The sequence below is a fragment of the Lathamus discolor genome, chromosome 5, assembly GCF_037157495.1.
Source record: "Lathamus discolor isolate bLatDis1 chromosome 5, bLatDis1.hap1, whole genome shotgun sequence".
Classification (NCBI taxonomy): domain Eukaryota; kingdom Metazoa; phylum Chordata; class Aves; order Psittaciformes; family Psittacidae; genus Lathamus; species Lathamus discolor.
Window position 1 is genome coordinate 107768564 of NC_088888.1, and position 72089 is coordinate 107840652.

A 72089-nucleotide genomic window follows, 5' to 3' on the forward strand; every position below is an offset into this window, starting at 1 on the left:
CATGATCTGGATTGTTCAATAAGCTGGATGTCAGCAAGCAAGTTATTAACAGAGGGAAAATGAATTTGTATGTCTACGAAGCAAATGACATTTTTCCCCTGTGAGATGGTGGCGTCTGCTCTGGCAAACCAGTGACTCTGAAATGGAATTGTTGGTCATAGGTGACAATCCACTAAGTATGGGCTTGAACTTGAGGGCAGAAGGGCAAGAGCATCTTATGCTTAACAAAAGGATACCATGTATTCATAAAGTTCATGTCGCATCTGTCACAGATATGAAGCAATGGCAGGTGGAATATTATATTCTCTTCTGATATGTCCCTTTCAAGAAAGCTGCTGGCGAGCTGAATAAAGTGATGTGGCATCCATTGCTGATGTCATGCCTAAGCATTGTCTGAAGCTTTGTAGAAAATGATCTAGGCGTCCTGGTGGACACCAAGTCAAACGTCAGTCAACAGTGCATCCTTCCCACCTTCACAAAGGTGGTAAAATGGTATCCCATGCTGCATTAGGATTGTTGGAAGCAGGTGGGAGGTGATTGTCCTCCTGTGCTCTGCACTGGTGGGGCCACACCTGGAGTATTGTGGCCAGTTCTGGGCTTCTTAGTGCAAGGGGGATGAGAACAGACTGGAGAGAGTCCAGTGAAGGATCACTTGAGATAAATGAGAGTCTGGAAGGCTGAGATAGTTGTGACAGTTTTGCCTGGAGAAGAGAAGGCTCAGGGGGGATCTTAATATATATGAATTCCTGAAGGGACTATACAAAGAGGAGAAAGACAGGCTTTTTTTAGTGCTGCCCAGTGCCAAGACCAGACGCCATGGACACACACTGAAACAGATGTTTTGGTGCATGCAGATTCCCCTGGATATCAGGAAATTTTTTCTGTGAGAGTGACCAAGCACTAGCACAGGTTGCTCAAAGAGGCGATGGAGTCTCCATCCTTGGAGATATTTAGAAGTCATCTGGACATGATCGTGGGCAACCAGCTCTAGGTGGCCCTGCTTGAGTAGGGGAATGGATCAGATGAGCTTTAGAGGTCCCTTCAAACTTCAACCATTCTGTGATTCTTTGTTTCTATGAAGTATAAGAGGATTTACTAGAAAATGGAGGACATGACAGACTTAATTTATTCATCTTAATAGCAACATGAGACAGAGAACTGGAAAGGGTTAACAGATATACCCAACAAGAACACTTTACTGGTTTAAGATTCAAGTTCAACAAAACCTAAAATGGAAATCAGATTTGTGTCTTTATCAGAGATAGTGATTGAGAAAGAAACAGTTCATTAAGTTAGGCAAAGATATTACATCTGTGGCCTTAAGAAGCAAAACCAAGACACTATTATCATTAATTATTCTACAAGGTACACTGCAGCTCACTCAACAGTTAATCCACTGAGATTTCCTGGCCCGCATTCTGCAGGAGTTAAATTAACTGAGCAATTGCATCTTTTGTTTCTATGAAGCGGTCCCCCACTTCCTGGTCTATGTGTGGCTGTTTTCATGACTTACACAAGACTGGCTGCTCTGCTTTATACTAATTCCATATTCAGAGGATGAACACATGGAAACCCCTAGGGAATGACAGAAGCTGGCCAAATAGGCTTCACCCTTTTTTTACACTGGAGATCCTACATGGCATAAGGGATTTTTGACACAATGAGGAACTTTGCTGTGTGCTGTTCTTGTTGCTGCAGCATTCATCCCTTTTATTTTTTGTGAGCCAGACATCTTCCTGATGTACACACCTCTGGGATGTTATCAGGTTCCCTTTAATTAATTGTGTGATAAGGACTGGTGGTTAAAAGGGAGCAAAGCAAGCCAGAATGGAGCTTCAATAAAGAAGCAGGCCTCGAATGAGGTCGTGCACACAGGAGTAATACAAGTAGGGCTGGGAGAAGGAACTAGTTTCCTGAATTCCAGTCCACTCTCTGCTATGCTGGTTGAGATCCCTTCTTTTGCATGCCATGTGTTTTAAAAGATATATCTGCTTTATGTTTTTGCTGAAGTCTGATAGATGCATCATAAACTTAGAAACAACCAAAGTTATCAGAGATAAAAATTAAAGAAAAAAAAAAACAAGGAGAAAAAAAAAAGATTGAAACCAGGTTGGTCATTCAGGGGACTGTGAAATTGCTCTTGTGACTTCTACATGTGATAAAACCTAGTCTAATGCCCCTGAAACAAAAGCAGGATGAAATTTTTAATTATCTAGTTAGAGTAAAAAATGACAGTGATGAACTTCAGTAATGAAGACCGATGGTGGCAAGATGAAGTAGTGATCCTGTAAGGCTTTTTTGTAAGCATCCCTGTCATTACACTTTTAGGAACATATTCTGAAACTCCATAAACAAATCTGATTATCAAGGTGCAGGTGAGAAAATCTTTTGCAATGTAAGTTCCTTTCTGGTAGCCAAATCAAATCATCAGATGTTCATTTCAAAAGTGGGGGTGGGAGAAGGGATAAAATTTGAACTTTTAACTTTCTTATTTTGAAATTGGAGAACGAAATTTTTAATTTCTGAGATGCTAAAATGATTCATTTACACTTGCTCATTCTTATGCTTTTTAGGCAGGAAACATTAACTTTTATTGTTCTTGTGCATTTATAATGATGAAAGCAATGATATACAATTACCTTAGTATTACAACTCTAAATTGCATGTTTATATTAATATTAATATCGTGTTCTATAAGTAGAATGAATATTGCATGAAAGGCAGTGAGGATGCAGTTAACCTAATTCAAACAAGTTTGTGTTTAATTTTTTTAGACTACATCTGAATTATGTGCCATGAATCTAACTGGCACAGAATAGCTTATACCCATATTATTAAAGTATCTAAACCAGGGTGGTCATATCTGATCTGCCTCCTGGGAATAGTATTGCAAAGGGAAGAGAAAGGAAAAGAAGGGGAGGGAAGGGAAGAGAATGGTTATGAAGGGAAGGGAAGAGAATGGATATGAAAGGAAGGGAAGAGAAAGAAAGGGAAGGGAAGGGAAGGGAAGGGAAGGGAAGGGAAGGGAAGGGAAGGGAAGGGAAGGGAAGGGAAGGGAAGGGAAGGGAAGATTTAAACTCCCTGGATATATTATGAGCAATTTTGGGAGCCTGAAATACATTTCCCCTATAGATAGAGTTTGCTGACTTTGCTATGTCTGCTTTCATGTATCCGGTTTGTTGGGGTTTTTTTAACTCACTAGAGCATAGCCTATAGTCATATTATCTGAGTGCCTACTGCCAGAAAACAAGCTAAGAGAGTGAAGAAATTAAAAAGAAAAGGAAGTGAGGGTGATGCTGAAGGAAAAAATATATTCTCAAATCAGATTACAGGCCAGGTCTTAATTTTTCTTCTCTTTCCTTAAAACTGATTAACTTTCTCCTGACATGAAGTTTGAATGTCCTGTCTTGGGCACAGATAATTCTCTCTACAGGCTACATCCTAAAATGTGAAGAGTGTATTTCTGTGTATAAATCTAACTTAAACTTTGGGTTTCAGCCAAATCACATACAAAGAGTTAGTATCCACATAAACGTAGTTAAATTAAATTAATAAAATGGAAATCTCCTATATTTATGTCATACCAAACATTTAATAAAACTGAGACCTCCCTTTAACAGCTGCAAATTTCTTGTCCTTGATTGTGTAACTCTCATACATGGGATTTTGTTTGGGAATGAGAACAGTAAAGACATAAAAAGTGTATGCTTTATTCAGAAAAACAAGCCAATACCAAATGTAGATCTCAATATCCCAGCTGAGGAAACTAAAATATATCCTTACATGCTTAGTTTAAAAATTTTAAGGAAAAAAGTTTTGCAACTTTTCTGCGTGTTTTGTTTGGCTTCTAGGAGGAAGTGGTTTTAGAAAGGATTAATTCGCTTTCAAGAAGTGGATGTGGAGAGGAAGGATAACCCTGCAGCTGTGACAGCAGCTCCTGGGAGTCGCCAGACTCCCCTTTGTGTTGCAAAGGATAAATCTTGCAGTTGTAGATAGTGTACAAAACTCTTTGGTTTAACATTGCATCACCTAACTTCTGCTTTTCCTGTCAATCATGGAAAGCCATGAAGTTAGCTCCCAGGATTCCTGTTCAAAAAGCAAATGGAGTTTTGGATCCTAAAACAAGGAGACACAAGCCAGCAATCTAGGCTGGTATGAAGGGACAGTAAGACATGAATAAGGTTTTATGCTCTCTGCTTTAGGGATCCAAGCACTTGTTTGAAGTTCACTACCCTGGTCTTAAGTTGAGCATAAAGATTAAGAGATAGTGGTGTAAGAAAAAAAGCCTGAAACACGCTTCATTCTTGACCTGGGAGATCTGATCATCATTCCTGCTCCAGAGCATTTGGAGTGTGTAGAACAGTTCTGAAAAGAGGATGCATTTGCTGAGTTGTTCATCACACTGACCCAAGGTCCAGGTCCATGTTGACATCATGTGCCCAGGTTTCTTGTGAAAACAAAACCGAAAACAAAACCAGGTAGTACATAGGGATAAAACACTGAGACATGAGTGAGGTACATAATTAAACCTGGGTACCAGAGTTCTTCTCAGTATAGTAATACAGATAACACATGGAGGGGCTCACTTTTCCAAACAGTGAACCGGCTGTATGAGTCTTGGCCCAGGACAACCAGATTGTGAAAAACTGGACATGAGCTGGCAATGTGCAGTCACATCCCAGAAAGCCAACCTTATCTTGGTCTGCATAAATTTGGATTACTGCTGTCGAAGACTGGTGGCCAAGTGAGCACAGATAAATGAGTGACATCTGAAATAATTTTTTATCATGATTAGACAAATCAGCGTGTTCACTTTTGGCCCTTTACTACAAGGACAACACTGAGATGCTGGAGTGCATCCAGAGAAGGGTGACAAAGCTGGTGAAGGGCCAGGAGCACAAGTCTTATGAGAAGCAGCTGGAGGAACTGAGATGGTTTAGCCTGGAGAAAAGCAGGCTGAGAGTAGACGATATAGCTCTTTTCCAGCCTAAAATATTCTGTGATTCTATAAAATAAAAAAAAATATTTTTTTTCTCCACATAGGGTTCTCCTCAACATGACTGACTAGCTTATCTTTCAGACTGTATCAGTGTGGCTTTACTGGCTAGAAGTGGATAATTGTCATCCCTAGCTCACAACAAACTTTGATGTCTTGTATCACTCTGTCTAATTTGTACCTCTCTGCTTCATCATATTTGAGAATACTCTCATTCTAAAAAAAAAAAATACCGAATTCCTGAGATGTTGTTTTAAAATTTCTTCTTTACCCACCTATTCTCTTAAGTTTCCTCCTCTCCACAGTTTTCCAGACATTTGATGATTTTATAGTTGCTGCCAAAAACAACAGTGTCCTGTCTCTCAGCTGGAAATCTTTACCAAGGGTATCTTCAGTGTGCCCTTGTGGTAAGGACTGGGGTTTTCATACGGTCATGTCTGATTGTCCTAAACTCCTTTCTGTCATTCATCTCTTGCAACTCCTCACTATCCCAAGACTGAAATTCAGAGGGGAAAACCAGACAGAAAACCCAAGGTTTTCTGCAGGGTAGCGAAAATGCCCTCCAGAAAACTGACCAAATGTTTTTCTTACTAACCCAATTTGGGTCCTCCTAGCAAAAGTCATTTGAAGCATTTTTTGAGTTTGCCAAAAAATCATTATAAATATGCTTTTTAAAATGGGAGAGAGACAGAGGCATCCAGCCAGCTGGTGGGATTTGTTTTGTGACTCTTGGGTTCATCATTTGTTACTAGGTCCCTCTGATGCAGGGCTTTTTTACTCTCTTCTTCTTGTATAAATGGTTGGGAATCACAAGGAAGACTCTGCTAGCTGGAAATATCAGAAAGACATTTCTGTCCCTCTTTACAGGTAGGTAGTACTGATGGTTGAAATGGTCACACCAACCCTTTTTAGCCTGCCTGCACCTATGCATGGTTATTAGGATGTTTCAGAGACCTTTTCAGGGAAGACATTTCAGATTGAGTTACTGTTTCTGCCCTGTCTTCCCTGACTGCAAGCAGGGGTTCAGGGAGGCTGGCAGCCCCAGGCCAGTGGGAGATGAGTTCTGATACACAGAGGTGACTCCTTCATCTTGATCCTGGCTTTGTGAACAGTCTGAAGAGGGTTGCGATGAAGGGCGTCCAGGCAGGTCACCATTGATGGTAAATCACACAGAGTCTTCTCCGCAGAGTCTTCTCCACAGGTTTTAAATGTAAAACAGGTAGAACACTGGTACAGGTTTCCCAGAGAAGCCATGGCTACCGCATACCAGACAGTGCTCAAGGGCAGGTTGGATGGAGCTTGGAGCAACCTGGTCTAGTGGCAGGTATCCCTGCCCATGGAAGGGTGTTAGAACTAAATGAGCTTTAAGGTCCCTTCCAACCCAAACCATTCTATGATTCTCTAAAAAAACCCTGGTTATGTCTGCAGACGTAATAAGGAAACTAAATTTACCAGCAAATGATAAAAAAGAAAGTTGGATTATTTTAAGAGATGAATCTTGGTATTATTCACAAAGAAAAGGTATAAAATGCACACCAAAGAGATGATTTTTGTAAATCCATGAGCAAGCAGGCAGTAAATTTTAAGCTATATTTTGAGATACCTGCAATATTACGTGTTTTATTCCCGTGAATTAAATTACAAAGCTTTTTAATAAAAAACACTAACTTTTTTAACACATGTGAGAACATATTGAAGAAAAGTGTCAGAAAAAAAAAAACAAAAAGACTTGCTTCGCAAGAGCAGGTACCAAACGTGTCCGAAAAGCCTGGATTTTCAGTTAGAACTGTCCGGAACTTGTCTTCATACGAGAGCCAGCAGCAGAGGGCGCTAAGATAAACGGAGTGATTTTAAACTCTAGCCAACAGTAAGGATTTGCTGGGTATAGATTTCATTACAGAGATGTAGGCTGGATTTAAAAGGTAAAGCAGGACTTAAAAGTCCGTTTCTAAATCAGGATCTTGACTAGGTGCAGGCAAAGTTTAAAATAAAATAAAAATCCTGGAATCATCATATGAAACGAGAGGATGATAACTTGTTGAATTAAGATAAATGTTGGGTTGGTTTTGGGGGTTTTTTTGTTAATCTCTCACCAAAATGGCCATCACGTTGTTGCAGCTCCTCTATTAACAGGGCTATTAACAGACATTTGGTTGAGATGATTTGGATAGCTGCATTAAAAGTGTGGGATAAAAGATGGATTCTAATTATAAGGTTCAAACACTGTTAAGAAAAAAACAGTGTACGTAACAACCTGAAGCTGTATCCTAACGGAGGAAGCACTGATAATCAGCATAATTTCTAGTAAAGGAAGCGTTTGTTTGCTTGTAACTCCCAAATGCAGGTACAGCAGGGTGTGGGGAGAGGCAGGAGCTTAGGGAAGGGAGCTGCTGCCGGGATGGAGCCCCATGAGAGGGCGCCGCTGCCCCGCTCAACGCCGCTCGGCGCCCCGCGCCCGGAGAGCAGAGCCTGCATCGCCGGAGCGTGGAGGGGGGTAGGTGGGTTTCCTTTAACACAGGCAAGGCTGTATGGAGAAATACCCTTAAAAAAAACCCCACCCAAATAAATAAAAAGTATAAAATATTCCCTTACTGCCAGGCTGAGGCTGCGGTGCCGCTGCCCAGATCCCCTCTGGAAAGGCAGGGTCTTTGGTTGGAAGAGATTGTAAAAGCAAGCCCCAAAATTGCTGGGAAATGCGTGAATTTCCCCTTTTCTTTTTTTTTTTTTTTTTTTATTTTTTTTTATTTTTTCTTTTTTTTTCTTTTGGTTTTAGTTTTTGAAAGTATAGCTTGCAATGGTCAAACGGTCAGTTCTGAGTAGTCTCTCATTTTGCATCCAGGGTTTATTGTGCATTTCAGGTATAAACTGGTGCAAATCTTTCTGTTTGAAGTTCGGTTTAAGGAATTTGCGGGGGTGTGGGGTGCAAAACAAGCACAAAAGATGCGAAGAACCTTTGCTGTAAATGATCACTTGAGACACGTTTGTCATGTTTTGTGAAAGGAATGTAATAATAGTGGGATTTGAAAGTAAGAATATATTGTCATGCTATTCTGCTACCAAAGAGCCAGGGGTCGGCAAGTCTATTTTTGGTTTCTTCTTTTTCCTCCCCTCCTCTCCCCTCCCCTCCCCCAGCACGTAGAGCATATTTAATTCAGGGTGCCACGAAATTGTAAAGCATTAGCTGTCACGAAGCACATTAACGCTGCCCTGTGCCAGCCTTCCAGGCCATGACTCAAAGACTTTAACCAAAGTGATAGCAAACTGTCCCTGGTGTTTTTCTAAGAGGGTCATTCAGATCTAGAGGTGCATGAGGGAGGAGAGGGAGGTAGATGCATGGGTACCTCCCGCACATCCGCATGCAAACAGCATACATCCTTTCCCCTTTTTCAGGATTTGGTTGAAATTATCTGTCCAATCCCCTGCAAATATGTACCTTTTTCTCCTCCTCCTCTTCCTCCAGGCAGCGGTGGCTGTGCTGTGAAAAAACTCGCCTCTGCTTTAACAACTTTCAGCAGCACCAGTGTCCAGCTCTTGTTCTAATACCTGGTTGATATTTGGCTCTTGCCTTTTGAGGGTCGAGTTTTCAGAAGAAGGTGTACCCTTCGAAATGAACTGGATGGGGTGCTGTAGAGGTTGAGAGAAAAGGGGATGAATTTATACTTTCTGCTTTAATTTAAGGCTAAACTAAACAGAAAAAGAAAAGCCCACCCATCCCACCAGCCAACCAAAGACAGCCAGAAGTGTCTCTTGATGAAGTTCTCTTCCTTTTCGAGGTTACATATATATATGTGTCTTTACTTGTAAGACCTTTGAAAGTACAAGAGACACTATGCACTTTCTCATAGGATCCCATGCAGGATAACAAAGATGTGTAGGAACCTTATAGACAGAGCCTGAAATTTCCGGAGACAGGACCCTGAATTTAGAAACACCTTCTTTTTCTCTGCCTTTCTGCCTGTGTCTTTCTTCCCCTCCCCACCCACATCCCACACCCCCACTTCACACACACACCCCCCCCCCCGTGCATCATCCCATTGCAAAACTCAGTTTTAATTGTTTCCTTTCAAAGGCAGAGATGGGCTCTGCTCGCTTGCAGAATAGGTCTCCTCTTTGCTGTACAACGTGTTTAAAAAAAAAAAAAAAAAAAAAAAGAAAAGAAAAGAAAAGAAAAGAAAAGAAAAGAAAAAAAAAAAGACAATACAAAGGAAGGTTCGCCTGAGGAAGGGGGGGTGGGGGGGGAAAGAGGTTAAAAATGGTCCAACTCCTCCTCTCCCTTTCCAAACAGAGGGCTACTCGGGAACCGCACAAATATCTATCCAACTCTGGTTTTAATCATGTTCAGAAAGTAGCTAATCGCTATTCAAATGTGTGCTGAGAAGGGTTTGCTAAACTCCTCTTTTTTCCTTCTTTTTTTTTTTTTTTTTTTTTCCCAGAGAAAGTGTTTCCAAGTTATAAAATATACAGTCCAAGTCTGAAGTGTAAGGCTTTCAAATTGAAATCATTGATAAATTTACTCCCTTTATATGTGCTTGAATGTGCTTGATGAAATGCTGCTTTGGTGTTTTACTGCGTATGGGAGGATAATTTCTGGACATGTAAATAAAAGCGTATTGGATGTGGTGAAAAGCATAATATCTTGTTGTAGATGATGAATCGCCTAGTGCAGAAGTAACTTATTCTTTATTTTGACATAAATAGGATCGAAAAAATATTTCTTAATTTGTCCATTCTGTCTATCTATCTGTCTATCTATCTACTCATCCATATATCAAAATAGCCGATGTATGCACTATATAATGTGTATATTTGATCACTGTGCATCCACATATATATCGTAAATATATAAATATATGAGCAAACACGTATTTATATACCCTCTTACATAAATTGATCAGGTTTATATGTACACATACATAATATAATGTGTAGCATACATGTGCCTACATATGTAGGAATATAGAGAATTTACATATATAAATGTGTCAATTTATATTTGTCTGTACATGGAAAAAGTTATATTTTCGGTGATATATGTGTGTATGTGTGTGTAAATGTATGTCTGCATATGTGCAACTGTGTATATGTATACATCTTTATATGCCTACATAGAAGTCTAAGTCTCTCTATGTGTATATATATATATCTAGTCACATATATGTCTGTAGATATATGTAACGATGTAACAGATAATGTTTTTTACTATCCGATTGAGCTAGAGTTCTGCAGCCTATTGTTTCAGACAACAGATATAAGTTGCAATGGAAAAGGAACGTCGGATTTGGTGTCTGTCCCCCATTTCCAATTATAGATGGATCATTACAGACAGAGAAGTACTGAGAATCCAGACATCTGCTCTTCACATGAATGCACTCACCTCCTAGAGAACAGCCTGCCATCATGCTCTGGAAACTGGTTGAAAATGTCAAGTATGAAGATATCTATGAGGTGAGTATATAATACGCATACGAGTAAGAGAGCATACGTATATTTAAATGTATATATAGTATATAGATACAGGCATGTCTATATAATACATGTATAGCTCTACATATACATACAGGCAGAAATAGAGACGCTTACACCAACACACACAAGTATAGAGACAGGAAACCAAGAGTAAATGCTTAAATGCTTATTTATTTGCATCTTTGTATTCAGCATGCCAAGTCTTAAACTTTTTTTTTTTTTTTTCATGGAAAAGCTGTTTGATGCGATTTAAAACATCAAAGAAATGATCTGGGGGTTGGGATGAGGCAACTTATAGGCAAGAGTTTGGTTGTTTATACCTCCAATTAAATATAATTCGATTAAATATGGACATATGTCTAGGGAAAAAAAGCTGAAAATAGAAGAGAAACACAATCTGGTGTTCAGGGACTGGATATATTTCTTTCTTTTCTTTCTTTCTTTAATTTTTTAATTTTGCAATTCCAAGCTGGGCTAAAATTGAGTTATGATTTTTTTTTCTTTTTCTTCTTTTCACAATCGGATGTGCTTTTTACGACTTTTTATGCGTATATACCAATAGTTAAGATGTGCATGGATACATATACTCGCATTAATTAAGTGGCACATACATTCTTTCACGTCTGTGAGTACACGCACCCGAACTGATACATTCAAAGGCAGCTCTGCATAGTCCGCGGACATAAAAAGTTGTGTGCTTTAGTCAGACTTCTTCGCTATTTTCGAGGCTAAAAAGCAGAGCAAAGGGGGTTGGGAGGGAGCGAAATCACAGCGCAAACACCGCGAAACCTTTCTTAATTTTGCACAGTTTCCTGAGCCGGATCTTTCCCAAACGGGCTCCGCGAATGCATTTCTTGTAAGTTAACCAGCTGGCTGGATTTGCTCCTAAGCGGGGAAAAAGACGTGTAAGGGAAGGCGCTCTTCAAAATCATATTTTAATATCTTTTGATTTTTTTTATTTTTAATTTTGTTTTTAATCTGGCAGAGGCATTTGCACGGCGGTCGCGGGGGGGAAGATTTTCAGAAGGGCGCAATCCGCCAGCTCCAGCGCGGAGGCTGCTCCGTTGGGAGGTGGCCGGGCAAGGACCGGGGACAGGGCAGAGGCCAGATTCCTGGCAGAGACCGGCTACTGGGCAGAGGCAGGGCAGGGACAGAGGACAGAGCAGTAGCAGGGACCGGGCAGGACAGGAGCCGGTTACCAGGCTGCGGACTGGGCCGGCTCGGTACCCGGCAGGGGATGGGGACGAGGCAGGGCGGAAACCGGATACCGGGGTGGGCATCGGGCAAGAGCAGTGGACCAGGCAGGAGCCGGGGACAGGGAAGCGGTCATTTACAAGGCTGGGTACCGTGAAGGGGCCGGGCAGGAACCGAGGACCGGGCACGAGCCAGGGACGGAGCAACACAGGGGTCGGGGTCCGAGCAGGGTGCCGGGGACCTGCCGGGATCACGCCCGGGGTAGCGCCGTCGGGGCACCGCCGGCCCCAGCCCGTCGCTCCGCCGCAGCTCTCCCATCCGGGAGCGCGCTCGCACTTACAGCGGGGAAACTCACGGGCACAGCAGAGAAGGCGGCAGAGGGAGTGCATGACTCCCACAGCAGCAGCCAGGCAGGGAGGACGGGACGGAGGGGAGCGGGAGAGCGGCTAATTATCAACTAGCAAACCCCAGCATATGCAGAATGAGCACAGCCCGGCATCTGTGTTTCTGTCTGTGTGTGTGTGAGTGTGTCAGTGTGTCCGTCCAGCCGGCAATCACAGTCCGCAGAGCCCTCGCTTCTTTTCCCTCCCCATCTCCCGGCACAGCCCAGCCATTGTCTCTGCCTGCCCACAGCACCAAGCGACAAAACATCTCCCCTTCCCTGCTTCGCAGGGCTTTTATTTCCCACCCTCCTTTGGAAGGGGATTTTGAAGCCGCTGTGCATTTTACGGACGCTCTTGTTTCTAGACTGCCGTGGGAGAGAAGCTGAGTTGGGGAGCGGTTGGGTGGGATTTGGCTGTGGGCAGGGTATACCCGGCCTTGGAGTGCGCCCTAAGACATTTTGTAACGTGTAGCATTAAAATATAAAGACAAAATATTGTTGGGTTTTTTTGGTTGGTTGGTTTTTTTTTTTTTTTTTTTTTAGAACTGAAGCCCTCTAGATCTATCTTTTTTAAAGAAAGAATTGTTTCTTTTCTTCCCCATTAAATTGTTGCTTTCTCTTCTTTACAATTTATAATTAACGTAGGGGAGTCTCAGCCACTTAAACTGAATTTGTTCGTAAAACAGAAGTGTGTGTGTGTGTGTGTGTGTGCGCAGCAGTGGGGGGGGGAGGTGTGCTCTGGGAAGTGTGAGTCTATTTAGGAAGGAACGTAAGTTGAACTTTAACAGAAATGGCAGACAGTCCAGTTGAACGGGTTCCTGCAACATCAAAAAGGTTTTATATCGCCTCTGGCTTTGCCTCACAACTATAAATTTACCATCCTTTAAAAATCACTGCATACATTTTACATTTGGGTGAAAATCTGGACGTATGCGTACATATATTTTTATTTATTTTTTTGTATCGGGAAGGGAGGAACAGGATTCAGAAAGAAGTGGAGCCCAACTTAGTGCAGATTAAAGTATTTATTTGGCTATCGTGAATAAATACGATCTGTAACATGCACCAGAAGGGCTTTATCTTAACTGTAAATAGACATATGTTATAGAGACTGCACATTTCTTCTTCCATTTCTTTAAAAAAACAAGGAAAGTGGAGGTTTAGGAGAGCCTGGTTTTCCTCGTTATTTGTTTAAAAAGAAAAAAACAAACCACAAACAAAAAAACAAACTTATAAGAACAAAAGCATCGAAGGCAAACAATTCCTCGTATTAGGAATGTATAATTAAATGTAAAAAACAATTAAAAGAAAAGAAAATATGGGGGGGTTCTTCTTTTTCTTAGCCTCTAGCATTGTTTCCTCTCACTTCCCCGTTCCAGCCCCGCAGTTCCTCCTTTCCGCATCTTCCTCCGCTCGAGTTCATTGAAGTTATGCCTCTTCCTTGCTAAACTTTTTCCCCCCTCTCCCTCTCCCCAACCTCTGCTTCTGCCAGCCCCCCTCGTCTGATTACATCTAGTAATTCTCCACTGAATGAACGTCATTTACAATAGTAGGGGAGCTCTCGAGCTGGCTGCCAGCTTCACGCTCCATTTGGTCCTGCATTCTCCCTTTAAAGTAGTCGTGTAATATTAATAGTCATGAATATCAATTATTATGAGGCGGTGTAGAGAAGGAAAGGGAGGAAGGGGTAGCGGAGCAGTCTGAGCCTAGCCTTGGGTTGAAGAGGATTGTATTTGGGAGCTCAAAGGGAAAAAAAAAAAGGGGGGGGGGGAAACCCCAGAGAGGGAGGGGTAAATCATATATGTAGATAGAGGTTTCCAGGCTCGGTTTGGGGGGCATTGATCTGGTGGTTTGGTTTTTGGGTTTTGTTTTTTTTTTTTCTTTTCTTTTCTTTTTTTTTTTTTTTTTTTGATGGATAGACTTCGAAGTATCTCAAGCTGTTCTCCTGTGTCCAACACGGCCCTTTGCAGATCTCCTTGATATTTTTTCCCCCCTTCAATTATTAGCACTATCACCATTATTTTCTTTTTAGCTATTACAAGACTTTTTTTATTTCCAGATGTTAGTCCACACCTATTCCGCCATGGTGAGTTTGGATCCATGTTGTACTAGAATTGCATGTTCTCTCTCTCGATCTGTTGTGTCTCTCCCTCTCTCTCTCTTTTTAAACGCCTTTGGCTTGGTAATTTAGCACAATAATTGGAGGAGGCTTGCAGCTGCTTCTCCCTTTTTGCATTGTGTGTTCTCGATTTGAGCAAGGGGAGTTTGGGGGGGAGAGCAGGGAAAAAAACACAACTTTTTTCTTCCTTTTTTTTTTTTTTTTTTTTTTTTTTCCTAAGCGATGTGTGCCATTGCTTGTGGGGGTTTGGGCTACACTTCGTGGAATAGGTATTTTTCTTGTTTACTTTTAGCCTCGCAGCTTCAGCTCTATGGAGTTGAACAAAACTCTTCTCCCACCTTTTCTCCGAAGCCTCCACACGCCCCCCCGCCCCCCCCACACCTCAAAGACTTTTCATTACAATTGACCCCCACCCCATTTTCCGGAATATAATATTGGGAAAGGAGACAAAAGACATTAGAAATAGCTGGAGAAATCAGAAATCACAGCCACTGGATTTGTTCAATACCGATGTTTCTTTTTTTTTTTTTTTTTTTTTTTTTAAGGAGTGGACTCTTTTTATACAAAAAGCCCCCATGATTATTTTTTTTTTTAATTTTTTTTTCCTAAGTGTTTTTTTCGCACAACTTCTTTCCTCGGAGTCCTCCGAGAAGTGCAGCTTTCTTTTTGGTCTTTTCCAAGTGAAGATGGGTTGGTGATTTTGAGTTTCAGGACTTCAGCAGTGGGGACAAACAGATGTTTTGAAACTTTAGGCGGGACAAGGGGTGGGCTGTTTGGAAGGATGGGTAGTTTGGGGTTCTCAGTCTTTTTAATTTCTTTTTAAAATTTGGGGTTTATTTGAGGAGATGCTGGAATGGGAATTATCTTACTGGACTGAAGTCACGAATCATAACTGCATACGGAACACTCGTTCTACATTTTTAATTACGACATTTAGTATTTCTCCCTCAGACAGATCCCCCTTCCCCCTCCTTGATACTTACTGGGAACAGACACGGTCTGGGTGGGAAATGCTGGGACACCCCTAATCCTTGGAAGAGGAAAGAAAGGAAATACCTGAAACTAGTTTACAACTGGTTGTATTTATAATTTGTTTTACTTTGGGGTGGGATTGTGCTTCTTTTACTTTTTTTTTATATTATTATCTTTTAAAAGTCCTGTCTTTTGTGTTGCTTTTATTTCATTATGCTCGTAGGACCGGCATGATGGAGTGCCCAGCCACAGTTCCAGGTTGTCCCAGCTGGGATCCGTCTCCCAGGGACCCTACTCCAGCGCTCCTCCGCTCTCTCACACCCCATCCTCGGATTTCCAGCCGCCTTACTTCCCACCCCCTTACCAGCCTCTTCCTTACCACCAAAGCCAGGACCCTTACTCCCATGTCAATGACCCCTACTCCCTAAACCCCCTGCATCAACCCCAGCAGCATCCCTGGGGCCAGAGGCAGAGGCAAGAGGTGGGATCGGAGACGGGGTCACTGCTGCCACAGCCTCGGGCCGCCCTGCCCCAGCTCTCGGGCCTGGATCCCAGGCGGGACTACCACTCCGTGAGGAGGCCCGATGTCCTGCTCCACTCAGCTCACCATGGCCTTGACTCCGGGATGGGGGACAGCCTTGCCCTGCACGGCATCGGGCACCCGGGGATGGAGGAGGTCCAGGTAAGGCTCCGCGTTGCATTTTCCTGGGCCATGCAGATGCCTCCCAGGCTAGAGCCCCCATCCCTCGGCTATAAATGATCAGAGAGGGTTTTACAGTTCTATCGGTGCAGGCTACCATCCTTTTTCCGTGCTGGGATTATAATCCAGCTACTCCCCGTCCTTCACTTTCTTTTTATTATTATTATTAGTAGTAGTAGTAGTATTTAGAGAGAATTTATTTCAATGCTACCACGCACTGGCTCTGCTTTTCAAACCGAACCTTACCCTGCAAACAGAGTACAGAGAAAGGCAGACATAATTTAAATATTCCACGTGTTTCAAAAGCTGGCAAAGTTTAAACCTGGCTTTTCAAATTCAGGTTATTTTCCATGCAACCTCATCTTACCCCCTCCCTTAACCACCCCAACCAATTTCCTGCCGTTCAAGTATTTTGATGAAACTGTCCAATTACTACATTTTTCGTCCGGGAGGGAAAATATAAACAAAACCCAAACCAAAAGCAATAACCGGTCGTCAGGAACAAGACTTGAAACATTACCCCCTCTCCCCCCCCCCCCCCTTTTTCTTTTAAGCATAATTAGTAGGGTAGCACTGATTTTAAATAGTTTGATTCCCTCTTTTGGGTAACAAAGGAGTTTCAGCCGGCCCAATCACAGTATTTCTCAGCCTTTTTCCATCCCACGCGAAACTCACCAGCACGTGTTATTTCAAAAAAAAAAAAAAAAAAAAATCCCCCAAAAAAACCCACCAAACCCAAACAGACCCACAAAGGCCCTTAACAGCTTCTACTAGGGGTTTGGGGGGAAGGGTTTGCACCTTGCTGGAGCAGGGTATGGCCAAAGAGGGAGATTCCGAGCAGGAGGAGCTCAGGGGCCAGTTCCTGTGTTAGGCTTTGCTAGTAGGGATTTGGCGGTTCCCGTCCATTCTTCACCTCCCTCTTCCCCAAATTTAGGTATCATATATACATATATATATATATATGCATATATATATATATGCATATATACACTTAGGATAAACAAATGCTGGATGAGATACGGGCTTCAAAGTTAGAGAAACGGGAAAAGAAAGGGGAAAAGAAAGGAGTAAAGAGGAGCCTGAGGAGGTAAAGCCAGCCGTGAAAAGGATCCTGCTGAACATGACAAGGACAGCAGCAGAGGGGTGGCTGGTTGCATTGGCTTGAGCCTGGTTTTAGGACTTCAGGGAAAAATCTTTGCGATTTGCTGGGGCAAAGTGCTTTAGAAATAGAAAGATATTGGCTTTGCTCCTGCCTCCGAGCTCATCAAGTCGCTGGTTTCTGCGGGTTTCCAAGCGGGTTTTGAGAGCAGAGGGCATTCCCTGCTCCCTGGGGCTCGGCTTCCAACCTCGGCTCAGCCAAACCGCCTTGGGGGTCAAGTCGAGCTTTACCTCTGTGAACATGTCTATCTTTCTCTGGATAGACGTTAAGTACTGTTTGTGCTTTCGTATTTACACTTTCCCCAAAGAAAAGATGGTGATTGTTGTGCTCTTGTGAGAAAGAAAGAGATGAGGAGAGGAAAGGGAGAAGAGGTAAAAAAGGGTGAAGAAGAATACAAAAGGCAGAAGAAAGGAAAGGAGATAGAAAGAGGAGAAAAAGAGAAGGGGAAGAAAAAGACAGAAAGAAGCAAGGGGGGGAGAGAGGGAAAGGGGAAAAGGTGGGGAGAGAGAGGGAAAGAAAGAAAGGGACAGAGACAGTGAGAAAAGAGAGAGAAGAGACAAAGGGTAGGGGAGCGTAAGAGAGGAAGAGGAAAAACAACAGAGAAATATAAAGCGGGGAGGGAGAGGAAGGGGGTGAGAAAGACAGAAAGCAAAAAAGAGAGAAAAAAAGGTCCTACTCAGATCAGATAAAATAGCTCTCCTTCCCTTTTCCAGTAAAACATTCCCGCTACGGACAGGGCTCAGCACCCGTGGAAAGTGGCTCCCCCGGCCCCCGTCAGCCCGGGCAGGTGATCAGGCTGGGATCGGTCTGGAAAAGGAATGGAATGGGGATAGGGATGGGACTGGGCCGAGGCAGACGTGGCTGTGGGCCAGTAGGCATGGGGTTCTTGTTTTGGGGTTCTGAGGCCGCTGGAAATCAAACAGGCCCTTCATTTCTGAAAGTTTGGTCTCAGGCTGGGGGAGGAGGGGGAGAGGAGAGGAGGGTGTCCCAAGGAGAAACACGTGAAGGAAGAAGTGTCCAACTACAAGTTAGCACAGGCAGGAGGGAAAGCAGCCCAGTACTCGCTCCTACCGCTCAGCATTTTCTGTTCTTGTCTCCTCTTCTAGTGGCAGATGAACCTGGGCAGTTTTCCAACCTGATTTTTAATATGGATTTATTGTAGAGCCAAGGAATACGTTCTAGGGATTTTAAATATGAATCTACATGGATTCCTGTTCAGGCGATATATACTTATTTTCCACGAACACTAGAGAGAATTTCCAAGAAGGGTCTCAAATAGCTATTTGGTTTAGTTTTGTGGTATTTTTAATTCTTTTAGTAGTCCAAAAAGTTGAACCGATATCTAGGTATATAGTTGGATAAAGATGTGTCTCTTTGCTTTAGCTTATACGTGTCTGATCAAATACATGCCACGGGAATGGGCTGGGCTGACAAGGGAGCATGAAACAGAAAGAAAGGCAGTGCGTGACAGAAAGAAACAGTGGTTATTTTGCAAACGCCAAACTCAGGCCATGTGTGAGCCATTGTCCAGGGCTGGAATTAAGTGATTGTAACATGATAGCACTCTGTTATTGTAAACAGGACGTATTGTAATGCTATTGCTGCTCCTTCCGAGGGGCATTTTCAAACTGCAAATTACAGCCCTCTCACAGGGAACAGAGAAGCCAAGACCTAGTCATTGAAAACAAATTTGCGTCATCTAAAAGGGACTCAAAACAACCAACCAACCAACCAACCCCGAAACATTGCAACCTCAGATATTCCCACACACACCAGCTAGGCAAAAGAAAGGCTATACTAGTAAAAGATACAATAAAGAAAATATGCAGGGGAAATTCAGGCTCTTTAAAGGGAAACAAGATTTTTTTTTTTCTCTGATATATTCATCGCTGTTGAATAAGGTGGATATATATGCCATCTAGGAAGCTCTGTGCTATCCCATTATTGGAGGAAGGAAGGGAGGGGAATCTTCCTCTCAAGATTTTCCAAATCTATCTGGAAACTCATCACCTTTCCCCTCCTCACACACACACCTTCACTCCTCCTCCCTCACGCTGTCGCCCCTGTTTCTACGTGCTAGCTAGAGACACGGAGAGTTAAGTTGCGCCAAAACACCGAAGTCTCTTATAAAGTAACCCCTGGTATCACTTTTAACTAAAGAAGTCTAGTAATTAAAAGTCTGAGTTGTTTTTCCACGTTTCCGCATGCAGTCCTAATTAAATCTTTACGATCCTCTCTGTGACTATTAACTGCCAGCATGCTGAGCGAATATCCTGTACAAAAACCCAGCAGGAGGGCGTAATTAGATAGAAAATCAGACAGGAGTCTTCTCATTAACTACAACAACTAACCCACGTTGCTGATGGAGCGAGCAGAGCGCACGCACAGGCATAAAGAGTGGGCAGAACCATCTACTCCAGAGATAAGGTGAGATAAGGAGTTAAAAAAAAAAAAAAAGTAAAAATAAAAAAAAAAAAGTGAAGGAAAGATGGTGTTTCATATTTACCTCCAATTCTGTGCCGTGGAGATACACCGCGGTGCAGGATTTGCTCATCATCCCTCTTTGGGAGCTGCTCAGGGAAAGGAAGGAAGACTGTAATTTTATTTTGTGCCCTTTAGGTATGTAGCCTATTGATTATGAGAGAAAGACACAGCCATGCACAAACACACAACAGAAGGAACCGCTCTGTGTGTGCGCACCCACTTGAGCGCGTATGCAAGGAAAATGAAAGGAAAAATCTCATAGAAAATATTGTTCCGACACATTTTTGGGGAGATTCAATTTTGTCCTAAATCATATTCCCTCTTAAATATCTGCTGATCAGAGAGAGACGGAGATAAGGGCTGGATCCGGATAATCTCAGCCTCTCGTGGTAGCAAAGATAGTTAAAATAATAACCAAGAAAATAATGGCTTTGCTGTAAAGATGTTTTCCTTATCAGGAAAAAGAAAAAAGTGACAACCCCCCAGATATGCAATAACCTGGGGAAAAAAAAAAATAAAAAAAAAAGCCCTCAAACCCTAAATAGCAATGAGGAAAATAAAATAATAAATCCAAGAAACCCATAGGTCCTACCTTTCTCTAATACCCAGAATTTACCCTAAAACGGAACCTGCCATAACCCTTCAATAAATTGCTCCGATGACACCTCTTCTCTTTAGGAGATTTTTTTTTCTTTTCTGTACCGACCGGAGATCCAGGATTAATTTTGGTTTGCTTATTTGTTGCCGAGTGGTTTTTTTGGTGGTGTTTTTGTTTGGTTTGTTGTTTGGGTTTTTTTGTGTGTATCCCACGTTGGTGTTGAGAAATGAAACCCAACATTTGCTGTGTCCTCTGGGCCCTTCTTTGTTCTCTTCCCTGCTAAAGAAGTTAATGCCGTAATAACAGGTGTGCGCTTATACGGGCTGAAAAGAAACGGGAAAGAAAGGGCGGGGAGGGGGGTGAAGGGGGATGAGGTGGAGGAAAGGCTTGGAAAGGAGATAGGGGGACTTTTTCTGGGCAATCAATTTCATAGTTCCTTCTTTTGATAATGTATATTCCTGCTCCCCTCTCCCCATTAATTCAGGAGCTGGAAATCTTCTGCTTCTGCCCCGGACCATGGGGGCGGATCGCTCTGGCTTTAATTAAAAGTCCATAATGTAAACTATTGTATATAAAAAGTAAATGGCCCTTGAATTATTAAGATGTAGCAAGGTTAAACAAACAAAACAAAACACACACACACACACAAAAGGTGGGGGGCAGGGAGGGAGGGAGGAAAAGAGAGGGAGATTTTAAGTTGTCCTTAATCATGTTCATTTATGTCATGCGATGGATCTTGCAGATGTTGCTGAATTGCCAGATTTTCAAAGGAAGAAATATAAAGCTTTATAGAATGCAAGGAAGTCTATGTGATTCCTATGTTTTATAAGATAACAAACCCAGTATTGCACCCCTTATGCTTCACACTGGTTGTTTATTATTATTATTATTATTATTATTATTATTCATACTATATTATACTATATAATTTGTAAGAATTTTGTTTCCTCTTCTATTTGGAGGAATAATGATAACAATAATAAGAATGATTAAGAAATCCCTCCTCCCCAGTGAATTAATATAAATGGTAATAACAGAAACTTCAGTTTGGAATGACATGATTAATGTACGTGATTCTTTAATATCCAGTCAATTTGAATAGTGATGTTTTTATATCCACAGTCAGTTGAAGATGCCAATAACAGCGGTATGAACTTACTGGACCAGTCTGTCATTAAAAAAGGTATGGATTATTCCAACAAGCTAGACTAACTTGTACTTTGTAGCAAAATCTTCATAGTACGTTTTTACTTTGGGACAATTAATTTATCCGGGAAGTAGGTATAGATGGCAGCAAGGTGTATAGTTGGTTGGATCGGCAGATAGAGTGAAGGGGAAAAGGAAGATCTGTGAAAGGAAAAGTTTATATTCCCACCTTCCCCCTCCTTAAAGGATTTAATTACCCAAATGTTCCTAATGGAGCACCCCAAGCTCAAATGCAGTTTCCGGGGGGGGGGGGGGGGGGGAGAGGGGGGCGGGGGCTTATCTTTTAACGGGAGAAGAGGGCTGATTCCCTTTGAGGTTGAAATGTATTTCCCAAGCCAATCAAAAGTGAAGGGGAGAAAAAGAAATACTTATGGAAAAACAGCCTCGACCTTCTTCCCCCCTTCTTCCAAGAATCCCCCCTTCCCCATGACCATTTTGTAAATCTCCCTACATATGCGCACATGATTTAGTGTAACTGCAGAATCACCCCATACTGTTAAAGGGAATGTGATATTAACAAATGTTTGCAGTCTCTTGTACAGCTGTAAGCAAAATAATTAACTAATTAAACTAATTAAATGTAATTACAATAACTCATTTCGGGCGTATTGCAGCTGCTTAATTTTTTTACATTTCTCTGACAGTCACTCGAAGATGCTTGGCGATTAGTGTTGTGTTATGCTGATAGACATTAAACAGATCACACGCTGCAAATGTAGAGAAAGCTATCTTTAATTATCTAAGGAGTTTCTATTTCTAGATTCAATTTTAAGAACCAGAGATGAGCCTTAGAAATGCTGTCTCTTATGCTTGCTATCAGCAGCACTTACCTCTTATTTGTCAAATGCGTACAAATACTTTAATAGGGATGTTCTTCTAAAATGTAAAGGAAAATAACAGGGAGAGTGTTTATTTAAAATGTATTTAAGGCATCATGAGGTCCTTCCGTGTATTTATTGCTTTTTAATTTAAATCCTCATGTACGGTTTCTCTCTTGAACACACACATGATCAAGGTCTCGTTATTTGAGGGAGGAGAGGTGAAAACTTGAAGAACATTTGGTAGCATTATTTAGGACCATCGGTTGAAAAGTCGACGATGGTTTTGAAAAATAGAAAATTACTCGCCTTTTGGTTTTAATATATTTAGTAAAAAGTTGTTTCTCCTGGTTTAGTGTAGTTTGAATGTTCAGTCGGTTTTGTGCTCAGCGTCTGTAACCTGATGGCTTTTACTTGTATTATCTTCTCCCCCTCCCCACCCCCGCTTAACACCTCATACCCGATGTTTCCTCTTGGGTGTATTTGATTAATTGATGCTTGATTTGTGGTGGAGAGGCTCCTTCCTAGCATGTTCCCTTTTCGTATTCCTTTCACAATCTGTTTTTCCTCAGAACGCTTTTCTGTTGATCACCCTGGCCAAAATACTCATATATATATATATATATAGCCACTCCACCTCCCTTCTGTGTCTCTCCTTCCTTCAGGGACAGCAGGGACTGAACGCGCATGCTGGGCGGTACAGTTAGATAGCGAGTAGCACTAAAATGTGAGTATTAGTAATTACATGTCTTAGGTGTAGATATAGGGGTGCTTAATGTGTATGGGCATTGCAAGAGCTCCAGGTCGAGCAGCTGCCGCATAATCCCATATAGGTGAGATTACATCCTCCTATGTGCAGCCATAAGAAGAGATACCCTGAGTTTATTCATGGTGAACAGGATAGATATGCATTTTGGAAATGTTACTAAACAAAGATCCTGAGATCTGTTTAAAAGTCGCTTTAGCAGTGTTTTCTTCCTCAGATGTAATGCTGAGCCTTGAGAAGCTTCTCAGCATAAAGGAATACTGGGAGCTCAGCTGCTTTTTGCACAGGGTGTTTCCTGGGTACGGAGGAAGAGAAATGGGTAATAAATAGTAGGTCACGTTTGTGGCAGACAATATTTAATCAGGACGAGAGAAGGAGCTACACAGACAGGGTCCAGTATCGATTTCACCTTGTTCTTGCAGCTTGTCGCTGTGATGATGTCCTTCGAAGCAAGAATAAGTTGTTGAAACTCTCCAAGTTGTTATTGCAGGCAGATGGACAGATAGGCAGAGACTGAATCTGGGGCTGTGGAGCACTCGCCGTGTTACAGATTTGATAGACAAGGGTTAGAGTGGGACTATTTCACCAAAACGTAAAACACTTTAATTGTGATGTAGTCGAAAAAAAAGTATAATGTGGACTTGATATCTGAACCATGCAGATTGTGTTTGTTTCTTCATAGTCTTGGAAGCCTGCAGAAGGAATTACCTATCTATGCAAAAGTATTGCCAAAATATTAAGGAAATTACACAGGGATTCATACGCGGCTATCGATTTATCCCGCGTATCGATCCCTCACAACAGATTACATACACCCAGCCTCTTGTTATGTTTGCTATCTGAGCTTACTTGACATTTCTGAAGTAATTTAGTTAAGAGGAAATGAGTTGTTCCCAGTAGAGAGAGCAAACGAGTGGAGTGAAGGTAGCCAGCGTGATAAATGGCTCTTTCATTTGGAGATCTCCAGAGCTCGTTTAAGGCTAATTTTCTGTATTAGCCCCCTTTGAGCTATTAATGCAATAGGCAGGGACCGTGGCCCCTCGGCTCTTAGCTGCCCCATTAGAGCGAGCATTAAGCTACCAAGCCTGAACTCTGCTGTGGTGGTGGTGGAGCAATGAAAGGTGCTTTTTAAACTCTCCTAATCTAAACTGGCAGAGGGTGGTTAATACGATTTGAAGGGGGCTGGTCAATGAACAATCAATAAACTAATAATGAGAAGGATGCGGTACATTAACAGTCTAAAAAAAATCCAACGAGACGTTAAAAAATCATTGTTAACTCCTAGTTCCATTAAGATTTGGGTGGCGGAAGTGGGCGGGAGGGAGCCAGATAAATAATCCAGATGATAATAATCACCAAGAGCATTAATATCAGATTTAACTCGGCTTTAAGAGTTCACCGGCTGCACGTTTTGAGGCCTTTCCCTCGATCCCCGCTGAAATACAGGGAGATTTTATGTATGTCAGGAGTTAAAAAGAGGGTCCCCTTGTCACCTGTTCATTTGGGCTGTCCTTTCACCGGCTATGGACAAAGAAGTCCTCCTTCTAAAAAATCCCGCGTGGCCAGATCCTGAGTTAATTTTTTGTGACTCTAGGGCACAGCCAGTGACATTAAAATTATTCTGATGTATTTATTTACTTTCAGAGATTTCTGCCAATCGCCAGCACACTCACACCTGATTTAGCACGAAAGGCCACTTAACCCTAACACCTTCATTCTCTAGCTCTTTGCAAACACGCTCTGTTCTTACCATTTAAAAGAAATACGTGAAAGGAGGTGTCTTAACCTTAAAAACCCCAAACAACCTAATAATACCACATGAGATTCCTCCCCACCTCTTCTTGAAGCATCCGGATAAATGATTAACTGAATCAGCTTTGCAGGTGATAGACCTGGGAATGAGAGATGTTGCTTCGCTGCCGGTTTCGTGCTTACTCCTGGGTTGCCCACTGAACCTTATAATCACCTTTAATTGAATGCAAAACAATTTCGAGGGAATACATTTCGCTTGGAAATTTAGTCCCGGTTTTCAAGGGAAGAAGGACTTCAGTGGAGGAGAAGAGAGGGGAGGTGGGAATGGAGGAGGAGAAAGGGACAGGAGGGAAAGGGACAGGAATACACACTTTCTCCAATTGTTCATTAAAATTAAAATAACAACCAGGTCTTTCGGCTGCAGTGGGTAAGACTCTGTCTCCGGATTTTCTTGGTTTGGCTACCAAGTCAGACCAAAGCAAGTTACAACAAAGTCCTGTTGTCATAATGGACAAAGAACTTTTTACTGATTTCAATTTGCCCAGTAGGCAAATTTTTTTTATTATTTTTTTTTTAAAGGCTGTGTAATAGCTCACTAGCAAAATAGCAAGAAGTTTGGCTATGACGTTTGTTAGTAAGAAATATAAGAAATATTTATTCGGATTGATTGTTTGATTGACTGACAGGTGATCATATTATTGACTGGGGTTATTGCAACCATATCCATAGAGTAGAGCCTTGTTATTCAACTATTTTCAGGGCACTATTTTATTTATTAATATTTATTTATTCTATTTATTTGTGGCCTTTTTCTATTTATTTGATCATTTTTAATTCTCCTCAAATGCCCTTTTATTTCCATTTCCACTTCCACGTCTGCACTGGTGCCCATTTTTATGCTTCTGTGGAAAGCGACCGAACAGAGAATCACCATCACCATCAACAACAACAAAACCCTACCAAAACAAACGAAAAAGAAAGCACAACCCCAACCCCTCAGACTTAATGTATGCACAGAAAATTGTAAACATGTAAAGAACTGAAAGCTTCATGCTGAGTTTCGCCATGCTCCATTTCCCCACCATTTCCTGCTGTCGTTTTAAAGCGATCTCACTCATCTAGAGATCGCGTTTGCAGGAACAGTGTGCTTATAATTACTAACAAATCAAGCGGCTACTGTTGCTCTCCCGGTTTATTGATAAGCTGAAGAGAAATGGAAGGGGCAGAAATGACAAAGAGGCTGGAAACAACCGCAGGAAGAGAAAAAGAAAAAGAAAGGGAGAAAAGGGATAGAAAAGAAGGAGGAGAGAAAAATAGAGAGAGAAAGAAAGAAAAAGAAAAGGCAGAGATTTTGGGAAGGGCAATTATGCAATTGTGAGTGCTCACATACAGCAAATAGAGTTTGGGAGGGAAAGAAAATGGAATGGTTTCTGCTGCGGATAACAAGAACTAAAAGGCATAAAGTTAAGGCAGAAATGCTGCGGATGCTGTGTACACATGTGTGTGTTACTCTGATTATTTCAGTTCTTGCAATCCCTAGCCAAAGAGTAAAGTTGACATGGGCTGCAAATGTATTCTGCATTACGTTTTATTTACATATATTCAGGGATTTGACACTTGCAGCTGCTCACACGTACATGTATGTCTCTTCATCCACTAAAACCTCCACGTTTTATTATCTCTGATAATGTCTGGGCTCTATCTGAAAAGCTATAGCCATGATAAACACATAGATACGATATAGATAGAGATAATTCATTCCATGGCAAACACTTCTTTTGAGGCAACATTAGGTAATTTACAGAAGATATAGAGTCTAGATAGAATACATCTCTCTGAAGCTATGAAATTGCAATAGATATGCTTACACCGCCTGGTAAGCTTCTAAAATTTAGAGTTATTAGAGTCCAAGTGATGGGTATATTCATACCGTCCTTTTGGGAGAGGCAAGGGCAGGGAGAAAACCTGAGGAGTTCTCAGCATAGTGGGGGAGGGAGCCAAGGCAGGCTGCTTCCCAAAAGCAATTTGAAAGAAGAAAACAAACCCAAAACAAAAAAACAACAAAAACCTGAGCACGTGAAAATCCATATTTCAAAGGTTAACTAATGTAATGAGCACTCCAAAAGGGCAGAGCAAGGGGGGAGCAAAGCACATTTCGCCAATGCACGGGGCCCTCACTCTTTAGTGAGTTTAGACTAAGATCAGATGTTCGTGGAATTGCTGCCTCTTGTTTAATTTTTCAGTTCACTGGACAGTGACCTGATAAACTGGCGACTAAATATAGCCACTGTAAAGGTGTACTGGAACCACGGAGTCCATGTGTTGGGCCAAGAGAAAAATGCCACTCATGAAATCTGTCTGGTGGCACTGCTTTACTTGTTGTTGTTTTCTTTTTCATTTATCTATTTGTTACTTTTTCTTGATGCTTCACTAGAGTGACATTGCAGAACATCATGCATGAAACAAGTGATATGTCTATGTATAACGGGGTGGGGGGAATGAGGGGGGAGGGATTTGGTTTTTGTCTATGTTTACCAGAGCTACCTCTGAAACTCCAAATGAGTCTTTTCCCATAGAATCAATATCAATCAGCCTCCCCCCTCCCGCCATTAATAGCAACGAAAGCAGGAATGGGCCTCTTAACACTTTTATAACTGTTTCTGCGCCGTTCTCAAACTATTTGAAACTGCCTTTATGAGCTGTATAAAGTGCCTAACTAAAAATAATAGAGAAATAGGAATTCATCTCACTTTCTGATTCCCTGAAGTAAAGCCACTCAAAATAATTTGTTTATACTGTAGACTATATACAAGGCATACAAAGCAATATGTATGTCTAAAATCGACATGCCTGTTGGGTTTTAGCTGTTATAGAGCTTTTATTGTGGGGGTCTGGTCTGGCAATAGGAAATGATCTGTAATAAAAACAGTGAAACACGGTTGTGTCTATTCCATACATTGAGGTTATAAAATTGGCAATTGCCCAGTAGTTAGCACTTGGTAATATATTAGGATACCCGATCTTATTGTTTAGCAGCTCCAGACGACTTAAATATCCGCTCAACCCTAATGGTTTGATTCTCCAGCTATGTTGCAAATAAACAGGGTTTTTATGACTTAACTGACGTGTATTATAACTACCTAAATAGCTGGCATATGTGCATAATAGAACCCTATTATTTGCCGAATTGGTTTTGTAATTGATTGAGTGGAAATGAGAGACAGCGGAGCAGTATCTACTCGACGAGGGTATGTAATCAATTAGTTTTCTCCTCCGAAAGATGCCCGATGGACTGCCAGGATTCTACCACCAGCAACTCCCCTAATTCTGGAGTGTATTTTCTATAGGGAAAGGCGTGTTGCAGCGATTCCGAAAGGAAGCAGCAGTAGCAGCTGTCAGCTCTTATTAACTCCTGCATAAAACATACCTTAACTACGGTTTGTTATCAATTACTTGCAGAAATGAAACAACTGGGGAAAATGCAGCGAGGCTCCCTATAAATTAAAGCGATTGGCTGATTGATTAGAGCACCTGCTGTAAATCATCACACTTACCCACAATTATGAGGGAGCTATTTCAGTTCATTCATAAGCAAAATTCGGGTCACGGGGGAAATGCTCTCATTTCTGGTTTAGACAGTTGTTGTTGTTATTTATTTCTGAGTGTGTATGGTTGCTGTTGTAGGAATTTGTTTGTTATAATCCCCTTGGTAACTTTCAAAATAACCTCACTGGTTTCTCAGAGAAAAGAAATATTTCTTTTTTTATAGTGGACAGAATAGTAAGTTTTAATTTTGCTTAGTTTTGCTTTATTGTTTTCTTTTGATTTTTTCCCATAACTGCCTTCATATGTGTTACATATACCGTAGTTGCCCATAACTACCTAAATATGTGTTACAGTAACTAGATCAGCTTTATTTAGGGGCAGGAAAGGTCCTATTACTTCACGGACAGCACAATACGATCAAGGCGGAGAATGCCAATGTTAGACTAGATTTATTTTTTTTTTTCTGGTGTTCATTTTTTTGAAAGAAAAGACTCATTTTATTTCATAAACCAGAGTTAATGAAAACACAAAGCAATAACAGAGCTGTCTTCTGGTTGCTGTATCCTCCAGCTTTGATACTTATTTAAGACAGCAACTCCCTTCGTGTAGTGAATTTATTCCTGGCTCAGCTTAGCAGTAATGGAAACATTAGCAAAAAAAAGTAAATTTTCCTTTTTTTTTCCCCTCCAGAGAGGCGCTGTCCGTTGTACAAAAGGCATCGGGGGGCTCTGGGTGAGACACAGGCTCAAACCCGAAAGTTGCCAGGTGCTTGCCAATATGTATTTTATTTCCCAATGATCAAACCCTGCATAGAGGCTGTACTGTACCACCCTTCTCTCCATCCATCATTCATGGAGCAATTTCCTAGAGGTTGGGGGAGCAGCACCCTTTAGGTTGCTGGAGGTAGCCAGAGACTCAAAATTCCCTTTCATTTTGCTGTTCTGTGCATGTCAGAGAGACTTATCCAATACTCCTTCACGACATGATGGTTTCTCTCTCCCCTCTCTCCCTTTTCTTTTTCCAGTTCCTGTTCCTCCAAAATCTGTTACTTCTTTGATGATGAACAAAGATGGCTTCCTGGGTGGAATTTCAGTCAATACTGGAGAGGTGTTTTGCTCTGTACCTGGCCGCTTGTCCTTGCTTAGTTCAACTTCAAAGTATAAAGTAACTGTAGGAGAAGTTCAAAGACGCCTTTCTCCTCCAGAGTGTCTGAATGCATCCCTTCTAGGAGGAGTACTTAGAAGGTAAGAGCTGGAGCACGTGTGTGAATATGCCCAAGGGTGAGCATCTGTGCATGCACCGGAAATATTTGGTCAACAGTAAAGATGATTGCAAGTACTCACAGACCTTATTGCTATAGCTTGTGTGTGTCACATTCAGGGTTAGGTGAAAATACGCTGTATTCAGACATTGAGATGAACATATGGAGACTAGAGAAAGATGTGGCCTAGTGAGATTTCTATCAAAGAATCAGGAACTTGTCTCAGTTCCAGAATGAAAGAACTGAGTCAATAAGATTTTCACTCTTGTACATGCGCACACTTTCTACTTTTCCTTCTTCTCACACTTCTCTCTTAGAAAACTGTCAAAATAAAATGTGTGAATGGCCATGTTGCAGTTAGATATTGCATGATAAACCGTATGTATTTCAGGACCTGATGTATTTCTAGGGATTTCCTAGATAAGTCCATGAGGCTACCTTTATATGGCTATAACGATAAGGCAATGAACATGGTGTTACACAAGACATTATTTAAATTGACAGAGGATTAATAAGCAACCTGTAATTTATGTAAGTAGCTGACTAAAGAAAACCAGCAACAGATAGCTTTGAAAGTCAGAAATTTAGTGCTTCATTTAGAGAAAGTTTCTAGAGGAATTATTCACAGTTGATCTTGAAGCCTTTGCAATTCAACATTTGTGCAAATTGCCCACTAATGTTCTGGCGGGTTTTGCTGAAGACCTCAAAGTAGTTGGTGTTATTGGTACTGAGGAAAATAAAGACCAAGGGATGACCTGGATGTCTGGATACCACTCCATCACAGCAAGTGGGAGATTGTACATTTAGGTACCAGCAACAAGAATTTCAGCTCTGAGGTCATCAGCTGGAAAAACTATCACAGAGAAAGGCTTTTATCTTTTTGGCAGTGTCTGAAGGGCTGTGAATTGTCAGAATTACTTGTCTGGAAGTAAGGTGGGCTAAGACTCTATGTCCACTCACAACAGGGAAGAAGTCATGGCATGAGGTACCAGTTCACTTAAGCCAGTAGAAAGCTGAGAGGGGATAAGACTTCATTTTCTATGCGTGAGGTATATGCCAGACTGGAAAATAAAGCATTACGTTGAGACAGGAACAAATGCATATAAATCGACCTTGAATAAATTTCAGATCATGTTTAAAAATTGCTAATCTTAAAGAAGAAAATACTTTTTCCAAACGCTGAAGCAGCAGTTGGGCAATGTTGACTGTAAGGTGTTTTTAAAAAGTTGTATTTGGATTGTCTCCCCCCCCACCCCCGCGCCCCCCCCCCCCCCCCCCCCGCAAAAAAATCCGCGATGACGTCTGGAGATGTGGGGGAAAGTCCTGCCACATGCTGTCAGTCACCCAAAAATACACGTGAGAATTAGGGTCTCCTAAAATAGATGCCTTTCCACGTGAATGTCTGTAATCATTGTTCAGACAGGATCTTTGCCAGCGAGAGCAGCAGAGAATTTTACTTACAGATGCCAACCTGCCTGTTCATTCTGTACAACTACAAATGGAGCAGGGAGAACATCTGAGAGGTGCACTGTAGGAAATACAATTAGCAAAGTAAAGAAACATCATTATTGAACTTCAGTGGATTTCTGGAGTTGGCCCAAGCCATCGTTATTGGCTGCTGCTGACTTCAGTTCCTATCTGGAATCTAAATTTTGGACAAGCTTTTGTTTCAGAGGAGGTGAAATATAGAAAGCTGCTCTCTTGTAATTCTGCCATCTAGCCCTATTTACTTTGATATAAAATAGTGGGAAGCCAGCCTGGCTTCTCTGTCGTTTAGCTAAGAGAGAGTACTAATCCTTAAATAATTTTAAGAGCTAAGAGATGTTTGGGAGAGACTCAGATTTTAGGTGCCAAAACTCTTCTTGATTTCGCAGGTGGCAAGATTTCATCCCTGGGGGTTTACATATGTATAGGCGTCCGAACAATAGCTGTGTATTTCCCACCTATAGCTCACTCATCCTCTTATTGTCCTTATCAGTAACCTCCGACAGGCATTCAAATCTTCCTCCAGGCAATCGGTTCCCTCTGTATAACGCACCCTGCCTTCAGGTGAGCTGTTCCTCTTAGCATCGCCTTTCCGCACCAGAACACACTCAGACACACAAGTTAATAAATATTTTCCTCCTTTTCTATTTTATCCACAGGCACACATATTCTCCCATTGAGCCTTCCAGATTTTCCCTCTTCTTCCCATCCAGGCTTTTTCCTGGAATAACAGAGGATTTAATTCCCTCTTACCTTTCTGCCCATCTCCTCACTCCATCTTTGTATCAGCTAGTATCATACAGTAGGAACCCATTCCCTCTCTAGATCAGAATGCTGTACGTTAATTATTGATATCTGGCATTATTTGATTTACCTTGATAAAATAGAGTGGAAAGTGGGTTCATCCCTACTCCCACCCCCAGGATAAATGAAGAAAATCTCAACAAACCCAAGCAGGAATCAGCGCACCCCAGGTCGAGTGAAAACCCTCCCAGGCTTCAGTGACTGCACAGACTTAATATTTCTTCCAGGAACACCGCGGGGCTAATCACGATGTTAATTTCTTTGCATTCTAGAGCCAAATCGAAAAACGGGGGGAGATCTTTGAGAGAAAGACTAGAAAAAATCGGTTTGAATTTACCAGCCGGCAGGCGTAAGGCCGCAAATGTCACTTTACTCACCTCTTTGGTGGAAGGTAAGCCAGGCGTCGCAGCTTCCTTCACCTCCCTGACTGCTCTGAACTCGTGTCTGACATTTTACGAACAACAACAAAAAAACCCAAAAAAACCCCCCCAAAAAGAAAAAAACCAACAAAAAAACACCAACACCAAATCACTTTGGGATCAGATGGGAAAACCTTGCAGAAGTAAAATTCAGAAAGGGTTAGGATGAACACGGATAAGGATCCCATTCCCCAAAATTAACTCACAGGCTGGAGGGGCATTGGTCCCTCTTGGTTGCAAGAATGAGGCTCTGTGTGTGTGTGTAAGTGTATGTGTGCATATATGTGATGCTGCAGGGCAGTCCCATCCCTCAATGCTATTAATTTCCAGCCTGTGCTCTCCAACTCCACATCTATTCCATCCGCCCGCTAATTCGCTCCTCCCGAGTTTATTTATGGCCACTACAGGACACTCAATGAAGAAAAATAATACAGAATTTAATCATTTTAAAAGAAATAAGAGGAATATCAGAGTTGCACAGTGAAGTTTACCTTAAGGTATCTAGAACTGAGCAAAGAGAGAAGCTGTTCCTGAGGAAGCATAGAGGGGAGATGAGGTTGCACCTCATCCTAAATCAGCGAATGTCGTGTTGGATGTCGGCGTGTTGCCTTGATTTGCTGTTACGGTACTGAAAAGTAAAATTTAGAGACACTAATATGTTTAGGATATGTAAGTATTTATACTAACAGAAGTTGGACCTTCTCCAAAAAACATAACCGGAATGGTATGGATGCAGTTATGAATTATATATATCTGCATTGCACATACACACCGAGAGGCGTTTAAATAATCCACTTATCTCTGCTGCATATAAGCATGAATAAATATTTGCGCTAGATAGTAACTTTTCGACTCTTTTGATGGAGTTTTGTGAGCGATAAGACGTTTCATCATGCAGAGAGGGTCCGCAAAAAGTCGGCTGCTGGCAGAAAGGAACTCTCATATAAGGTTGTGCGAAGCTCAGGGTAGGATATAGGGTCGCGCTGGAGGAGAGGTAAAGTATCTCGCTCGGGTGCGACAACCGGGCTTAGCTCAGCTTCACTCTCTTCCCTGCCTGTGTGGAGATCGGTGCATCCTTCTCCCAGCAAAATCAGCTCCTTCCCGAAGCCGGCTTGAGGTTCAGAAACCTGTGTGGTTGTAGAGTGATGCAAAAAAAAAAATGTGTTAAGTGTAATGTGCGCGTTCCCGTGATTTTCTTACAAATCAACAGTTTCTCTTGAGAGCTCCCTCCTTTTGGGAGAAGCTGGGCCTGATGGAGATTTATTTTCTTTTCTGCCACTAGCCAGGCTCTGGCGTTGCTGTTACTGTATCCCGGAGAGTAGAACCGCCCCGGCCGGGGTCACGGCTAGGATGCCCAGGCGGCCCCGGGAGGGAGAGGGGGGCTGGTGGTGGCTGTCGGGGTGCCCAACCTGTCATCAACAGGTCAGTGATGAGCGAGAAGCCTCGGGAAGCAGGAGATGACCTTGGAAAGCAATTCCCGATAGTTAAAAATAAGGTGGTCCTGGAGTGAGTAGACATACCTGGTTTGCGTGTTGGAAATCTTCCCCCACGGTCCCTCAGGCGGTGCTTTAGAGGGTTTAATGCTTATTCTAGAGGGGTTGAGTTATAATCTGGTGGAATCCCCCTAGAGTCTGAGGTTGTTTCCCCTTCCTCTTCTCCTCCTTTCTACAGCTACTGTCTTCTTGTGGCATGAAGTACATCAGTAGAAGTCGGATGACACTAAACTCTGGAGGCAAGAAACCGAAACCAGACAGGCAGGAAAAGTGACAGAATTAGAACTAGAGTAATTATTATTTTTCACAGAAAAAGGTGGCCTTTGCTTTCTGTCTTTCGACCAAGCAGAGTTCCTGTTGTGGAATGGTCAGTTAAGAGAGCAGATTAATAGTTTCCATCGGGAGAAACGCAGTTATCTCAATCGTTGTAGAGATGCGGCAATGATTGTGATGATGGTGCAAGTGCTCGTTTAAACAAGTGTGTATACAGTGTTCCACAATGAATTTACATTAATACTAACACTATGTCCGCAGCTGTAAAATTTTCGACAATGATCTGCTGTATTGAAGTAGGAATGGTTTCTCTGCTTTGAAGAAAAGTTTGGGTCCTTCTGTCCTTCTGGATTTAACTAATTTTCCCTTTCTTTTTCTTTTTTTTTTTTTTTTTCCCCCAGTTAATTTGAAAGTGCGTGTGTGTAGGGGTGAGAGGGGTGTGTGTGTGTTTTTCCCACAGCTCTGCACTATCAGCCGCATGGGTACACACCATCACAGCTGCACTGTAGCAAAGACAAATCTCATCAGCTGAAAAATCTGGCCCATCGGCTTACTTCAGCCCCCAGCACAGGGCTTGTGGAGGGAAAACATGTACCTGGCTCCTGTCCCCAAGGCACAAGGGGCGTTAGAGGTCTGAAGGGCAGGATCCCTCCCCGGGGAGTGGTGGGCAGGAGGCGGCTGCCACCGATGCCTGAGCTAATGCCCCGCTCCTTTCCTCCAGGTGAGGCCGTTCATTTAGCCCGGGATTTTGGGTACATCTGCGAAACGGAGTTCCCAGCCAAAGCTGTTTCTGAGTACTTGAACAGACAGCACACGGACCCCAGCGACCTCCACTCCAGGAAAAACATGCTGCTTGCTACAAAGTGAGTGCGAGTTAACTATCCTCTTTCTGTCCCTCTTCTCCATCAAATCCTCCTTTCCTCTTTAACCCCTTCCTTAGAGGTCTCTCGGAAAGGAGACAGATTTTACAGTCCCTAAATAAGTTCCAGTCCCCACATTACAGGGAGGAAGGATGCTTGCATGGTCCTGTGGGCAGCGTAGACCTTATAGCTCCTGCGTCCCTTTGCAGTGGGGTTTCTGCCAACACACCATAAAGAAGGATATAGGTGATTATCCCCTGCTCCTGCTCATAATTTCAAAACCACCCCCAGTTAAAAGATCTTTATGGAAAGCGGGCTGAAAATCTCTACTTTGCTCCCTCAGTGTGTCTGTCTGTCCCTCCTGCTGCTCACACACACCTGTTTGCTACCAAATCGCAAAGTCTTTTCCATAGGGTTTAATAAAAAATAATACTAATAATAATTAAAAAAAAGATGAAAAATATAAGGACTCCCCCACTATTTATTACTGCTCATCTTTGATTTGATTTCCCCGTTCCATGTCCCTCCCTTGGGTCTTTCTTGGTGGCTGTGCTTTATGTGATGATTTACACTCGGCTATGCCTCCCATGCTACTTAACTTGGTGCTTCATAGTTTGCTCTACTCCGTCGGTGCTATGTGTCTTCACACATCTTCGTCTCCCGGCAAAAAAAAAAAAAAAAAAAAAAAAAAGGAAAGAAAGAAAGAAAAAAGAAAAAATGAGGGTGGAAAAAAGGAAAGAAAAAGAAAAAAAAAAACCCACACCAGCCTAAACAGCTCTCATTTATTTCATGCCCTGGGACGTGGCTTGCCTCCGATGACAGTGTAATTTAAAGAAATATATGGAGGGTTGAAAAATCATTTGCTCAAATTTGTCCAGATGTTTTTTAGACGTGATTGGAATTTGATTGCCCTTTTCCGCAGGGTCAGAAGATATTAATGTCCCAGAACTTTAATTGCTAGCAGACCCTGCTTTGCTCTTTGAAGATGTAAAATGTTGGACTCATTACTGTTTGTTCTCCAAATTCAAAGTTTCCTCTCTTGCACTTTCTTAATGGATAATACACATAGAAACAGACCTTTATCTTTCCACACCCTCTGAAACCTTTAACCCACTGGGAATTTCAGAGAATTTCAGAGGATGAGAGCTGAACATATATTTTAAGGGTTTCTTTTTTCCTTTTTCTTTTCTTTTTTTTTTTTTTTTAAATTCTGACCCTTTTTTCTCCAGTCCCTCAGTAGACACCTGTCTCAAAGAAATTATTCCTTTGGGAACCCCACCAGCCCCCAGGATTTCTGCATTGCCTGGGCACCTGTTGACTTGAAGGCCGTTTGGACCAGAGCAATGCAAAAGAAAGTGTGTAGGTGGGAATTCATTAGAAAAATCAAATCTGATTTTTCAAAGGTGCAGGCAAACAAACAAGCACCAGATGTCAACTCTGATGTGTTAATTGGGGTGTCACCCCCCGGATATAAGACTTGACATTCTCGCTTTGCTCCTCATGCAATGAATGAGCCAGCATGGAGTTCCAGAGTCATGATCTCTTTAGACAAGGTGGCCCAGCCTAAGGAGGCTCAGAGGTGACTCTCTTTTAGCTCTTTCCTGCACTGTGTTCCTGTGGTATGTAGCTCTCAGTGCACGGCTGTGATTTCCTCCAGGAACAGCATTGGTGGGAGCTGCTGGCCTCCAGGAAGATTGTGGTTGGCAGACCCATTGCACAACTCCTTTTTTGTCCTAACTATTTCTAAAGCCACTAAGCAAATTGCTTCAGAAGCACCCTTGAAGCAACACAGTGCTTCAGAAGCATTCTTGTGGCTGTCAGAGAGAATTCTATCTCCAGACCTGGTACTGTCCCGCAGTTGCAGAAACCTTCCTCCTGAGATGATCTTTTGAGGTCCCTTCCAACCCTTGGGATTCTGTGATTCTGTGAAGAACATCATCCTGAGCAGGAAGATGCTGGCTCACCATGGCTGGTCCCTGAGCAGTCCTAGGGCAAAGGAAGGTGACAAAATGACCTATCCTGGGTCTTGGCATCAGCTTTTGCTTGAACCTGCTCCTTCCTTTAACCTTTGTTGTCTTGGAGAACTGTGGGATGAGCTTAACCACCACTTTTTCTCTTTTCCTCTTTGTCTTTTTCCTGTACAGGCAACTTTGTAAAGAATTTACAGATCTCTTGGCCCAGGACAGGACGCCCATTGGAAACAGCCGGCCCACCCCTATATTGGAACCGGGCATTCAGAGCTGCTTGACTCACTTCAGCCTCATCACTCATGGCTTTGGGGCCCCGGCTATCTGCGCTGCCCTCACGGCCCTTCAAAACTACCTGACTGAAGCTCTCAAAGGCATGGACAAGATGTTCTTGAACAACAACACTGCTAACAGGCACACATCTGGCGAAGGACCAGGTAGTAAAACTGGAGACAAGGAAGAGAAACACAGAAAATGAGAGAAAGGGAGAGGAATAAATAGAAAGAAAGAAAGGAAAATAAAAAAGTCAAATAAAAAAAAGGAGAAAAGAGAGAGATAATCTTTTAAAACAAAACCGTCTTAATTTTAGCTTTAAAAATACTGGATTGGGCTTTGGAAGAATTCTATTAGGTAGGACAAAATAATAATAATAATAAAAAATAATAATAATTAAAGAAAGACAATAATTTAAGATCAGAGGAGCACAATGGCGCAAGACCAGTGGTTCAGAGTCTCTTGCCAGGAACATGTGAAGACAACCACCAGGATTTTTTCCCCACTTCTGTTCTTTTATAGCTTTTAAATAATGATTTGGGGGGAGGGAAGTATAATAATAATTAATAATAATAATAAAAGAAAGAAATGAATAACTTATTGGAAGAAATTGGAGAAACATTTTTGGTGTCAGTGCTTTGATTTCTTGAGCTGCACGGTCTGTCTTGCTATTACTTTTATTCTTTTATCTTTTTTGTTGTTGTTTTTCTGAACAACATCCTGTCTCCACCCTACCTAACATGTTCTTCCAGATCATTCCTTTCTGAGAAAACCCATCATTTCATTCCCTCAACTCTTCCCATCTCATATCACCGCCCTGGTTCTGTCTAGACTAGGAAAGGAGGGGAGGTGAGTGCACAGACCTCTCACTAAGCCATCCACCCCAGCCAGCTCGAGCTGCATTCATGGCAGCATCTTAAAGTTAGATGTCATTAGATGGGACATTTCAAGTCATTGTAGCTTACTGGAAATATCTAACTCTATTTTTCAAGAACTTTTTTCTTTTTCCTGGTCTAGACAGACTCTCTGTTTAGATTGCCAGCGTTTACAGGTGTGTATGGGTGCGTGTGTACCTATGTGTGTGCATGTGCATGTGCATATGCACACACATAACTTGGTAGGGATGTGTGTGTATCCTGTGTATGTTTGTATATATATGGATATATATGGATATATACATATATATATAATATGTGTGTATAGCCACACATATTCATGCATGCAAACATACCTTTGTAATTTAATACTTGTCTATGATGGTAAAATGCTTTGTCTATAATGGGTTGCAGAATTTGAAATTAAGGTCAGCTCTGTCTGATTTCTTGATTTTCTGAGATCTCCTCTTTTTCTCTAGGGAGTTTTATATTCCTAACTATGCCAATGTTTCACTCCTTAATTTCCTTGAGTACTGTGTGTGAGAGATATCTTCACCCATTTTTAAAGAACTGTTAACAACAACAAAAAATGAGTGATATGAGTATGTAATTCTTTCTCAGGTGTATGCACTATTTTATTTTCTTCTGTTTCCTAAAGCTTTGCCCGCTTGGCTTATGAGCTTCTTCAAAGAGGACTAGAGATCCCTACACAATATATCAGGTACAGAGAAAAAAAATCCACAATTCTGATATTCTGATACTTTTCTTTCTTTTTTTTTTTTTTTTTTTCAAATCAAAGCCAGTTATTTCTGAATTCTGTAGGTGCACTTCTTTAAAGAAGCTCAAAGGGAATAATTTGAATGAGATAAAAATATAAGTTGAAATCAAGGTGTAATATCGCAAAGAAAATAAGAGCTGTGTCAAATGCTACCACGCTTGCTTGGCATTAGGGTTTTGCACCCAGGGAGGAAAGTGTTGCCATGTGAGCTGGCGCCTCGTGATGGGAGAGGGGAGGGCTTGCCAGGGAATATCCTGATTTCTGAGCTCAGTCTGAGAAAATCTGTTTCTCTTAGAAAGCTTTAAAAAAAAAAAATAGTCTTGTGACTCTTGCTTTAGAACAAGTTGTTGTGGTAGGGGGAAAAAAACTTCTTACTGACAATGTTTTTCTTGGTGGTTTGGTGTCTGACAGGATGTCTTATGCATATGATTGGGGGGGTAGAGGGGGAGTCTGATTTCTTTCCCTTTTTTTTTTTTTTAACATACGTTTCTTTGTCTCGTATGGTAAAAATGATGCTGAAGTGTAAGGATCTGAATTTCTGTTTGGATTCTGCCACATTGGGTAATTGCATATGCGTTTCTCAGTGGGGTAGGGTTCACGCACTAACACATCTTTTTGCCTATGTCAGAACAGTTACTAGGTGTGGGTAAACCTCCTGGAGTTTCTGGCAAAATTCCAGTGGGGTTAGACCTCCTCCTAGGATCCCTGTTAAAGCTGCAGGAATCAATCCCACCAGCCCAAGCAGGCACACCTGAACTCAAAATGAGGTGGACACAGAAATAAAAGAGAAGCCTTAGCCTTGTTTTAGTTTCTAGATACCTTCCAAAATGGATGGTGGGGGACAAATAATTCAGCAATACTCTCAACATCCCCCAACAATATTTTCCTAAAACAAAAAGGCAAATGAGCCTTTTGATTGACACTCTCAGTATCCTTAGCTACCTGAGAAATGGCTACAGCTGAGGGCCTGCTCTGCTTTTCAAATCTTTGTGCAGCAAGCACAGGTCTCTTGGCTCTTGTTCCCTACCTGTGAGTTAGACACACATGTGGCAATAGAAACCCAGGAATCCTCCAGGCTCCAGGAACACTAACCCCTCTGGAGCTGCTCCTCATTCATGTACTTTTTGTTCTTCTGGGGCAGAGTGCTGTGGGGAATCTCATGTGACAAAAGGGGGAAACTGAGGCAGACAGCCTTCTCCATGGGCTGCCGGGATGGATGAGTTGGAGGTAGTCTTCAACCCTAGCAGGTCCATGGCAGTGGGTTTCACATCTGGCATGTCCCTGCGGATGTCACTGGGTGAAGTGTAGATCCCTGAGTGATGTAGATCTCATGGATCCCACATTAGTAGTTTGGGGATGCCCAGACTGAAAAGCTGCTCCCAGGCAGCCTCTGGTCATCCAAAGCCTACCCGTTGCCAATCACACACAGTTTCAGCAGGATCCTGGGGAAGGACAATCTAAGCTGCCATGCAGCGAATGCCTCAGCAGGGATGTGCTGGAAAGGAAAGGGGTATATGCTTGTGTGTGTATCTGAGGAGAAATGAATGGTACCACCTGAAAGCACATCTCCCTTCTCTACCCAACTGGAATATTCTGTTTACTGAAGCAGAGCACAAAGCGTTGGATGTTGCTTTGCCTGCCCTCTGCAAAAACCTTTGTGAGAAGCACATGGGTCCAGCTATCCCAGTGATTTATCTAGGGGTGAGGAGACCTCAGGTTAGCTCTCAGACTTCTGCCTCCCCAGCTGTACGTGCAGGGACCTGGGGACCTGCTCCAACTCAACCCAGATCTTCCAGCTGAAAGCTTTGGCAGTGAGGTTGAGGATGGGCCTTCGTTGTCTTTTGGGGGGATGTTGGGGATGCTCCTTTTAACTGGAGAAGACAGTATCCCACTGCCACTGTGTGTTAATGAGGAGAGGGACTCACTTGCAACTTCTTGGGGAAAGACCCGCACACGCATGTGTGAGGGCCTGATAATGCTGCTGAAATCTTCCTTAGACACAGGTTGGTCACCTGCACCAGGACCTAAATCTTGAGAAGGCTGGGGGAAGAGTTTCACTTGACTCCTGGCAACTTTGGATCTGCCCTTTGTGCCTTCTACCACCATTCCAAATGCCAGGCTGTGCTTTGCTCAGGTGAAATAAAGCCAAACGTAAAATCCCCGTTGATTTCAGTGGGATATCCATGACTTGTCCCTCAGAGTATGCAGAAAAAACCCACAAAGTTTCTGATTTAAATGCAAACAGTAAGAAAACATGGCATGGGAGTGTATCCATCTCTGTTCTTCCCCCTAGTCTAATGCTGGTCCCTGAGGGAATTGCCCATTCTCCACTGGCTCCTACCACTTTGAGGGGACTGAGGTCCCCTCAAAACAAAACTCAGCCTCCCACTGGAAAGCATTTTCCTGCTCCCCTCAACTTTCCCAGCCCTACTACTTGTAGGGCTGGGCACCTCAGACATTTATCTGGTAACTGAGTTATTAAAAGATTTGGTTTCCTTGGGATCATAAATCAATAAACAGGAGGATTAACACGGCAGCTTTGCTTTTTAACTCAAGGGAAAAGTTTGAGGAGAGACCATGAAAAGTTTGTTTTCAAACCAAACAGGTGGGTTACTGTAAATTTTATTTCATTCTTAGTATTTTTTTTTTTTAATAACAATTCTCTGTTTTCTGCTGGAAAGGTCTTTGTTTTCATACGCTCCCTGACTTTTTTATTCCCCTGGTTGGTATTCACACAAGATGTGAAGGAAACAAGAAGCCAATTTTATGGGAATCCTCTTACAACCCGATAATTTCTTTAAGATCGGGTTGTGTCTTGTCCCACCTAACAGAAATTCTCTGTGAGAAGCTGTTTTAAGTCCCTTCGCATCCCAGACCAACCTCTCCCAAAAATCCCTAAATTCACATTTGGGATTGGAAGGGAGGGGGGGAAAGATGGTTTTAAGACCTTTAGCTATGCCCAAAGGGCTTATTGACTTCCCCTGCTCATCCCTTTCTGACCAGTTTATCACGCAGACATATTTGGCTCTGTTTTAACATGTTTCTTGGAGAATTTGGTGCTCATTTCAGCTGCCACAAGCATTGCCAGATTGATCCGGCCAAACTGCTCCCCTCCGGCTTCCCTGTGTGTGAGAGGCTGTAGGCTTTTTACAAATAGTATATTTTCTTATACAAAGGGAAAAAGTAAAAGCATATACCCCCAAACACACTGGCAAATGCCTGAACATTTTGAGAGAGATGAAACATTGTGTGCTAGCAAGAAATAAAGGAAAAAAACCCAAACAAATGCAAAGCTTTGAAAAAGGGAGTGAGAAACTGGATATATAAAAGAAAAAAATAATAATTCTCCTTTTATACCCCAAATGATCCCTTTCACCTCCTCTTCCCGAAAAATCTGATCATGCAGTGAGAAATATCAGTTTATCGACTCTTCCTGAGAAGAAATGTGGAGAGGCATTCAGTATTGAGTTTGTATATATTTATTTATGCTTAATTTAACGGGAATGTGTAAATATGGCGAGCAAGTAGTTTTTGGGTTATTTATCTGTGAATCTATACCTCTGTGAATGGGTGGGGGAATTTAAAACAAAAGTAAAATAAATAATAAAAAAAAACAAAAAGAAAAAAACAAAACCAACGAAAAAAAATATCCCGCTTGACTAGATAGTATCCTATCTGAATCTTTTCTGTTCTTTATAGACAAGCTGTTATGGTAATGGGTAGAAATTGGTTTCTTGTCCAGTGATGACCTGATTTACATAAATAATAAGAATAAAAGAAAAAGAGATTGTTGTGTTTTGTTGTATTTTCCTCTTCAGTTTTTTTGAATGTTGGTGCTGCTTCGATTCTGCAGACGGATTTACTTATAACACCAAGAAGTCTTTATTTTCCCAATGTAGGCTTTGGGGAAATTCAGGACACGTCTCTACATTAAAAAAAAAAAAAAAAAAAAAAAGACAATAAATATTGCTTCTCAGAAATGTGGGTATTTTCTTTCTGTTTGACTCAAAAGTGTCCATATTTTTACCACTCTTACCTCTTCATTCTAAGCAGACCTACAATAAACCTCATGTCATGTTAATGTGAACTTTTGCTTCATTTTGCTTTTACCAGCTGAATTAGGACTGAATCTTTTTCTTTTCAAAATATTAGCCATTAAAAGAACATTTTCTGTAAGATTTCAATATCAGGAAACTCCTTCCCTCTTCCCCTTCCCCCTCCTGTGTTACTGTACTTTTCATTTATGTATACGTGGATATGTGTACATACATATATATACTCTTACATATATACTCTTATATACGGGTTGGGAGTGATGTTCATATTCACAATGCAGGATTATTTTCTACCTTAGTTTTACAGCTGCAGCATCAGTAATTAGCAAAAGAAAATATTCAACCCCAAACACCTTCTTCTTCCAACTCCCTTGCTCCCCCCTTCCCCTCCATTCCCAAATCGGTTTTGTTTCGGTTTGTAACAGATGCTCCCGAAGAAGAGCTGTTCTTCGGGATCCGAATCCCTAGGGCTGACCTGGAGCCATTCCAGAGTGACTCGGGATTTATTCTGCGGTTGAATGTAGGAAGAGGGAGGCAGATTAGGGCCTGAGGATTTATATTGTCAGTGTTCTCATATATATTTTATATGTCTAATATGCTACATATTATTATGTATAACAGATAATAGATTATACATAAGATTTACTATATAATCTACATAATACATAATATACATTATATTATATATTACTATACCCAATATTTTCCTTATATTATAATTTATATACGTATATATTTACCTGTAAATTGGAGGCTGGAAAGGACTGTCAATTTAACCCTCGGCACAGTCACCCTGAAAACAAACACCCACGTGTGATGCTCAAACTGAGAACCCTGAGGGTGGAAACCGGTTTAAAGGGTCGCTTTAACTGCAATGAACTATTTGAGTGGAATACCCGCTCTGGAGACTTGTCTGGGTAGGGTTTTATCTCTCGGTTTTTAGGGAGAGCGCTGGTTTAAGAGGGCAGGGGGAGAGATGCAGGACCGGTAACAGTCGGTGAATCGTTTTTTACAACTTAATATTTCTCTCGGAGGGGGTGGGGACATAACAAAATAGAAATTCATCCCCACCTCCATCTCCCAAACTACCTCCCTTCTCCCTCTCCTTCCAGCTTGGACTACGGGAGCCGGCTCAGCTGATCGCCCAAAGGTGTCCAAAATAAATCATAATAATAACGCTAATAAAAACCAAACCAAAACACTGCAAATGACGACCCCAAAGTCTGGTTTATGGGGAAGGTTCGTGGCTTGACTGTCTCTGCTTCAGCCAGGCTTGGACTCAGCCGTGACCTACTTTTTCCTTGTGGTGTGATGGCAAAAACGCCCGGAGCAAGTTTGAGGGGTCCGGGATGGAGGAAGCTGGGGGGGTGGGGGGTGGAGCGGGGAGAGGGGGATGGTGGAGAACCGCAGCGCCCGGGGTCCGAGCAGGGGGAAACCGAGGTGGGGGAGCAGCGGAGCTTCGAGCAAAGGAGAAAAAGGAACTCCACCCATCCCCACACCCCATTCTCCAGCCGCTTCCCCTTTCCTCCTTTGTACCGGGGCTTTGCAGTGCGCGAAGTGGGGACCCCAAAGCCGCGGGCGGGTGTGGGGCTCGGGATGCCCTCGAGCGGGGAGCCCTCGGAGCACTAGCGAAACTGGAGCGAATTTCCAAAAGGCAGGCTGCATGCAGGGTGTTTTAGCTTGTTTTGTTTCCTTCGGTTTTAACCACACTGACTCTAGGATTTTTAGTGAGCATGTGTTCTGCATGAAATCTTCCAAAACAGCTTTCGCAGTTCCCAGCGGACTCTGCGAGGGTTTGGGGGGGCATGAGGTGGGGGTCAGGAAGGTTCTCTGTTGTCTGAGATCTGTGCAACACTTACGTATAAAGGGGATTAAAAAAAACCTCCCAACAAACCAAACACTACGGAAAGCTCCTGTAGCACCCGCTGGTGGAACTCGAGGTCTCCCTTTAAAGTAGGACCTGACGAGAAGAGGAAGGACTCCCCCCGAGTTTCCTAGGCTCCAGACGACAGTGTCAGGGTTGCACATTCATAGCACATATGAATGTATATTTAGAACAGAGAGCAGGTAGCTGCTCTAGAGGCTGTCTGAGTGCCCTGCCCTTCTCCTCTCACCCCACCCAGCGGGGCTGGAACCTAGTGTCCGGGGAGAAGAAAAGCTCCTGCACTTCCATTACTCCACGACGGTCCTCCCTTCTTTCCTCTCTTCTTCCTTCTTTTCTCTCTTCTCTGTTTTCTCTCTTGTCTCTCCTGGTCCTTCTCTTCTTCCTCAGCTACGGTTGAGTATAGACGAATAGCAGCTGTCACCAGCTCATCAGAACTTACCTACCCCACTGGTCCGATGTTAGAATCTGCTCTCCCAGTCACGACCAGCAGGGACTCTCTCTCCTGCCTTGTCCCATTCTCTTTTTTAAACTCTAGATAGTTCAAGTTTCCATTATAAAACTTCACCGTGATTTATAGAGTCATAAACATAATTTTTGTCTTTCATCCCTTTGGGGTGAACTCCATCCTTTCCTTTCTTGGTTTTGCTTCTCCCCCCTCCTTTTCCCTCCCCACCTGCATGGTATGGCCCACGTTTATACGAGACCTCATAAATAACATCTGGTGTCCCTATGATGGAACTAGTCAAATGTCTTAAATAATCCCCAGTACCAATATATTCGTCACTGGATTCCTTTGTTTGGTCTGTCTCTCTCGTAAACAGGCATTCACACACATTTTCCCCTGTAGATGGACGTGTGTTTGTGTGTGCACAGCTGTACCAGGGCGTTGTGTTATACTTCAGGTCACAACCTTGTGTAGCTTCGCCTCCCCGTGCAGAGTCAGTCCCATTCATGCAGTACTACTGACTTTTAGGAGTGAAGGGGGAAAAGAAATGCTCCTCCCTTTTTCCTCTTCGGAATTAAACCCTTCAAATAGACTCCAGCCGGTGCAAAGGGCCGGTCCGGGGCAGCCAGGGAAGGGCTGCCCCGTTTTCCCTTCCAGCAAGTCACCCTTCTGCCTCTGAATGCTTCTTGAGCGGGAGGGGAGGAGGAATAAGAAGGAAATCTATGGAGTTTTAGGAGGTGAGAGCGTCTCTATAGCCTGTCCTTAATATAAAGACAGGAAAACAGAATAAAATCTCATGCAATTACAAAATCACCGCAATTACTTTGGAGCTTCCTCTAAACAGCACTAAATGAAAAGGGGGTGTGTGTGTTTGCGTGCGTATTTCTCACCCGAATTTGCAGTGACAATAATCCTTTTACTCCACCTCTGCCCCAAGTCTGCTCGGGAGGGGGCAAAGGAACCCCCTGCTCCCTCCCCAACACCCCCCCACCCCCCAAAAAAGGGGGGGGGGAAGGGAGGATTTAATACATGGCAATTGTAAAGCAATGCGGTGCCAGGCATTATTAATACTCTTAAATAAAAAGCGATGTGAGAGGCATCGCTGTCATCTTTTGAGAACACGCGACGAGGATGCTGCCCTCAGGTCGAGAGGAACCTCTCCTTTAGAGCAGGAAACGTTTGATTCTTTCCAGGTGATAAAGCGGTCCTTGTTGAGATTTACAAAGATCATTCGGTACAATTGCAATTGTAGGGATTTTTTTTTTTTTTTTTCACTAGCTTAAAAGCTAAGGTGGATGAAATGCGTGTGGACTTTTCTCCTCATTGTAAAAATCCATCAAGGTATCAGGGGGAGATCTTTTGCCTCCTGAAACCAGAGCTAACAACAGTTTATCTTGGTGCACGGAGCATCAGCTGACAGCCTTTGCTCCTACAAAATTCCCGGTGATTTAAGGTAAAGCTGCCTGCAGCACTTCCCTAAAACTGTGAGCAGTGATCGGGGTGAGAGAAAGCCCCTATCTCCTATATACTCTGCCTTATTTCAGCACAGAGCAGATCCTGTTCTGGATGGGAAAAAGGGAGCCTGTTTCCAATTCTGTATAGAAAAATCACAGTGCAATAACTGACAACAATAGGAAGGGTATGAAAAAAATCAATTTTTCGGAAAAATGCTTTTCACGGAAATAGGTTGATTAAAAAAAAAAAACCTACTTAAAATTGGTGTAACTCAAGCAGGAAGGAACGAGTTGAATTATTTTAAAACGAAAAGTTCTGGATTTAATATAAACATGCGGCGGTGAACGGGGGAGATGATTTTGTTTGATGAGTAAAGCTTTTACCCTGCCCCAGAGAGCCGCTGGTCATCCTCACACTCACAAAACACTCCTCAGAGAGCTGAGTGAAGAAGGCTGAGAAAGTGAAGGAGATCATGGCTAAAAGCCCTCCAGTCTTGCTGTGCTGGACGCTTGCTGGAGGTTTTTCCTGCCCAGCAGCTGCCGGGGGAGGCCGGGGCGGAGCAGGGACCCCCTTCTTCCTCCTCACGCTTCAAAGGTTTCTTTAAACTTTAACTTAGGAGTGACATGAGACGAACGAAAGTAACTGAGCCGCGACCTTTTCAAAAATATGAAGTATTATTTTACACCCACTCCTCCCGCCCCTTGCTCTGGCTTGGGAAGTCGGGGCTTGCTTGGAAAGTTGGAAATAATAATTATAAATAACTAATAATTAACCCCCCCAACAAACAAACAAAAAACCAACAAACCAACCCACCAAAAAAAAAAAAAAACCCACAACCCACAAGTTGGTTACAGAAAGCTTCCCTTCTGGACAAAATGCGATAATTAAAGCGGGTTTCTCACCAGTGCAATACCCCCCACTTCTAAACCCCACCCTGGGCTGAGGGTTTGCAGTTCTGGAGGACGGCTGTGAACAGCCAAGCAGGGCTTTTTCCCCCTCCTCTGGCTGCAGAAATCGTGCGTGTGTGTGTATACATACGCGTACTTGTGTTACTGACCTGCGGGAAATATTTTACAGCTACTTATCTCTCCCGGTGCAGCAAATGAAGGCTACAGGACTATTTTCTGCTTGCTGCATGGCTTTCTCCATCTCTCTTGAAGTGCCGTTGCTCCATCCCGAGCAGGCAGCCTTTCACAGGCTCTTTTATTTGTCAAAACCACCCGACACAAGACTCCGGGAGAGTCTTTTTACAGCCTGGGCTACAATCCCTGCCAGGAGGGATGGCCCCCACTCAGACTCTTGCTCGGACAAGGCAAGAATAGACAGCTGATACCGGAGGGCAGAACAGTTGGGTTAACCCCAGGTCAAGGTAATCCCCTGCTCAAGCTGGGAAAGAAGAGAGGAAGAGAGAGAGAGGGAGAAGGAGATGGAGAAGAGAGAGTAAGACCTGGGAGGGAGCTCATCCTCCCCTCAGCCTCATGCCCAGTCCCTTCAGCCCTCCACCCTCTCCCCATCCCAGAGGGGTCTGCACGGTCCGAAACCCACCCCTTCCCCTCTCTGACAGGAGGGTGTGTGGGGGGTGAAGGCCTTGCTCTGCTTGCTTTGCTTCCCGACCTCCCCTTTCCAACATCCTGCCAGGCAATAGGCTGTAAAATAGTTCTCCAGCCCAACACACAGGCAAGTGCCGTTTGAGAGTAATTTCTGCCCTGAGCGTTTGGCCGGGGGCAAAGCAAGCGTGCTCTCTAACTGATCAACCTGGATATTTCATTATTCATTAATTTACTGTTTAACCAAATCCCACTCATTATCGGAGGCAACGCTTGGCAGAGCCCAGCGAACAGTAGCAGTTGGTGTCAGGCGTGGAGAATTGGCCCATTTGATCCTGGGCTGTTTTATTATTCAGCACCACTGACTGAGAAAAAGGCCCATGAATAATAAAAAGCCAAAGCGTGTTTGAACTGAGAAGCATGACACAGCCTTACAAAACAGCAGTTAGGAAATTAAAGGCAAGGTGGCCCAGGCTTTGCATTTTTTATTCTCACTGTGGGCACAGGCATTGGGAACCCACATTTTTATTGCTCCTGTGTTTATTGTTGGCATTATTAGTATTTTCCCAGAAGCCATTAAAGAGGTGTAAACCCAAAATCTTAATTGGAATCTTTTTACTGAAAAGTTTCTTTCTGTTTTATCCTGATTATTATTTTAGTTTTAATAATGATACAGTTTGTCCTGCTTGCTTTTTCTTCCTTCCTTTACTCTGTAGGAAATAAGCCTCCACAGACATCAGACCTGGATCTTTTGGGATGTAAATCCACAAAAACACTGTCAAGAGAAGGTTAACTGAGCTCTGGGATGCAAATGGTGCTGCAGGAACTCTGCTGAGATCCTGAAGGACCCTCAGGGCTGGAACTGGTCCATCAGGATTAGGTCTCCAGAAAACTACTATGCTGAAGGCATTTTTTGTATTCTGACACCAGCTTCATCTCAAGACACCGACTGATCACCCACCAGCTGAAAAAAATACACATCTTATACAAGTGTTAGTAGAAAACGATGTAATAGTAATCCTTATTGTCATCATTGTCATGCTTTTGTGAACCTATATCTTTGATTTTTTTGGCCCTAATCTTTCCCTTACATATGACAGAAACTCAAGTGTTATTTCAGTTATTTAGGATCAAATTCTATTTTCCCAAATTCTTTGATTTTTGTAGGATACAAAAGATTGTCCTATGGAGCAGTCACACTCAGCTTGCCTTTTTAAAAAAAAAAAAAAAAGTTTTCTTCTCTAAGGTGGTTAAAATATGGGGTCTGAACAAGGTCTCCAACTTACAAAACTCATCCAAGAACAGTGGAGAAAAATAACTGCAGCTACAATGATCTAAAGAGTGAACCTAAATTATTCACGGCAGCCTGGCCCTAATCTCACCCTCTTTGAATAGGAGAGTTTTACAAGACTTTTGGTCAAAATATTCTTCCTGAGTTGCACTTTTGATCTTTGTTGATTATGGCAATTGCTGTGGTGAAATATCTCTCCCTGCATGCAGCATTGGGCACATTTCTCCCTGCATGCAGCATTGGGCACAACTTATGGAGATAGGGTACCACAACAGGACTGGTCCCCCCTTTGTTGCTTGTATCTGTTGAGACTTAGGCACTACCTAAGACTTTTAGATGATGAAAAGAGGTTGTTCTTCTTGTTTGTGTCTCTTCATATTTTCTCTCTCATCTTCCCTCCTGCCTCCCCAAGACATACAGAAGTGGGATTTCTGATTCATGGTAGCTGTACAGGGAATGATAATTATAAGACCAAATGCAGGTTGTCTGCATGTATTAGTTCTGCTTAGCATCAACAAGACCTCCTAAAGGATTTAAAGTTACTGTATTTGGATCAATTGTTTATTTAATAAAAAAGTGGCCAATTCAGCCCCACACCACACATCTTGTTTTATTTGTGGCCTGGCTCCCTGCAAAGGCATCTTTGAACAGGCCATGTGTATCTTATTGTGGTGGCAGGCACTTATCCATGGACTCTGTCTCATCCTGCAGGGCTTTTTTTAGGTTTGGCCAGTTTTGTTGTTTTTATTTTATTATTTTATTATATAATTTATTAATTTATTAACTCTTTGCAATTATTTATGTATTTTATTATTTATTTTGTTTATTATTTATTTCTTCTTTCCCTCCCTCCTTCCCCCAGCCTTCTAGAACTGGTGTGAATTTCATTGGGATTTTATGATTTCATATCTTGATTAATAAAAACCAAGCTCAAGTCTCTGACTGGAAATTTGGCTTCCTAGTCAGAGCTTTGCCTTATCTTTCTAAATCAAAACCTTCTTTAGAAATTACTTCAAATTATCAGAGCTTCCTCTGAAGTCTGGTTAAGACTGACTGTGTATTTTAAATACTAGAAAAAATGTCTGTGCATGTGGGTGCAGATGGATTGGTACATATGATACTTGTCCTGTTTATGCCTTTAAAGTGTCTACACAAAATCTTTTTTCTATACTCCTTTCTTTTTGATCTTTTATTAATATTCATGGCTATGGTTGGTGTTCCTGGAATTGAATGCATCCGGTGAAAACAGCCTTCTTGCTTACTTTAGGAGAAGGATTTCACCTGGACAACCCATTACCAAACTGCAAAAGATGTCCACTGGATTGTGCAGAAGAGACTACACAGTTTACCTCAGATGACTGCTAACTGCTTGGACAGCAAGTCACTACAGTGATGAGTGGTTGGCCATGTGTTAGGGAACATCTGTAATTTGCTTTCATAAGATTTCCATAGATGCAACAGGGGATTTGTAGGTGACCTTCATATTTCTCCATATGAAACTCTGTCAGTTTCTCTGGCTGAAAGAGAGATACAGCTTTAAACTCTTTAGGTTAGGAACTGTCTTTTGTTTTAAGTGCCCAGCATTTTGTGAAATGTCAGTTTGATTTTAATTCCTGCTAGGTACTAAAACAAAACAAACAGCAGTATATATTCTTCAGGAGGTGTAAAATAAGGATTCAATGTGATTTTTTGAGAAGGCAACATTCCATAAGAACAGCCGGTCTTTCTGTTCCTTGGTAAGAAGTGGGTGCTCTTTGTGTCATTGAAACAAAAACTAAAAAACACTACTGTCAGAATGAAAGAAGAAATCCGGTGTTTCTGTGTGTGCATGAATGTGATGAGCAGACGTGCATTCCAATGAAGGCCGTTGAGCATAAGTGGATGCGAATGCAAGTGAAGGATTATACCGTAGGTGCAGAATTGCAGGTTTAATCACATGTGATTATAATTGAGTGTGGGGGTAGGTGGGCAGCACTGGTGGTGTAACTTAATGGGGAGTGTGAGGGTGTGATTGTAATTAAGTGTGGGTGTAACACTCTGAACATAACTGAATGTGAGTGCCAGGAGTTGGGTATATAACCAAATGTGAAAGTGTCTGAGGGAGTACATGTTAGAGGAGGGAAGAGGGCATGATTGAAGCTGAAGGTGAATGTGGCTGAGTGTGTGATTAGAGGATGCTTGGAATCCAGGCTGGCAGCAGTAGGACCACAAGAAGCCCATGTTTCTGGAGTAGGGGGTATGAGAGGTGAGTGTGGAGGGTGTAATCAAAATGCAGCCTGAGTTTTCTAAACTGCTGGGTTAGCCCTTCCACTGGTGTTCTCAGTCACAAGCAGTCTTATTGACTTTACTGTAGCTGAACATGCATGAATAAGTGTTCAGTCCTGAGACCAAAGACTACAAAATTAGTGGAAACAGTTGATGAAACCAATAGTGAACAGTGCTGGGGTAGTCTACAAACCATTGACTATTTGCTCAAATAAAATGCTATACTTATTCTTTTGCTGTGTGTAGTATTATTTTTTTTTACATGCAATTTAGCCTGTAAGTTCATTGAGGTAAAATTTGTACAAACAAAAGATTTCCAGTAACTGTTAGAGCATATTTGTGGCAGAGGTATCTGAAAATAATTTTTTCACATGTAGCATGTGTTTCTAAGAGCTAAATTAATCCAATCAATGCAAAAAGCTAACACATCATAAACTATGTCTAATCAAAACTAATTAGCCCAGCATGATTTTCACGTCAAACATATACAATGAACAACTCATAGACTTGAGACCAAGATGCCTCATACATATTATTTGCAGTGTGAATTCAAATACTGACTAAATTGTGACCTTGGAACCCATGTGTGAATCTAAAAAGAAGCTGAATTAATTCAGTCCTTTTCCCATCCAAACTAGTTTGGCAGCTCTAGTTGTTTGTGTGCCAGAATGATTTAAAATGATGCTACCAGCAACACTCTCATTGCCATTTACCAATATACGCAAGTTTCCTATTATTTTCACCTTCTTTTTAACAGTTTCTCATTGAGACAGGCATACACTTCTCTTCGAACACCTTAGGGCTTCTTGATACTTCAGAATTTACCAGAATAGCTATTCCAGAATTCTGGAATAAAATTGGTTACATAGGGGTTTTAATTAAACAACTACTTGGGAACCATTATCTAGAAATAGTAGCCTTCCAGGAGTAGAAAACCTTTAGAGAAACAATGTGGGTTAGTGAGTAGAGACATGGCATGGGAGTGAGGAAAAAATTCAGTATTCTCTCAGCTCTGCTAGAACAGTTGCTTTATCCATTATGTTTTATATACATAAATGGGGACAGAGAGCCATATTCTGGTTGTTTGCTAAGGGATTGAAGTTAATCTCAGTATATTTTATTTCTCTATAAGGTATACACCTGCTTAAGTTGCAGATGTTCCCTCTATACAGACAGAGAGAGCTTCTGGCTTGTAGCATCTTGACATGAGTATCTAGATAGGCTGGGTGGACATTTTCTGTATTTGTTTCTCAATGGACTTGGAAGAGACCCAGAGGGCTCAAAAGAGATGAGTTGTCTTTTATGCTTAGTAACACACTTAAAAGAGGCCACAGCTGATAAAATTGCTAAATTAGGTATAGGTAAGTGGCAAAAAGGTGACCACTGCTGCTTACTTTTTAGTGAAAGCAGTTTGATGTCTTCACATGTAAAGAACTGCACTTCACCAGCACTCTCACTGCCACTGTAGACTTTCCTCCTTCCTTGTCCTGTGCTTCTTTGCATAAGTGGATTTAACTTGGTTGCATGTTTGATTTAGGATGATTCAGATTATGTGGCCTCATAGATAAGATATAAGTTCAATTTTCACAGTATTTTTAGTCACACATGTGCTCACCACATCCACTTTGCTCTGACACCATCTCAGGTTTTGCTCTGCTTTCATTTGTAGGCTTTGATAGGAGGAACACATAATGTGTACTAGCAGCATTAGATCTTTGCAGTATTCACATTTAACACTTGCCACCATCTGTAATACCAAGGCAGGTCTAGGATGAACAGTAGCTGTTCAAAGGGAAATCATCCTCCCTCCTGTTTCCTCATTCCTAGTTTCACAGTGGCTTAATTACAGCATGTAGGAGCAAGACTTCTTTTTTAAATTAAGTAGCCTGGTGGTTCAAGGGATTTTCTGGGAAGACAGGGGCCTGAAATCTTTCAAGAAGAGCAGGACACTAATCTTTAAGGCTAAAGTTTTGCTTCATACTGAGCAAAAGCAGCTTTTACTTCAGCTACGCTTTGAATAAAAATGGTCATGAACTGGAAGTGACACCACTTGTTATTCACCCAGCTTGCTCTGATCAGAGCACACTTGCTGGACCAGGACCTCTTGTGGTGGGAGCACCCCACCTGTGAGCCTCAGGCAGGTGGCATGTTAGCTCAGCTCAAGAGAGTGGTGATGCAATGCAAGAATTGTTCTCTGATTTCTTAACTTCCTTATCTGTTGTAGGGGTGAGCTCTTGAGTCGTGCTCCCAGCCTTCTCTCTGGGGTATGAGAATGTGGGGACATGGATTCTAGTCTGATCAATCAGTCACTGTGTGATGTCTGATTCAAGACCTGCCCATCACTGCTAAAGCTTTCAATGACATCAGTGGCCCAGGACTAGGGCCTTCAAGTGTAAATTTAAAGAAATGAATCACTGCACACTTCTATGAAGTTTCCTGCTGGAAATGACTTGATTAAAAATAACACACTTAGGAGAGGTGCTTCAGCTCCAGCCAGACCTCATTAACAGAATCACTCTTGATGTTCTCTTTGGCAAGCCTGGTGTTAGGTCTGCTTCAAACTTGTTTATGGGGTTGTTTGAGGTTTGTGCAGCACACAAGATGTACAGTTGGAAAAGTGTCACTGCAGGAGGCTGTAATCCTTGCTGTGGTCAACGTGTTGAGAGTTTTATATTTCCTGACCGCAGGATCTTTCCATAAAGTGAAGGGAGGGGGATATTATTGTGATTAACCAGCTGGTTTATTAAAACTTCTGGAAGCCATGGTGAAGCTTTAATGAGATTACTGTGTCCATAGACTGCAAAATTTCTTCTCTTTCTTATTATGGAGAAAACGGAGGAACTGGCCAGGCCTTTCTCAGGCCATGTGAAAGGTTATTAGAGACCATAACACTGGGTGTGAATGGTGGCAATGAGATAAGGAGAAGCCTTCCTGATGCAGTCACCAGCTGAAAATTTGTGAGGTACTTTTTCCCCCATGGTCTCTGGAGGTGTAAACTGCAGCAGAAGATTTTGGCAGCCACACTAGAAACAGGGACAGGATACCCTCCTTCCCTCAAATCTCCCTGGTTAACTTGCAGGCTGAAACATAAGTAAGTTTTCCACAGGCTGGCCATGACCCATGGTTTGAAACCATATATTGCATTTATAGATCCTGCTTTGGCAGAGTCCTGAAGCACTTGTGCAATAATATGTGTGTGACTTCAGCGCAACTGCTCAGTCTATGTCCTTAGAAGAGTCATGCCAGGCTTGGAGATGCCTGGATTGATGAAGCAGCAGTTTTCACATGCTAACAACAACATTTAGCACTTGTATAGAGCAACACTTATTTGGCTTGCTCTCCAACATTAGCTAACTCATTGCTCTGCCTGGTAGCAGAATAATCACAGAATCGTAAAATCATGGAATGTCTAGAGTTAGAAAGGAGCTTAAAGCTCATCTAGGTCTAATCTCCTGCCATGGGCAGGGACATCTTCCACTAGACTAGGTTTCTCAAAGCCCCATCCAGCCTGGCTTTAAATACTTCCAGGGATGGGGCAGCCACAGCTTCTCTGGGCAACCCGTTCCAGTGTCTCACAAGCCTCACAGTAAAGAATTTCTTCCTAATATCTAATCTAAATCTACCCTCTTTCAGTTTAAAACCATTCCCCCTTGTCCCATCAGTACATGTGCTTGTAAGAAGTCCCTCTCCAGATTTCTTGTAGGCCCCCTGTAGAGGTATTGAAAGACTGTTAGAAGGTCCCCACAGAGCCTTCTCTTTCCAGGCTGAACAACCCCAACTCTCTCAGCTTCTTTTCACAGGAGAGGTGCTCCGGCCTTTGGATCGTCTTTGTGACCCTCTTCTGTACTCAGTCCAAAAGGTCCATGTCCCTCTTGTGCTGGGGTCCCAGAGATGAACACAGTATTGCAGCTGGGGTCTCACAAGAGCAGAGTAGAGAGGGATAATCACCTCCCTTGACCTGCTGGCTATGCTCCTTTTGATGAAACCCAGCACACAGCTGGTTTTCTGGGCTGCAGGCACACACTGCTGGCTCATGTTCAGTTTCTTGTCAACCAACATGCCCTTCTCCTCAGGGTTGCTCTCAATCCACTCTCCATCCAGGCCTGTATTTGTGCTTAGGATTGCCCTGATCCAGATGCCGGACCTTGCACTTGGCTTTGTTGAATATCATGAGGTTTGTACTGGCCCACTTCCCAAATGTGTCAGGGTCCCTCTGGATGGCATCCCTTACCTCCAGTGCCTCAATCACACCACACAACTTGGTGTTTGCAGCAAACTTGCTGAGGATGCACTCAATTGCACTGACAATGCTGCTGACAAATATGTAGAACAGCACTGGTTCCATTACTGATTCCTGAGGAACACCACTTTTTCCTGATCTCCACTTGTACATTGATCCATTGACCACAACTTTCTGAGTGTGACCATTCAGCCAGTTCCTTATCCACTGAGTGTTCCATCTGTCAAATCCATGTGTCTCTAATTCAAAGACAAGGATGCTGTGCGGGACAGTGTCAAATGCTTTGCACAAATCAAGGTAGGTAATGTCTGTTGCATTTCCCTTATCTACAATTGCTGTGGCTCCACTGTAGAAGGCCACTGAATTTTTCAAGGACAATTTGCCTTTAGTGAAGTCATGTTGGCTGTAACAAATCATTCATTTGTTGTCCATGTGCCTTAGCACAGTTTCCAGGAGGATCTGGCCAATGATCTTGCTGGGTACCCAGGTGAGACTGACTGGTCTGTAGTTCCCTGGGTCTTCCTTTTTTCTCATTTGAAAAAAGGAGGTTATATTTCCCCTTTTCCAGTGCACAAGGAAGAGGTTTAGTGTGGCCTGGATCTGAGGAAAAGCAGCAGTAAGTTCATCTGTAAGGAGAAGTTCTTGGCCTTTACAGCTTGATTCCTCCATACTTTCTACTATCTTGAAGTGAAATGTGAAAAAATTACAGGCCATTCTAGTGATTTCCTAACCTTTTCTCTGTTTATTAATTATATTATTCTAGATCTTAATTTCTTCATTTTCATTGCTTTTCTTTCCTTTCTTTTTTTTTAACTTCCCTTTATTTTTTCTTCGCTTTTGTAGTCTATTTCAAAAAAATGCAGGATGGTATTTACACACCTATCATTTTGCTTTGAGGTGTGGAAAAGACATTGAAAAAGGGTCCCAGAAATGAAGAAAAGTATGCCAGGTTGTGTCCATTCTGGTCATCCTTTCCGGACATAGAAAAACCCAACCAAAACCGAAACCCAAACAGTAGGAAACTCATACGATCTTTCTAACATAAGGAGTTAAGTCCATTCTCTACAACAGACAGTTTGGAGCCATCAGGCCCCACTTACTTGGCACCAAGCCCAAATGGCACAATCTAGTAATATCAGTATCCATATGGGGCAGATTATTCTTCATTCGGGTGACTTTGATGCAAAAGTAGATAATGTCACACCTTCTGGTGTCAGACGGGCTGTAGACATTGCTTCCAGTACCCACCTCTTTGTAATTGTGCCAGTAATTGCTTTTTTTCAAACAGATCAAGAGTTAATGCCTCTTCAGTAGATGCCCTCTGTGCATCCTAAGGTGCTACCGGTCCTAGGAGCCATGCAAATGATTTTAAAGCCCTGATTAAACATTTCTAAAAGAAACTACTGTGTGGTCTGTTTTATAGTGAATGCAATAAATATTACTGGACCCAATTTATCCTTAACAAATGCAGGGCCAGAGGTGAATCCTATTTTTTTAGTTGTTACTGTAGCAAATATTTTAATATTTTTTTTCCTTTTTTGGCATCAGCTCTACAATTTCTGTTTATTTGTAACATAAATGAAGGAGAAAGGATGTTGTTAAATAAATAAGACATTTAAATACAGACATTATAAAAACACAGGATTAGCTATTAAAGTACTTAGAAAAGTAGTTATGAAGTCTGATTCAGCTTTCATTTCAATCAGTCACAAAATTATAATTGTTTTCAGTAGGAACAGGCCTGGCCTTAATTTCTTCAGTGCTGTCCGCTGCAAAATAATTGATTCACATTGCTGCCCTCTTGATGCAACACAGCATGCTTCTTAAATTTTCCTAATAGAGGATCCACCCTTGTCATTTGTAATGGATTAGAAACAGTGTGTCATGTGTTCCCTTCTAAGTATGTGATTTTATTATCCTCATGTGTAAATAACTTTCCTTGTATAATATATATGGAGAAAAAGAGGATTTTTTGTAAGTAACCAAGTTAACTTCTGATTATGACCAGGTAGTGATGGTGAATTAGTAGGTAGAAGCCCCATCACTGTAGGTAGGTAGGTTTGGCCAACATCCACAGGTGGATCTTCTTCAGTTAGGGAAGGTTAACATGGAGGAGTCTTTTATTATCTCTGCCTCAACATACTTGCACTCATCAGGTTCATACTGGATCTTCAACATCCTCGACCTGTTGTAGAAATGAACCTACTTAGTTACACACCAGTCAGTATCCAAGAAACTACATATTCCCTGTCTCTTATCCAACTACATCCAGAGATCCAGCTTATTTCAAGCACACTGGGATTGGGATGTAAGTGATTTGACTGTCAAGCAGGGGTGACATAGTACTTCTGCATTAGGCATCTTGTAGAGTAAAAGTTGGTAATGTACTATTCATTCAGGTTGGCCTTGAGGAGACAATGAAATTTACATTTGCTCATCCTTCTGACACTGAAACTCCATACAAAGCTACGTGCTTGCATGCACGTGACATAAGGAACACATAAGTGGTCTATAAGGAGATTGCACTGGAGCTGTTAGCAAGGCACAGAGGGTAGGAAACATCCCATTATAGTTTATGGCAGCTCCACTTGTAACCTGCTGTAGACATAGCTGTGCTTTGAGAGGTTGTCTTCCTCATCCATCAGCCTGACAAGCGACGAGTGGACCTTTTATAGTGGGTAAGATAATAATTTACACTTTTGTTTGGTCAAAATGCCAGTAATCACTTGTTTAAATTGCTTGTCCCTGATCTCATACCCAGGGACAAGTTCTGATGTTAAAGTGAGGAAAAACATGCACAATTTTTCACTTGAAAAAAAAAGGTTATTTAGAGAGATATCACGGAACATGTCTAGTCCATAGATGGTAATAATATCATGAAGCTGTAAGAGTTCTTCAATTTTGCTTCCTGCCCCACCCTCTCCTTACCATGGCCTCACGTGTTTATCTGTAAAAGACTTGAACAGCCTGTGTTTTTACCAGTTCAGCAAACCTAAGTAGCATGCATGCAGATGAGAAAATAAGTGGATCAGAAACCTTCAACAATAAGACATAAGGTAGCAATGACCTAAAATCACAGTTTGATCTGCTGGTAAAGGTATGCGGAATCTGATTTGTTTTAAGAGGAAGTTTTTCAGCAGGAGTTGCAGATGTCTCAAAGGTAATCTTCATTTTACTACATTCTGGACCCACATGGCATGGGGTGCCTGGTATTGCAAATGCTGCATTTCAGGTGATGCTAAAGGAAAGGATTTTTTTTTCTCTGCAGTTGTCAGTCTTCCAGGGAAGTTCTGCATGTGGACATTAATCCCCTGCTAAAGATAATTGTAATGTCTTTAAATCCTCAGTGCATTTTTGGTGGGTGAATAAAGTCTGCGCCTCAGATTGCCTGTAATATTGTCTTGCTCTGTTAAATCACAGTGGTTGTCCCACAACAGAAAACATCTTCATGAGGAAAAGATGTTTCCATCAATGTGTGCAGGGTATGTGTGTCTCCAGGCAAAGCAATCATTGGTCACTCTGTGGGACTGCCCATCTTTACTCAGGACTGTATATCTACATATAATACATGTTAAAGCCCATCAGTCCCATCCCTTCCTCCATGTCCAACAGCACAAAATTATTCTAAAAGTTTCTCTTTTTGCTAATTGGTAACAGCTCTGTAATTATGAGATAACCGCTCCAAATGAAATATTTGGGATTGGGTTTGAAATATTGTCTCTTCCTGCCTGCCTGGGGGATTTATGCAAATACAGAAAAAAATGTATCCTAAGTCATAAGATTCTGTGGTCTTATCCACCTCTTCCAGGACTTTATGAGCAGGAAGGAAAGTTAGGGCAGTTTTTCATTTCCTATATGCATGTCAGAGCTTGGAACAATAATGGGGTCTGGAATTGCTCTTCATAAAAAGTATGTTGAAATTATCAGTAGAATGGAAGGGAAATGCACCAGGTGAGATAGGAGATATAAAAATAATTTTCCTGTTACAAAGTAGTTTTCCTTCTTTAAATGGCATGAAGAGCTAATCTGTTTAGTATCCAAGCAAGCTATTTATCTGGTAATTTATTTTCCTGAAAAAAAGTCCATCTGATATTATTAGGATATAAACAGACTGTATATGTATCATCTGTTTTTTTTTTTTTAATTTATTTATTTTATTCTATTTTCCTTTTTTCTTCTTCTGGTTTCAAATGCTGAAAAAAGCTGATTATTTCAACTGTGCAGCTGTAGGTGAGAATCACAGGCTATGGTATAGGACATTTATAAGACTCAACAGAAAAGAGGTTAATTTTAAGCGTGAACTTTAAAAGCCTCAGCTGACTAAGTTTGGAGGTAAAGATGAGACAGGTTCAAAGCTTATGACGTAAGTATCCTAGAGCAAGCTAACTATGGTGCCTGGAATATTGTGGTTTAAATATAACCCTTAAGCATGTAAAATTAAGAATAATTTGGTAAGGCTTTTAAGTTCCAAAAGTTTCCCATAATCAATATCTAACACAAAAAGTATACCATGCCTAGAATTCAGATGCTTGGAGACTTTGTCAGATTTCCCAGTTTTCTCTTCATAAGAAACCAAACAGAAACCAATGCCATAAAACACATGCATGTTGCGGATATAATTAGTTTGTTTGTATACTATGTATATGCATATACATACAAATAAACATACACGTACATAAGTAGGGGAAGAGGAGAATGACAGTGAGTTGTTAAGGAAAAAGATTCATTAGCAAATCAAAACTTGCTTCTAGGAAACAAATCTATGAAAAAGTAGTATTTGTTACTGCAACAACACAAGATTTCTAAAGAGATACTGAATATATGGGGGTAGATTAGCTTCATGTAATCTTAAATGTGTAGACAGTAGGTACCTAACCTAAGATAGTTGTCTAAGATGTTGGTCATCTGTCAATAGTCAATGGAAGCAAACAGAATCCTCCAGAGAGCAGTTCATCTCACACTGGGATGGGTTAGGCCATTTCTAGAGGTTTGCAACTTTCTTTACTAAGAGGAAGTGATTAAACACTGTAGACAGATGTTTAAGTTTCTGATGGCTAAAGTTAGGTGAGGTGAATTTACTCTTTCTATGCTTCTATGTTAACACCTCCAATATGAATAAATTGCTTCAGTGTTGAGAACCGTTGGGTGCTAATCTAAACATTAGAAAGCCAAAGGCTTTGAGCTACTCAAGTTTTTGTACACTTCCAGACTTTAGGCATTAATTATATTGCTACAGTATTCATCATCTGTCCTTCATCCATCCTTTCCCAGCCATCATTAGCCAAATTCATGGGGCATTTCTAACCCTAACTATTCTATGATTCTATGAGGCCACATTCCCAACTTGGATAATACCTTAACTCTATGCCTATATTTAGACACTGCCTACAATCCAGTGCCATATGAAACCATGTATGCAGATCCATAAACTATCATTCACAGATAAAGAGAGGTGGGATTAAGTCAGAGGTTAAAGCACTTAAATGTTGCTTTCAAGCAGGTGCCTGTGGGCTCTCTAAGTATTGAATGTCCTACTCCGGGAAGTAGCCAAGACTGTCAGTGAAGCATAGACAGGGTTCCAGCTCACAATTATATTTTATTTTCATCTGATACCCCAGCAGCTTGAGTTGAAAGGCCAAATGTAGGTTATTTTGTCCCACCCCTGACCCTGAAAAATGCCATCTTCTCAAAGTAGTAGCCAAGTTTGTGTACCTCCTACCACCTGCCCACTGCACAGTTCTCATTTATCTCTAAATCATAGAATCATAGAATCATAGAATGGTTAGGGTTGGAAAGGACCTCAAGATCATCTAGTTCCAACCCCCCTGCCATGGACAGGGACACCTCACACTAAACCATCCCACACAAGGCTTCATCCAACCTGGCCTTGAACACTGCCAGGGATGGAGCACTCACAACCTACCTGGGCAGCCGATTCCAGTGTCTCACCACCCTAACAGGAAAGAATTTCCTCCTTATATCCAATCTAAACTTCCCCTGTTTCAGTTTTAACCCGTTACCCCTTGTCCTGTCACTACAGTCCCTGATGAAGAGTCCCTCCCCAGCATCCCTATAGGCCCCCTTCAGGTACTGGAAGGCTGCTATTAGGTCCCCACGCAGCCTTCTCTTCTCCAGGCTGAACAGCCCCAACTTCCTCAGCCTGTCTTCATACGGGAGGTGCTCCAGTCCCCTGATCATCCTCGTGGCCCTCCTCTGGACTTGTTCCAGCAGTTCCATGTCCTTTTTATGTTGAGGACACCAGAACTGCACACAATACTCCAGGTGAGGTCACATAAGAGCAGAGTAGAGGGGCAGGATCACTTCCTTCGACCTGCTGGTCACTGGGCCAGCTGTAGTTGTGCCTGATTTGTGGTGTCAGGACCCCAAAAGCTGGACTTGCACAGACTGTTCCTATCTCTACCAGAGTGAGTTCAGCTAAAACCTCATGGCCCTGAAGAAAACATTGATCCCCATACCCAGAAGGTATCTTCCACATAAAGAGCTATGCTATAGCCTGACATTTGGTGCAAAGGAGTAAAAGGAAGAAAATAGCGACTTATCATTCATACCTACAGCCAGGCATATAGGCCTTTCTGAAGGGAGGAAAGCAAAATTTATGAGAACAGGGGAAAAAGAAGGAAAAAAGCTCTGCAGCTGGCCTGTGTGCTGGATTGGAAGGCTCCTGCTCCTGTCATCATATGCACTGTGCACTGAAAAGTCATAAGGTAAAACATGTACATAGTCCCTGCATAGCTCTTTATCAGTCCTGATGGTGCCTGATGACTTGTCAGGTAGCATAAATGTCATTTGGATTACCCCATTGAATACCTGCTGCTTTTTGTGATGCCTGTTTTGGGTGTTTGTAGTAAATGATCTGGGTTCTAAGATCTCTATCTAACTACAGAGGGGCCCAGTCTCCATCAAACCTTTATGGACCTGGAGTGGAAGTGCTTCATAATTTTTAAACTAGAATAGTGAGAGCACTTCAATAAAAAATGCACCTGAACTTTGTTTGTATTCAGAAGCAGCTAAACTGAAATTAGGAAAGTGGTGCTGTTTTAACATCAATGTAAGCAAGGCCAGAAACAGTCACAAAACCTGCTTTTTAAGCTCCACTAACCTTTTATGATAATTCTTATGTGAATCATCCAGGATACCTTTCTTCTAACTGGGTTTTTCTGAAGCTGTAACATTTTGCAGTTTGTTACTCCCAGGCCTTGGATTTTCTTGTGGTGCACACATGCTCACTGTTAATGAAAGCAAATGGCTACAGAGATTCTGAGTCTTAAATTTAATGACAGGTAAGAGTTGAAGTAAACAGTGACTTTGCAACACTGAGAAGGGCTTTGCAATGGACATGTCAATGGTGAACTGCAGCTGAGCACAGACCTGTGCATTATCTAATCAGTATCTTCCTTTCAATCTCTACCTTATTGCACCTGTAAAGTCTCAGACTGCCTTTCCCCCATGTTTTCTTTCTTCCCTTTTCAACTCTCCAGCTACTGATGAAAAGGGATTTTCCAAAGCATCCAGGATCCCAAGAGCATCATGCTTGGAATAAACAGTACAAAGACTAGTCATTTTGTGGCAAATATCACTCAGTAGGAAGCAGGAAAACTGAAGCAGTAAGTATGCCAGTAATTCTAATCAATATGCCCTCTTTGCATGTCAGGCTACAAATGCAGAACAAAGTTGGTTAAAATGCATGTCCTGGGACATTTTAACATCTGGAACTTTTTATGTATTCATGAAGACTGTGAGTCAGATTCAAAAAGCTGTTTAAACAAGTGTGTTGGTACACATAAGGTTTACTGTATATATAGAAATAAAGCATCTTTGTTAATATGCTTTTTTGTATCCCTGCCAACCTTCTGCCAACCTGGGATAGAGTGTTGGCATGTGTTCCTTAAGCTCTTGTTGAAACGGAAAATTCCCAAAACTGGCTCAAAGGTTAGCTGGGTGTTTGATTTAAGCCAAACAACTTCAGAAAACAGGGATTTATTTTTTCGTCGAAATAAGCATTTATGTTGGTAATTCTCATGGTTTTGGTTGTTATTGGAGATGTTTATTTGGGCTTGAAACAAGTGTTCTGGTCAACTTGGTACTAAGAGAGACTGATTTAATTTGGGTGAGACTTGCATTATAGCAGTACCTTACTGTTTACGAAGTGATTAGGCTCATTTCATGTTGGTTGTCAATAGATTAGACACCTAGGCCTGGTTAATCAAGTAACAACCTGTTTTAGGACTGAACAAATAACTGTTTGGAGGTTCCTAGAGGTTCCTACCTCTTTTGCACTGAACCCATATACACAGAAGCTGAATGGATGATTGGTTTATTACAGGTGCCTAACACATACTGTGTGATTTGTGCCACTGTTAGTAAGTGTTAATGAGACGAGCTTCATGTGTGCATTAGAAATTTAAGTTCCTCAAATCTATTGAGAAATTTCTGGTTCTTTAAGAAATGAAATTTGTTTCCAAATTTCTTTTGGCTTTAAAAAATGGGAGTGACGTATCTATCTATTTTAAAACCATGGGTATGGTGGATTGTGAAGCTGCCTTTCATTTCATGAGCCCTTCCATCAGCAGTGATGGTGGCATCAAGTCTCAGATATCTACATGTAGCTGGTCAAAGTGTTTGGGATGAAAAATTGTAGCCTGAGCCCTGTAGTACACTATGTAAGTCTCTTCAGGGTAAAGCAGGAGGCAAAACAATTTAATTTTTCCACCCACTTGTTCCCTAACCATAAGGGACTCTGTGCCTCAGGGAACCCATCAGGTATTTTTCTATCCAAGAGAATGAGCTTGAGCTATAATTAATTAATTAATCACTATATAACACTCTGAGATTTAGTAAAAGTTGGAGGCAAAAATGCTAATACTTAGGTATATGGCAACAATTAAAATAGTGCACATATAAAAAGAAACAATATTTTGCTAATGTGTTTACAGTATCCTCATTTAATATCCATTTAATTTGATTGCCCTTAAAAAGCCTCTTTAGTCAAAATGTTATGTTCTGTTAGCTCCTTGTAGACCCATAAAATGTAAAATGTAATGCTTTCATTCTTAAAATTGTTATCTTTTTCTTTAAAAAAAGTGTTTTTTAATGAACAAAAATGTTATTGTAAATATTCTGCTGGAATACGCTTCCAGACAGCTTTCTGGTTAGAGTTTAAAATGTTAAATTATGGCTTAGTGGGTTTTTTTCCTTTTTTTTTTTTTTTTTAAAGGTGGATTTTAGGTGTCTGCAAGTTAAAAGTCTAAATCTAAGGAGATTGTTCTGGATTATCTTTGCATGCAGCAGAAAAGACAGGGAATTCCTGAGATAAATAGACCTAAAGTAAGAATTTAACGTAGTTGAGATAAATGACTCTCTGGAAATGCCTATTTTTCTCTCTTAGGAACTTAAACTTATTACTACACTATATATGATCACTATACTTTTCAGAGCTTTAGTATGATTTAAGTCATCAAGACTTTAAACACACTCAGGTAATATGAATTCTGCCTATGATTTTCTTTTATTTTTTTAAATGAGTTGATAAAATGGATTTTTCTATTTGGACGTTTGATTTACAATAGTTATGTATGACTTGTCACCATAAAAGTTGAACAATCTTCAGTGTAGTTATCTTCACAACTAGATGTTGCTGAGGGCAGTAAGACAACTAAATTCCATGAAAATTAAAATGTATTAAGAATTCAGGCCCAAGATCCATTTAGGATCATAAAGAAAGGCAATGATACAGGAGAAGGATGGACCTTGGTCCCTTCCCAACTCCAAACACGTTATAATCACTGCGCCTCTCTCTCGCTACTGCCTGAGGAGCTTTTCAAAGTTTCTGAGTGTCAATTAAATCATGCTGAAATGCAGTGGGATAGCAAAATTCGGCTGTCAAAAATTACACTCTGGATAAATGGTGGGATTTTCAGAGGGCTGCAAAAGCCCATTGCCTTTTCTTGAAAACTACATCTACCACTCTCTTGGGGATCCCTGGATTTTTTTTTTTTTTTTTTTTAATAATAAAGTTTTTAATAACTGAATATTTGTGTAGTTTCTTGTTTTAAAGGTACTAATGAAAGGGTCATAATTTTCAAAGAAACCCTGGTCATCTGTACTTTAAGTCTCATTTAGCCTATCTTCAGCTGGGAAGGTAAAATCAAGTTACACTGAGGACTCGAGTTATTGACTCGTGTGTTGGTCATGGTCTCTCTGAGATGCTCCAGGATATTTCAAATGACTATGGAGCTGTTGGATATGACATGAGATATTATAAACAGAAGTCGTTTGGAGTAGAGGCTACAGACACCTGTTTGTTGAAGTCCTGGAAGTGAATTGTACAAAAAGGTCTGATATTTCTGTGGGAAGTTCATCTCCACAGAGATTTCTTCAACATCTGCTTCTCATCCTATCACAAATGCTGCCTGTCTTTAGGATGCTTTGGCATTTCCACTTCCAGTCTCAGCTTGCAACCAGCAGTAAAAGAACAGAGGAACTTGATGAAGTCTGGTTTGAGTTTAGGTGTAAAAATGACTGAGGTTCATCTGCTTTCTATCTTCTATGAATTGCTGGGTAGTTCTTTTTGGACACAATGTTCAAGTGAAGATTATGTACATTTTTAAGAAGATTGTGCAGAGGCCTAGAATGGGGGCTAGGTTAAAAGAACCAGCAGATCCTTCTCCCTGTGTCTCCTCTATAAATCTCTCATTATCAAAATAATGCCTCATTTGTGGTCTTGGATGGCTCTGCCTTGAATGAGTCATATTCCTTTTGAAACAGATGATTCATATCGCTTCTTGTACAGCCCAGGCTTGATCTGCAGAAAAGCTTAACAGCAGAAAAGCTATAGCAAACAGGCTCTGCACATGCTCTGAGTTTTTGATAATCAGCTTTTATTTAATTAAGTTTCATATCTTTCTTGTGAGGTAATTATTATACAAGTTATACCATATTCTAAGAAAGAAAGAAAAACCCGGAGATATTAAGAGCTTGACGAAAGTCATGGGAGGTGTTATTGCAAAGATCTGGATTCAGAAGCATCTACCTTACTATACCTTGAAATCACACAATGATTTTTCTAATGCAAGTTGTAGATATAAATTCAACACAGCCAACAGGGGGCTTTATTCAGGCCTGTTGCACACCATGTCCTGACTCAAGGGCAACGGATTGCTGTGTCCCTGATTTTAGGGATGAAACAACTTGTTTGTGCCTTTTTCAAGAGGTAGTGATCAAAAAGTAGAAATATGTGCCTTGGTGAGGTTTTGCAACTACAGACAATGAATTATGCTTATGTTTCTTTCAACCTCTGGCTCCCCTGCTGTCAAACTGCATGGCTGTAGTTTCTTAGGCTAGATCCTTCAAAGGATAATCATTCTCTTCCTCTGCCAGCAAACAAACAAGATTGTCCAGCATTTATACTGGGAAGAAAGGTATGTTTTTCAATTTAAACCTCATGATTTCTGCACTCTTTACTGCACGGAGTTGAGATTGAGTATGGTTTCTATGACAGCGATGAGACACTGGAACAGGTTGCTCAGAGAAGCTGTGACTGCCCAATACCTGGAAGTGTTTAAGTTCAGGTTGGACAGGGCTTTGAACAACCTGGTCTAATGGAAGGTGTCCCTGACCATGGCATGGGGATGGATCTTTAAGGTCCCTTCCAACACAAACTATTCTACCATTCCATGATTCTGTATGTGGACAAGATGCCAATGTTGCAGTCTAACTGGACTCTGTCTCCAAGAGATGTAAATATACTTCAGGTGAAAGAAGTTGTGAATGAATCCCAGATGAGGAAATGTGTAGTTAAGCTGTGATTTGAGACATTTGCTAATGCGACCTTTTTTGCTGAAGCACAAACACAAGGCAACATGATCTTCACAGCTGAACCTGGCAATAAAACATGTGTGTTCTCTTGATCTTTTTTCATTGTGGACACTGTGTTAATTGTGTTCCTTGTATAAAAATAATATTCAAAACCATATGCACCTGTAAAAGGCCTACACCTTTCAACATTGGAAAATTATGTAGTTTCCAATATTGTATTATATATATTCTCCACGTGTGTTTTTGCATTATTGAAAGAAAGACAAATTAGCCAGAGAAGTCTAAGTGTTGGACTTCTTAATGACTGCTCTGAAGTACCAGCAGATAAGATCCCATATTAGATTTTATCCTATTTACTCCTGGTTAATTAAGAGAACACTTGCAAAGATGGAAATAGAAAATACATTGGCTTTAAATAAGAAGAAGATACATAAGTGATATTGTCATAACATCATAGAAAGAAGAAACAGTTTATTGAATAAACATGCTGCCCTGTCTATTCAGACACCCATGATGGTTTGCAGTTATTTTCCTGAAAGAACTTAGAGGTGGTGCCTAGCTGTCCTGTGCCAGTATTTCCAAAGATGTTTAAGTGAACACTTACAAAAAATCAAACTATAAAAATCAGACTATACAAAAATCAGGTGTCATTATAAAATATAAAAATAATAAAGTAAATGAAAACAACTTTCACTAATAAAACAATGGCAATAACAACTCCCAAGTCCTCCATCTCACATGGAGTCTGTTCTGAAATGTGACATTTAAAGCAGTGTGCTTTTAGTTTTCCTATTGCTCTTGACTTTAAGCAAGAGGCACTCAAACACAATGATATAAGGTAGCTAACTAAAACTAGAAAGGGAGATTGATCTTGTAATTACTGTATATATGTTATCAGGAGGTTTGTGCTTGATTTCTAATCATTGCGCTTTTTTTTTCTATAGGGTTCTATTCTATAAATATGACCACCTCTTGATCATGTGGACTAAATTATCTTTCCCAGTCCAGTTCATTGTAACAAGCACAGTACAAACGCAGTCATCAGACTACATGTGGTGGAATACATTGTCATTTTGATCCAATGAAACAGAAGCAAAACCCTTTTTCTTCTGCCTATAGTTTATAGAAATATCTCAGAAAGCGCTGGCAGACTGGATTTTTTGCTGAGATGTGTCTGTTTGCATGGATAAGCAGAGATTCATTTTCCAGGTCAGCATCCTTTTGCCAAACATGCAATTCATATTGAAAAACAACCAAACAAACAAACAAATCAACCAAACAAACTTCTGAGGTCCTTGAAACAAAACCTCACTTTTTTTGGCAAGAAAAACAAGTCCTAATATGAAGCTCTACGTTAAATATTTAGAGAGATACAACTGTAATTAATACAATTATAATGATGCAATCAATACATTGACACTTTCTGATCTGACAAGGATGATTACCACCATTTATCTCACAGGCTTCCTAACAGTAGATGCCTTTAATGAAAAGTCTTCTTTGACTCTTTCCCATTTGATGTTTCAGCTTGCTTGAATTATTAGCTCTAATTTTGTCAAGCTGGAATGTTACAGACTGAGCTGTTAGGATACTGCAAGATTCATGGGTTTTGGATATTGTACCACAGTAAAACAGCTGGAGGGGAGGGGAGAACTGGTATGGTGAGTAATGGCAAATGCATCAATCACAACAAAGGAACTTCTATCAGCCCCACTGGCAAAACAGTGAGTTACTGAACTATCAAGGATATCAGGCTGAGGATTTTGAATGATAGCTAAATATACTTTCCCCTTAGAGGAGTGATCTTGCTTTGGACTGATTATATTTCTTGCTATCAATGATGACAATGAACAGCTGTGCTCGGTGGTAGCTGCTTGTAATTTCTTTGTGAACCATATCCACTCAGAAGGCAAATAGATGCATTTTGAAATTAGCAATAAAAAAAAGACTAAAAAAGCAGGCAAGATGTACAGATACATGGTACAGTCCAGCCATCTTTGAAAGAGTTAGTTATTTTCTGATGGACATAGTGGTGTCACTGAGTCTATTTATACTATCTCCTACATTTTGTTATAAAGCTTTTTAGCAGTGAGGTACAATATTGCCATGGGGTAAAAGAATTTTCTGCACAGAATTTCCTCCTAGTGTAAAGCCAAGCTATGAGCTCTGTCAACTCATAGTTTGTCACAGAATAGGTACCATTCTGCAAATCTGTATCAGTACATGTACAAAAAGCACCAGGAAAGGAATTGTGTCACAAAATGGCAAAAGTCTCATTGACTCCAAAAAGGAAAAGAGTTTAACTACCTAAATCAGCTCTGAGGTTCTTTCTAATTTTGGTATGCCTTTGCCAAACAGTTTATTCAGTAGCAATCAGGGTTACAACACATAAAGTCTGTAAATTTGGTGTTTCAAAATTTATTTTCCTCAGGATTGAATTTGGATTTGGAATTTTTATCTGGCTTTGGTTGATGACTCTTCATCTTGGTTTAATCATATTGTCATCATCATCACATTGTCTGATAGCTCTGGGGAAAGCTATCATAAATGGTAGTGTTAGTCACACAACTTTCAGATGCGTATGTAGAAGCAGATTGGGCAGCTATAAGGATTTCTTATTGTCTTAAAGCATCTCTGTTTAAGATTGTAATTCACACCTATCCTCTTCATTATTATTTTTTTTTTCAATCCAGTTTCTTAACTGAGAACAATAAAGACTGAGAATGAGGGAAAGACATAAGTGTGATGGAAACATAATTAAAATAGCAGTGAGCACATCTCAGAACTTGGAAAAAACATTTAAGGAAGATGTGCACCAAAAAGGTGCACAGAGACTATTTCATATTTGAACTCTGGTGTCAGGGGAGTAGTTAAAGCATACCATCCAAAGTGGAGCAGTAATTATGAGAAGTGAACTAATAGTGGATAAGTATATAAAACAGGCTGGAAAGAGATAGAATAAACTAGGTAATGAAGCCACTTAAAACATCAAGGCTAAACTCAAAGATAGGAGTGACACCAGCAAGAACTGATGAAACTTTGAGAGGGAGAATTGACCTTTTCCTAGCACCACTCAGGACCCTTGAAGTCTGTACACTCTTGTCTTTTGCAGTGAGAAGAGTTGTCTTCAACACCATCTTGAATGACTTGAATCAAGTTCGTGTTTAAAATACATTGAGACTAACAAGTATCTTGTGGGTGTGAAATAGCCACAGTCTGTCCAACTTGAGCAGACACTGCTGCAGGGGAAGGATGGCTGTCTTCTAAGAAGGAACACTTTAGATTATTACAGTTTAGATTTCATACAGCTTTGGTGCTGGACTTTTCTCCTCGATGTCTACTAATTTTAGAGAATGGAGGGAAGGGATGCCATCCAGAGGGACCTTGACAAGCTTGTAAGGTGGGCTGATGCCAACCTGATGAAGTTCAACCACGACAAGTGCAAGGTCCTACTCCTGGGTCAGAGCAATCCCAGGCACAGCTACAGACTGGGCAAAGAAGAGATTCAGAGCGGCCCTGCAGAGAAGGACTTGGGGGTGCTGGTCGATGAGAAAATGAACATGAGCTGGCAGTGTGTGCTCGCAGCCCAGAAAGCCAACTGTATCCTGGGCTGCATCAAAAGGAGCGTGACCAGCAGGTCGAAGGAGGTGATCCTGCCCCTCTACTCTGCTCTTGTGAGACCTCACCTGGAGTATTGTGTGCAGTTCTGGTGTCCTCAACATAAAAAGGACATGGAACTGCTGGAACAAGTCCAGAGGAGGGCCACAAGGATGATCAGGGGACTGGAGCACCTCCCGTATGAAGACAGGCTGAGGAAGTTGGGGCTGTTCAGCCTGGAGAAGAGAAGGCTGCGTGGGGACCTAATAGCAGCCTTCCAGTACCTGAAGGGGGCCTATAGGGATGCTGGGGAGGGACTCTTCATCAGGGACTGTAGTGACAGGACAAGGGGTAATGGGTTAAAACTGAAACAGGGGAAGTTTAGATTGGATATAAGGAGGAAATTCTTTCCTGTTAGGGTGGTGAGACACTGGAATGGGTTGCCCAGGGAGGTTGTGAGTGCTCCATCCCTGGCAGTGTTCAAGGCCAGGCTGGACCCAAGGCTGACATGGTTTAGTGTGAGGTGTCCCTGTCCATGGCAGGGGGGTTGGAACTAGATGATCTTGAGGTCCTTTCCAACCCTAACTATTCTATGATTCTATGATTCTATGATTCTATGATTCTATGATTCTATGATTCTCAAGATGAGAATCTTAGAGATAGAGATGAGATGAGATGATGTCTGCTCAAGATGAGTGGGAACATGTTTAGATATTGTTTTCTGTGGGAATAAGCAAAGGAGGGAGAAAGAAAGGTGGACATATTCAAATGGTCTCTTGTGTTGTCAGGTTAGAGACTTCCTGTGGGTCTCTAATGTGACTACAGAAT

The 72089-nt window shown here is 41.6% G+C and overlaps 1 protein-coding gene across 5 annotated transcripts; it reads left to right on the top strand.

Annotated features, from left to right (window-relative positions):
- The first annotated feature begins 13935 nt into the window (after positions 1 to 13935).
- On the top strand, positions 13936 to 43880 carry TFAP2B (transcription factor AP-2 beta). Of its 5 annotated transcripts, none has more exons than XM_065681833.1 (10): positions 13936 to 14124; positions 15353 to 15811; positions 21193 to 21253; positions 28849 to 28923; positions 29183 to 29402; positions 31981 to 32099; positions 34615 to 34756; positions 36898 to 37157; positions 38527 to 38589; positions 43814 to 43880. In XM_065681833.1, the coding sequence occupies exons 1-9, from the start codon at positions 14098 to 14100 to the stop codon at positions 38565 to 38567; spliced, it is 1404 nt and encodes a 467-aa protein (XP_065537905.1). In that variant the 5' UTR covers positions 13936 to 14097; the 3' UTR covers positions 38568 to 38589; positions 43814 to 43880. The 5 variants fall into 5 exon arrangements, with proteins under 5 accessions (XP_065537905.1, XP_065537906.1, XP_065537903.1 ...); XM_065681834.1 differs by lacking the exon at positions 43814 to 43880 and adding an exon at positions 42465 to 43086; XM_065681831.1 differs by lacking the exon at positions 43814 to 43880 and having other exon boundaries at positions 38527 to 39086.
- Positions 43881 to 72089: the final 28209 nt, after the last annotated feature.

Excerpts from the sequence above, each read along its gene's own strand:
- TFAP2B (XM_065681833.1), top strand. The coding sequence starts at position 14,098 with ATGTTAGTCCACACCTATTCCGCCATG. Across the intron at positions 28,924-29,182 it reads TCAAACCCGAAAGTTGCCAG|TTCCTGTTCCTCCAAAATCT; the intron begins GTGCTTGCCAAT and ends TTCTTTTTCCAG. Across the intron at positions 29,403-31,980 it reads CTAGGAGGAGTACTTAGAAG|AGCCAAATCGAAAAACGGGG; the intron begins GTAAGAGCTGGA and ends TTTGCATTCTAG.